Below are 72,089 nucleotides of genomic sequence, written 5' to 3'. Positions count from 1 at the left end.
CTACAATTGTCCACCCATTTCTACTTGAAAATTTCACTCTCTTCTCTTCTTGTACTATTTTCCTCTTCCCTCCTTTGAATTTAGGCTTTCTTTTGTTTTCTATAGACACATTTTCACATTTCACACTCTTTTTAGCTAATTAATGTCATAAAAATTCATTATGAATAGTAATACTGTAGTTTAATGAGAGTAAATCATAGATATATGAAAATCATCCGAGAATTGAATTTGGATCACTTGAAAATTAAATTTAGGTCACATCATAGCCTGACAGTAAGGAATCATTCAGGAATAAGGGTACGACACCTAGATACTTGCATACTTATAGCAACTGAGTTTTAATCAATAAAGGGAGTGTAAAGATTTTAAAAATCTTATTGAATAAATAAGAATGTCATTTGGTTTTAGTAACCTTCCCTACCTTGTATGAAACATGGACAAGTGCCCACACTAGTCATGCTTAACACGGGGTACAAAACTGGCATAACATTGCAATAATATAAATAATGCAGTACTAGATATAAGCAACAAAATCTATGTACTATAAATGAATAAAGATTTGAAAAGCTTATACCTATTAGTTGATCATTACACATACCAAAAGGTGGTAGAAAATACATTAGTAGTGATAGTATACGTCAACAAACTAGTGGTGTTTATTGAAAGCATTGTAAAATGATGACATGGAAGGTGGGTGGGTGGTAGGTAAGGAAATGAGATGAGTTGGAAAAGAAGAAATTAGAAAGTGAATGGAGAATTTTGAACTTTATGTGGACATAAAGTTTTTATTATGGAATGCATGAAGAAATTAGTACTAAAGAGTTGTAGGCAGGAGGTTAGCACCTTCTGGTATAGGAAGGGTTACCTATTGTTCATTTGAAGCTGGCCATTGAAATTGCTATAGGAAATCCTCTTTTGTTTGGGGCCATTTATATAACTTGAGTCTATGGACATTGAATAAGAATGTAAAAGGCACTAGATCAATGGTACTTATCTAGAAAAATCCATTTGCAAATACACGGTTTATTTCATAGGGACCTAGCCATCGTGTCTACAACTTGCCTGACATATCTTTAAATCTAGAATCATCTAGCAATGCCCAGTCACCAATTTGAAATTGTTTATTCTTAATGTGGGAGTCATGCCATTGTTTCCTTTTCTTCTGTATGATTTCAGTGCATTCCAAAGTATCCTTGTGCATTTCATCCAAAGAATTAAGATGTAGAAGATGTTCTCTCTGTACTGTATAGGAAGTTCAATGTTCAACTCTAATGCTATTCTTGAAGTTTTATGTTCAAATTCAATGGGGAGCATTTATACTTTCCCATACAATAGCTCAAATGGTGTGAACCCTGTAGTAGTCTTCCATGTTGTTCTATAGTCCCAAACAACTTCTAGTAGTCTACTATTCTGTCATGTCCCCTTTTCAAATAATTAAAAAATAATAATCTTTGCTAAGGCAGGCAGGCCTAAGAAAGTGAAGTTTCGAAAAAAGGGGGTTAATCTTTGGAAACCGTTGGACTAATAAATGAAAATTATTATTAAAATATGTTTCATTAACCTCTCTTGGAAGTGAGTTATGGTTATGCCCTCTTTTAAGGGCTTTGGAGGCATTTTTAGGCTGATTCCAAAACTTGATTTTTGCTCATTCTTTGTTATTCTTCAGAGGCTGCCAAACCTGTGGAGAAGGAGACCCAAGAACGAGAGTTTGCAAATTTCCAGGGAGACCCAAGAACGAGAGTTTTTAGGTTTCCAGGAAGGCTAAGGATGGGTGTTTGAAGCCATTCCATGTGCATGCTCATACAAAGTTTTCCTTTGTGCTGAACAATGCAGATTTGTCGGTTTTCGGGTGTGTTTTTGGTATGAGTTTGGTGTTTTCAATTGAGTATTTCATATCAGTTTGGGTTGCTGCTGCATTTCAGAATTTAAGGTGTTAAAATAGAGCTGAATATGTATTGGGATGTGATTAAACTTCTGAGATAGATTATTAGTATTTTTGTGGTGTTTCCGAGCATTTTTGTGTTAATTTCGGGAGCTCGATGAGCATAGTTTTTGTCCTACATTTGAGAACTGTTGTGTAAAGGCTATACGGATATGGAAATGTCATTTTTTAGGCTGTTATGCTGCTGAAATTTCTGTAAAAATTTCTATTTTCAGATTTATTAATAATTTGTGAAGTTGTGAAGCTTTTGGCACTATTTTCAGCATACCCGATTTGGGGTTTCTTGAGAAATTTGGTGGATCTTTGTGATATTAGTTGTTTGATCTTGAAAATCTGATTAGAGGCATGAAATATCATACAAAATTAGAAAAGTGAGATTTCATATTCCAATTCCTTTGGTGCAAATGAACTATTTTTTAAAAAATGATCTCTCGATTTGTGACTTTTTCTTGTCCATTAGCTTGAGGGTGATAGGGGCTTGATTTATGATGTTTGATATTATATTGTTTCATAAGTTTTGTGATCAAATTAGAAGTGAATTGAGCATGTTGTTCAGTGACAAGTTCTTTGGGTACACCATAGCGAGTAAAGATTTCTTCATATAGAAATTATGCAACTTTTTGATCATGAGCATGCTTCATGGCTTTGTTTACAACCCATTTTGTGAAGTAGTTAGTGCACACAATGATATATGATTTCCCATTGGATGGAGGATCAATTGGACCAATGAATTCCATGCCCCATTTATCAAATGGTATTAACATCAGTTGTGGATTGAGAGGCATTTCATCTATTCTTGTTGATCTGCCCATCCTTTGACATTTATCACACTTCCATGTATAGTTGGTTGCATCTTTGTGAAGCATAGAGCAATAGTAACTAGTTGTTAAAATATTCAATGCTATTTTTTTTGCTGCAAAGTGTCCTCCACATGGTTCATCAAGACATGCATGTAGAATGTCATATGTTTCATCCTCTCTCATACATCTTCTCATAACTTGACCAGGTCTAGTGTAAAATAAGATATTATCAATCCAAGAGAAATGGAAACTTTTCTCTACGAGTAGCTTCTTTTCCTTGTAAGAGAAATGTGTTGGCATTTTATTAGCTACAATGTAGTTAGTAATGTTTGCATACCATGGAGTTTGGACAGTAATATGAAATAAATGCTCATCTAGAAATGCATCATCTATTAGAGTAGTGCCATTCTCATCATGGTGGATTCTTAATAGATAATCAACTACCACATTGGCTCTCCCAAGATTATCAATGATAGTGATATCAAATTCCTACAACAACAGTAGTAATCTTGCTAACTTGCCTATAATGGCAGGTTTGTTTATGAGGTATTTAATTGTTGCATGATTAGTATGAACAAATATGGGATAGCTAGTTATTCAATGCCAAAATTTGTTCAGAGCATAAACTACTACTAACAATACTTTTTCAGTCATTGTGTAGTTTAATTCTGGTCCATGAAGGCTCTTGCTAATATAGTAGATTGCATTTTCAAGATGTTGGGATTTTTGTCCTAGAACTACACCTATGGCATAGTCAGAAGCATCTGTATGTATGTGAAAAGGAAAAGTCCAATTAGGATCCCTAAGTATTGGTGTAATGGTCAACAATGATTTAAGCTTTTGAAAGGAGTTGTCACATTCCTTTGTCTAAGTAAATTCAACCTCTTTGGCAAGTAGGGTATAAAGAGGACTAGCTATTTGACTAAAATCCTTAATGAATCTTCTATAATAACCAACATGTCCTAAAAAAGATCTGACTTCCTTCTATTTTGTAGGAGTGGGGAGTGTGAGAATTACCTCTACTTTTGTAGGGTCTACTTGGATTCTAGCTTCAGAGATAAAATGTCCCAATACTATTCCTTCCAGCATCATCAAGAACCATTTCTCACTGTTGAGAGACAGATTGTGCTCTTCACATCAGATGAGTACCTTCTCTAGGTTCTTCAAAGCTTCCTCAAATGTGACACTAAATGTAGTGAAGTCATCCATGGATATCTTCATGCAGTCATATGTTGATTACAACTCTTTGAAAAGTAGCTAGTGCATTACATAAACCAAATGTAATACAAAATAAGCACAAGTACCCCAAGGACATGTAAATTTGGTCTCCTCCTAATCTTTTGGAGCAATGCTTATTTGGTTGTATCCACTATATCCATCTAAAAATGAAAAGTATTTCTTTATAGCCAAAGTATCCAAAACTTGATCAATAAAAGGTAAAGGAAAGTGATCCTTCTTTGTGGCATTATTTAATTCTCTGTAGTCTACATAGATCCACCACTTCCCTCCTTTCTTAGGTACAATAACTAAGGGTGATACCCATTTACTATTAGAGATTGGATAGATAAATCTAGTATCCAACAATTTTTGCAACTCTGTCTTAACTATTTCATGCAATGTTGAGTTTATTCTCCTTTGAGGTTGTTAGAGTGGCAAGCTTTCTTCACTGATGTATTTCCTATGGGTGTAGAGTTTAGGACTCAATCCTATCATATCCTTATAATCCCAAGCCAAGGCTTTTTCATGCTAATTAAGGAGCTTGGCTAATAGTTCCAATTGGGATATGGACAACTTATTGTTTACATGAAGATTAGGACTAGGGGAAAGTTCCACAGTAGTTGTTAATTCCACCATTGACACTTTTGATACTAGTCTTGTAGATACTTCTCTTGGCAATAGTTGGTCAATTATTTTAGGAGTTGCTGGATAAACACAATCTTTATAGGTACATAGTTGTAAGATAAAACTTTCATCAATATCTTTGGCCACTATACACTCATTAGTGAGAATACTTTGTACTACATCATCTTCTTCCTATATTTTCAGAAAAGATTATTTATGCAACATCATGAGCTAGGCTATACAATTCAATTCTTCCTCTTCATCTCCTAAATCTGGCCAAATAGGTTCTCCCAAATCTAGTTGGGGTTGGGAAGGTGGATATAGGTCTAGCTTCCTTATGTTTTGACCATTTGAAATTGTCATATTGATTGATCTACAACTAATTTTGGCATCAACAGTGGCTAACCAAGATTTTCCTAATATGATAGGATAGCCAACAAGTTTGACTTTGGGTGATAGGATAAGAAAATTAGTAGGGTACTCCCATGAATCTAAAGTCACTATCACATCTTCTATGAGACCATCTAGAGTGATAGTTGAACTATCTACAAGTTGTAACATTGTAGGAGTCATCCTTAAGCCCCCCATGCATAAGCTATGCATTGTATCTTTGCTCATTACATTGATTTATACTCCAAGATCAACTAAAGCATTTTTCACAGCCTATCCATTTATGATCAAGTTAACCACTGGACTACCAGGGTCTAAATACTTTGGTGTTACTACCTTCCCTAACATGATATCTGCTAGTTTCCTGGCAACATGAACTATTTTAGGGTCTTTTTGTTTTCGCCCTTGCTTCTTAAAACATGCTTCCTTAATAGCCTTTCCATAAAGAGGGACATCCTTGATAGCTTGAAATAGAGGAATTTGAACATGCATGTATTTTAGCTACTCAATAATGTCAAATGTCTCTTCCTTTTGGGGTATAGATTTCTCTTTATCTAGCCTATGTGGAAAAGGAGGATTCACTACAGTATGGTCAGTAGTCTTACAAGATACATTAGTTGGTAGGTTGATATCTAGTAGTATCATTTCTAGAAGGGGTGTTGCAAGAGTATCTGCAACTTTTGTTATAATAGGGTATTCTAGTGTAGGAAAAGTTTTACCTAACCTTAAATGTATATAAGTTACTTCTAAGGAATATGTAAGGGATTGTTGAGTATCTGTAGTGTACATTTGCTATTGTGGTTGTTTGTTGTTTGGATTTGGCTGAGGCTGAGCAAGTAATTGAGTTGGCTTAGGGTTAACATTAGTTGCTAGAGGAGGTGGCATTATTGCAGGTGGTAGAACTGGAGGTGGTAGTTGTGGGTTACCAAGATTTTAGTTAGGCCATTGTGAAGGCCTCCTCCATTGATTATTAGGTTGCCAATTTCCCTACAGTGGTTGCTAGTTGTTCTATTGATTTTGCCATTGTTTGTTTTGCTAGTTTTACCACTAGTGATTGTACTAGTTTGGAAAAGAAGGTTGGGAGTACTGGGAGGGATTTTGATAGCTTTGGTTCTACCATTGATTATTAAAAGAATTTGAAAATTATAGAGGATCTTGAGGCATACCTTGTCTCGAGGCCCATGGTTGATGTTGAGCAATGAAGAACACCTAATCATTGTCCCCATCTATCTTCATGTACTCAGCCAAAAAATGCTGGTTATCTAGGTTGGCTACCAATTTACATGTGCAGTCTTGCTTCTATTTGTGGCAATGAGGATAGTACTTAGCCAATCATGATTCAACTTCTGCATGCTTCTTCTTTGTAATCATTATGTCAAGATGTGTAGTGAGATCATTTATGATGTCCTACTTGAAATCTGTCAGTAGGTTAGATATCTTGAGATTTGAAATACTTTGACTGATTCCTTTAGTGACTATGGAATGAGGTCCTTAGCCTTTCTTCATAGTTGATCTTGAATAGTTTTGATAGATTTTCTTGAAATCATCCTAGGAAGATTGATATACATCACCACTAGTGATCAGGTCTAGTGCTTCTTAACAATTATCATGTACACCTCTCAAAAAGACTAGCTTTTGTGAATCCTCAGACAACATATGCTGAATGTTCTTCTATAGTGTATACAAGAAATGTGAAACATAGTCTTCCAATGTATCTTCCTCCTTTTGTGATATCCTGAAGATGTCATCTCCTCTTGAACCAGATGCTTTGCAATACTCTTTGTATTTATCTAGAAATAGAGCTTGCATTTCATCCCAAGTTCCTATTGCATTGGCTCCTAAGCCCATTAACCATCATAGAGCTGATTCTTTTAGTGTTGCTGGGAACAACTTGAGCTTATGGGCATCAGTGTTGTAGTCAAAGCTATGACAAAGTATGTCAAACTCAAACAAGAAAGTATCAGGGTCTTTAGTTGCAAGGCCATAGAACTTTGGAAGATAAATTGTGAGTATATTCTTGAGATTAGCATTATTTATGAGGCTTGGAAGAGGAAATGGAAAAGTAGGTTGTGCCATTATTGGAGGTATTAGATTATGAGGTTGCTACTAAAAAGGAACATTGGGTACTAGATTGTTAACAACTGGTAGATTTGGAGTAGTACTATCAAGGAAATTGGCCAAAATTTCAGTGAAAGGTTGAAGACCACTCATATCTATAGGTTTTTCTCTTGAGGATGATTATGTAGGGAAAACAAGGCCTACATCCTCAAAAGGAAACTCAACTCCTTCTTCTTCAATTTCTTTGCTCAAATTAACAGAGTCCTGTGGAAGAAATTTGCCATATTCATCTCGTTGTCTTCCTCTTTGATGCATGCAACTGAATTCTTCACACTACTGAAGAAAGTTTTAGGACTGCAAATTTCTAAAAAAATTGAACTAAGAACTATGACTCAAGAATTCTCCTAGCTTGACACCATCCCAAGCAATGATGCTAAAAATGATTTACCTCATAATAGGTGTATAATAATCATGCCTAAGGCGATACTTAGGAATAGTATATTCAATCTAAGGACTATTTTCCCCACCATGAGGTGCATTTAATTTTTCTACCTAGGGACATATACTTGAAATGGTTGGCACAATATGTGCACTAGGTTTCTTAATGAGTCATTATGCTTATGCTGCAGGAAAGTAAATTGCAAGGAAAGAACCTACACTAGTGTTGCAAGAAACTAACACACTTAACTCTTCACTAAAAAAAATGTTGGAAATACAATTAAATACTAACTTATATTCCAACTCAATTCATCTACTATAATTGTTCTTACAAATACTACATGAACACTCACAAAGTATGATGCTACAGGAAGAAACTTATAACTTCTACCTGCAATACTAGAAATACTGGAAAAAAATGTATACTACTCTAATATAATCCACCTCCCAAGTGGGGCCCCTTGGTCAGCTTCTGCTAATCTACTGACACAAGGTGTAAACCAAGAGCTATTTCATTATGTTCCAAAAATTTCTTACATGAGAACAATAAATAAAACTATAAAAAAAACTCACTACAAGAGTCAATAGTTTCTTTCCATAAACTTTCTTCTAACCTTCTAACACCATTAATCTAATCCCTGTAAATAGAGGATCAACACTTAATCTAAAATAGGGAAGCAAATAAACTAACTACAAATCCATTAGTGAAAGAGAAGGAAATAGTTCATGGTATGAGTAATAAAGTTTGGGCAATTGATTTGACACAATAGTAAATGCAAAGAAAATATAGCAATTCTTCATAGCTCCTCCTTGATAGTGGCTGTGTCTCTTGGTACCGTTATGACTTCTTCCAATCCACCATAGCTAAACCTTCACATTTTCTCCTTCAATGTCATCAACCATCTTCAACGTTCCTCTTGAATGCTTCTAACCACCTTCAGCTTCCTTTGCTAACAAGTTAGTTATAATGCATAGATATTTGCAAATAAGTGTAATCAAATTAAATTCAAATATTAGAACACACATTCTAATGGTTATATGAAATATTGCATTATATATAATATTGGAAAAATATGACATACTATCTACCCATAGGTTAACGGTTCTATTCTAGACTTTAATAATTAGTTCAAGTAAACAAAAATTCACAAATGTCTTGGTGGTATTAAAATAGAGTATTAAAATTATCATAAAATAGAGGCAATAATTAGCCTCATCAGTTAGTCTCAAATAAAACTTCTACATTTTTTCTAAAAATTCTAGTATTTTCTTCTTCTTCATCTCTATATTATTTTTTGTAGAATAATATAATTAAAATGAACTTCTTCTTCATCTTCTCTATCCTATCGACTAGACTTCTACTCTTTCTAATCTTGGTACCAGATCACAAACTTCACATCCAATAATCCTTTGGATTACTTACTCGCATTTACCAAGCACTCTACTCTTGTTCACACACCTCACTCTTAATTCACATCCACAACATCATTTTCAATCAAGGAAAATACTTTCCTTTATATCAAGTCCTCAAAACAATTCATTGAGTTTTCCTTGAGGCTTTCCCAACTAATTATAGTAGGACCACAATAAGATAATTAATTATTTTGTAGTCACATAACATTGTTAGCTCACAATCTTAACATCTTCTCATACATGTGACTCCATGACTTGTGCACTCCCTAACATCATCATCAAACTATCCTCTATCATAGGCTAACTTGGCATATTGTGATTATATATTTGTTAGAAGATACAATCTAATCATCAGAAACTACTTATTAGGTGCTTTGTCTCTGCATTGCTCTCTATAAATCTCTCATATCTCTTGCACAAATTTGACATATGTTACATGCACTTAACCTCATTATCAGGACATAGTGAGGAACATATCCTTAACTGTGAGTCACCTAAAGATTAAAACTCTATTTGTATGACCACAATCTCTATCTACTACTCTACTAGTCTTCATAGAATTATTACTATGTTGAAATCAATGATAAAAAAATTCATGAATGCAACATGTCAATGCTACCAGATGCTCTCCAATACTTAGGATACTCCCCTAAAGGAATACCATCAACATTCATGCTAATATGTCATGTCTTCTCAAACATCCAAGGTGAACTCATAGAGGTCGAAGGCATTCCTGAGGTAGTTGAAAAGAGATCCTATGAAGATATCCATGATACTGGCATATCCCTAGGAGACTTTGTGCTCCATAAACTAGCTAGCAACCTCATAGACCTCCCCCTCACCCATCTTGAACTCATTGATTGGGACCAACCAAGTGTACTCCATGTTAACAAATTCCTTACTGAGGAAGCACTCGTAAGATTCACAAGGGCTGAGACATCACACAAGAAACTAAAGCCACCATCAACTTATGTCTACAAATTGGACCTGAAAGGTTACTTTGGGGAGGAAGAAATCTCCAATCACCAAAATGATGAGAAAAAAGGAACAAAAAACGTATCCCTTGGTGAAAACTCCTTTGGAGCACCATTGGATCAATCAAAACATAAAAGAGAAAAAAATGATGCATCTAACAGTGAAAACTTCTCTGAGGCTCTTGAAGATGGAATTTTTTTCGTTCCCCCAAAAGATAATAGGCTAGAAGTATCATCTATCCTAATTGAAGAGACAAGACTAGTCAACATAATTCTAACAGAGACACCTAGGATTATGTACATCATAGTATCTTTGCCACTAGACCAAGCATAATTTCTCATTAAGGTACTGCGAGAAAACATTGGTCAGTTTGCATGGTCATACTAGGACATGCTAGGACTAGATGCTAATTTGGTTGTACATCATCTAGAAATAGATTCAAAAGTCAAGCCACTCAATCAAAAACTCTAAAAAATGCATACCAAGGTTGCCTTGTTGGTAAAAGAGGAGTTGGAAAATATGATTGAAGAAAAGGTCATTTGTCCAATTGACTACTCAGAGTGGATTTCCAACATGGTACCAATCAAAAAATCCTCTGGTGATATCAGGATCTATACAAATTTTAGGGACCTCAATAAGACTTGTCCCAATTATGATTTGCCTTTGCCAAATATCAACATGGTTATGGATCTCATAGCTGGCCACATACTATTATCCCTCATGGATAGATTCTCTAGGTATAACCAAATAAAGATAACTAAAGAGGGTCAACATAAGACAATATTCACCACCCCCTGGGGAATGTTTTCCTACAACATGATGCCTTTTGGGTTAAAGAGTGCATGAACAACCTATCAATGAGCTATGATGGTCATCTTCCATGACCTCATCCACAAAACCCTTGAATATTATGTAGATGAAATCTTGGTCAATTTTTTTGATGTTATGGATCACTTGTCTCACCTTAAAGAAGTGTCTGATAGGTTAGTAAAGTACCACCTCATGCTTAACCTTAGGAAATGAATTTTTGGCATTACATCTGGGAAGCCCCTAGGATTTATTGTATCATAGTGTGGCATTGATATTGACCCCCAAAAGGTCAAAGCCATCATGGACATGCCTCTTCCAAGATATTATGACAACTTCATTCCCTCCAAGGTAAATTGCAATTACTAAGACGGTTCATCTCACAACTAGCAGATAAATGTTAGCCATTCACACATCTGCTCAAGAAAGACTAGAATTTCAAATGGGACCCTATATGTCAACAAAAATTTGAAAATTTAAAGCAATACTTGGCCAATCCACCAATCTTAGTTTTTCCATTTGCTGGGTGAAAATTGATACTATACATAACAGCTACTCCAACAGTGTTAGGCATGCTTCTCTCACAACATGATGAAAAAGGAAAAGAAAGAGCCATCTACTACATCAGTCACTCTCTAGTTGGCCATGAGTTTAATGACACTCCCATGGAAAAAAGCTCATTTGGGTGTAGTTTTCACCACTTAGAATCTCTTCTATTATATGTTGATTCATACTATGCAGCTCATCTCTAAGATTGACCATTTAAAATACATGCTATCACACATAACACTCACAAGCTACCTAGCAAAATGGGTAATTCTCCTTAGTGAACTTGACATCCAATATTTCAATAGAAAGACAATCAAGGGACAAGCTATAATAGATCACTTGGTTGATGCACCATAAGTTGATGCTTATCCTCTGGTTATGGAGTTTCTAGATGAACATCTCTACATAATAGAAGAATAACCATCATAGAAGTTACACTTTAATGAATCCTATACATTCCATGGGTCAAGAGCAAGAATATTATTGATTACCCCTCAAGGTGACTACATTCCCAAAGCATTCAAGCTACAATTCCAATGCACCAATAACATCTCAGAGTATGAAGTTCTAATTGCAAGGCTCAAGACAATAGTTGAATGGAACATAAGAGAGCTACAAGTCTTTGGAGACTCACAATTAATTATCAAGCAAGTGCTTGATGAATACCAAAAAAAGGATGAGAAGATGCTACCATACGTAGAATTAGTCAATCAATTAAAGAAAAATTTCACCAAGATCCAATTCACATAGGTACCAAGGTTACAAAATAAGGCTACAGATGCAATGGCCACCATCAGTTCACTCCTGGAAATTTATTAGGAAGATACACAGTATGAGTTCTTAGTTGAGTAGCTACATAAGCCCACATACAAGAATGATGAATCAACATGAGTATGCATCTTGGTTGGTCCTTAATCCTCATAGTACCATGAAATGCTTATCTAAAAAATGGTATCATATCCCCTCACCTCACATGAAACCAATGCTAAAACCTCATTCACAAAGAATCCCACTACACTATCGTAGCCAACACCCTATATCGTCAAGGTTATCATGATACCCTCTCTAGGTGTTTAGACCAAAGTGAGGCTACCATGACATTAAAAGAGGTATATTTTGGACTTTGTGGTGCTCCCACAAGCAGTATAGTCCTAGCATGACAAATTTTGAGTGCAGGCTACTATTGGCCTACTATTGAACATGATGCTTATGAATTTTTCAAATGGTTTCTACCTTATTAGCATCATGCAAATTTGATTTGGCCAAACATCTCCAACCTATCACATCACCATGACCATTTGCATGCTATGGGTTTGATTTTGTCAGTGTCATTACAACCCTATCTTTAGAAGGACACAAATGGATCATCACTGCTACATATTATTTCATGAAGTGGATTGAAGTAGTCCCATGGAGTTTGGGCATCTAAATCCATCCTCTATCATATTATATGTCACTTTGGTAACCCTACTACCATTTTTACAGACCACATAGGTAACTTTGAAAACCTCAATATGGAAGAGTTGTGCACCTTCCTCCACATTCATCATTATTTCTCTAGCCCATACTTTCCACAAGGTAATGATAAGGCTAAGGAAACTAATAAAACCCTACTCAATATCCTCAAGAAAGTTGTTAATAATTCCATTCACAATTGGCATTTGTAAATCAACCTAGCCTTATGGGCTTACCAAACCTCATTTTCCACATCCACGAGCATAACTCCATACTCCTTGGTCTATGATGCCAAATTAGTGCTACCTATTGAGGTTGAAATCCAATCCTTTCACATATATTTATGAGGAAAAATATCAGATGAGGACTACAGAGTTGCCAGACTCACACAACTAGATCTACTAGGTGAAAGAAGGAAATAGGCCTACAACCACCTCACAATCTATCAAACTTGACTTAAGAAAAAATTCAACAAAAAGATTCACTCACAAATATTTTAAGAAGGTGACATGGTCCACAAAGAAAACATGAAAGTCCAAGAAGATCAAGAGAAGAAGGAAAAGTTTGAGCCCACATGGCTTGGTCCATATGTTGTCACAATGTCTTTTGTCTTAGGAGGATATCAATTATCAACACTAGAAGGTGAAACTCTGAATGATCCTACCAACAAAATTCACCTCAAGAAGTTCTATGCCTAAGTCCCTCAGTGTATCCTTCTAATCATGAAAAAAGCAATTTAAAAAAAAAAAGTCCTTAAAATAAAACTTCATCATGGTGAAAACTTGGCAATTCAGGCACTCAATGATACAAAAAAAAAGTACATTTGATAGGTACCTTGGTGATAACCTAGCAATAGGTGCTATGTATAATTGGCCTTCCCATTATCTATCAACAATTAACACACCCTCCCACCCTCTCACCCAATCCAATCATCCATCTCCCCATGCTCCCATGATGTTCTAGCATCACATCGTAACAATGTACATATCACTATCCCAATTCTTGAGGTTGGAATCAACATCAGAGTAGTATATTATATCATAGTAGTTTTACATTGTATCATATGCCTATATCATATCTGTGTATCATACCCCTGTACATAACAAAACCATATCCTCACCATCCCCTGTACATAGTTCTGATACAATGTTATCCTTGTAATATCTCTCTCAATTTTATTGTACATACTATCTGCCCAAATTAGTCACCACTCATCAACTCATCCATTGTTTGTCTTTAGTCATTAGCTCATTGGTCTTTAGTTAGTCCCATCATACATAACCCAGTCTCATGTTAGTTCACGTAAGATTATGTCGTTTAATTCTCACTGCTTTGTGCTTTAGAAAGTCCTTATATGAGATCATGTGTCACTAAAGTGTTATCCTTAAAATTTCTAGTTGCTTTTTTAGTCTAGGTCCTAGGTGCTACCAATAAGCCCTTGCAAGATACATCTATACTCTCGTTAGACTTGGGTCTATTAGTATCAAGTCCTACTGATCTCTTTAGCACCCAATTTTTTTGTTTTGTTAATTTACTCTTTCTTTTGATGTTGTATTTCAATTTTGGTTCTTGATTATCATTTCTGAGCAATCTGGTTATCCCCTCTTCAAGATCACCACAATCATTCATAACATGGTATGCTACGAATGGAGCAATCAGTGAGAAAGGTATTGATCCATGTTTCATTTTTTTGTTTTTTTTTTTTCTGTGTGAGTTAGTGGGGTATAACCCTTGCATATCCACACAAATGATCATTTATGATTATATGGTGCCCTTGGGAAATATCACTTGTTTGTGGGTTATCTAGTGTTGTTTTTCCTATTGGGTTTCATGTGTGATGTTGGGGAAATACTTGCATGTTTTTTTTGAGTCAGCCCTATGTAAAAATGATGACTAGGCCTTGATGTTCTTGGTAACTTGGGCCACTCACTGATATTGCTATATTAAATTAAGTACTCAACTACATAGTGATTCTCCCCATGGAGAATCCCATGCTCAAAAATTCAAATGGATTCCATTTGATCCCCCCATTTCACAATAAGGAAACACCAAAAAGAGTTCATTTTTATCCTATCAACATCTATCCTACATCCTTATCCCATCTTGAAACCTATCCAAAATCCCAAAAAAATCCTACAAAGTTTCCAATATCCCACCAATTCATTCGTTACATCCGAAGGGTCCAATTTAAAAATAAAAATCCCCCATTTACCCCTCATGTCCTCCATCCCATCTCATAATATTGTCTAATTTGTACAACTAATCTCTCATTTTATTGTACTCCTATAGTGAGAGTATGAGCCACTTTTAAACCTCTTTCATCCTTTATATGTCCTCCATCTCACCCCAATTTTCTTAATTTTCAAGATATCGTCTAGTGTCATTTTCTCTCCTCATCACCTTCTCAAGGGGGTATCACATAGTACAATCTTTTATCAAGACTGAGGCAACCTAATTACTTTAAAACCTTCTTCATGTCATCTATTATTTAAAGAAAATCTTTGAAATAGTGTTGTACCAATACTATATCGAAGAGGAGAAAAATGTAGACACCTAAATCTAGTCACATAAATTCATAATCAAATTTAGTCATATTTTAAAACATATTTTAATTAAATATTAAATATTAAATTATTTTAGCTCTATTTGCTAGTTAATTAATTATAGCCAAATTAATAAATTAACAGATAATCAATAGTGTAATGTATTAATAAAATCCCCCTTCCTCTATTAAATAAAATAAATGATAAACCCATTTAATTTAATCTCTAGAAATCCCTCTCTATTTAATTAATATAATTAATTAAATACCTCCACCCATAAACTAACCCTTCAACCCAACAGTTACCTAAAATCAACTCATGCATCAAATATTCCTTTTTTAATTAAATCATTCATTTGTCTAATTAAACCTTATTCACCAATAATTCTCCTTTTCAATTATATAATCTATTTATTTAATTAAGCTTACCCACCAAGCTTTTCTCTAACAAATTCATCCACCTCCCACATCCTCTAGTTAATTGATCAACCTCACCCACCTTAACTAAAACACATCAACTCATCTTCCATCTCTAAAATCCCTCTTTAGATCACTTGCATGAATTAAGGCATAATTTATTCCCTCCAACTCAAGCCCAAGTCCACTCTTATGCAACGTCTCCCTCATCCATCTCTAAACACATAAGTCCATCTCCTCCACCTATCTCCATCAGCTGAAGCCTATCTCACACCTCACTAAGTTAACTATCCATCAAGAATTTTTATCTCCTTCTCACCCAATTGCCTATAAATTGAACTCCCATCCTCTCACGAATCAACTACCTTTATATGCAAGCTTATAATGCTATTTTGAGAGCCTATGAACTATCAAAATACCATTATAATGACAAAATCCACTCATTCCTCCATTGTTTAATCCTTCATCCATATCTCATCCATTGAAGCTTGAGGCCACATTTGAGCATACATCTCCATCCTTTAGACACATCTACTCATCAATATAAGATTGGAGTGCCCTCCTTTAGTTTGCATCCCTCTTTTTTTCTTTTATTGTCTAATCTATATGTTAGTATGCGATTAGTTTGTGAATTTTTTTCAATTGATTAATGTTCTTTGCACAACAATTTTCATAACACACACCCACATCTTATCACATTAGATCACAAACCACCTTTGTATTTATTCTCCTTTGATGAGGCTATAGCATAATTCCTAGGCCAATATGATTATTTGCCTCCTTTTCATCACAATTGATGAAAGCCATATTGTTTTAGCATTGATGGATATTTTTGGGAAGAGAGTGGTTTTGAACAATATTTTGATCCTCTCCCACCTATAGAAGGTACTTAGAAAAGTAATCTCTTAATCACTAATTAGATGGATGTGTAAGTTGATCCTAATGATCTCAAAAAGGTTATCAAGATTGGAAAGTATCTAGATGAAGATGAATGTCAGTAACTCACAAAGTTCTTGAATTCTCAAAACTTCCAGCTTGGGTATATTTGGAAATGCCTAGCATTGATCCTAAGATTATCACTCATAACATAGTTATTACACCTAATGCTAAACCAGTTAAGAAAAGATTCATAAAATGAACCCTAGTATTCTTCTTCTTCTTAAGGTCAAAATAGAGGAACTCTTGGCTATCAGTTTCATATGTAGTATAGATTATTCCCTTCATATTTCTAACAATGTGGTTGACTCAAAGAGTGAAAATTAGGAAAGAATGTGTACTAATTTTTGTGATTTAAACAAATCCTCCTTGAAGGATGGTTTCCCTCTTCCTAAGATTGATATTATTGTACATTCTATAGTGGGTCATGCATTATTATCTTTCATGGATGGATTTTTAGGATATAATCATATTTTCATTCATCTTTATAATCAATAAAAGACCAACTTTATTACCCCTTGGGGAACCTTTAATTGGTTGTTACACCTTTTGGGTTAAGGAACATGGGTGCTACTTATCAATGAGCTATGAAATTGATCTTTCATGATTACATGCATAAGACAATTCAAGATTATTTGGATGACATGCTTGCTCAAACTGTGCAACGAAATGATCATGTTCATATAATAAGACAAAATTTTGAGAGAATATGTAAATATAAGATGCATTTTCACTCATGAAAATGTGTCTTTGGGATTGATAGTCTAAAACTCATCAAATCTATTATCTCCAATCGAGGTGTCAAGGTTGATACTAAAAAGATTGACACTATCATTAATATGCCTTAACCTCAAAAGATCTTACAAGTTCATAGCTTACAAGGGAAGATATAATTTGTTCATAGATTTATCTCTAATTTGGCAGATTGTATTATTCCTTTCACTTCTTTTCTTAAGAAGGATATTCTCTTCTCTTGGAATAAGGATTTTAATATCTCATTTGAACAATTTAAGGCTTATCTTACTAATCCTCCTATTCTGCAACTCACTCAACCAAATAAGCCATTCTTCCTTCAAAATTATTGAATTATAGCTTGGTTCATCATGATAAATATGGTAAGAAGAGTCTTTAATATTACACAAGTTTCACATTGATTGATTATGTGACATGTTATGCCATGATTGAGAAATACTGTCTTTAGTTTTTGCCTATCAGAAATTCAAACATTATCTCCTTAACTTAGAAGTTAATGTTTATGTGAAATTCAATCCTTTGAAGTCCCTCTTTTCAAAAGTCAATCTATCAAGACATCTTAATAAATTGATCATACTCCTAATGGAGTTAAATTTAAAATCCATTTCTAAAAAATCTTTTGAAGGACAAGCTTTAATTGCTCATTTAGTTGAGGCTCCTTCATCATTGGCTACATTAGAAACTATTGAATTAATTGATGGGTTTGTCTTACCTATCAAGATAGATTATATTTGGGATTTTTATACTCTAATGGACTTATATTTGGGAATTTTATACTCCCATCTAATAAACCTATTACTCTATCCTATAAACTCATTTTTTCTTACACTAATAACATAGTTGATTATGAAGCCCTGGTCACAAGATTATAGGTGTCCTTATCTCTACAAATTACACATATCAAAATCTTTGGTGACTCATAATTAATTGTACAAAAAATCAATGAGACTTATTAAGCGAAGAGTGATAAATCAACCAAGTATAATGACCTGAAGTCTAACTATTGTAATCACTAGGCAATAAATAAATCATTAATCTAGTACTAGTACTCCTTGCCTATCAAATCTAATTAGTTCCCTAATCTACTAACACAAAACTATGCACTTCTCAACTCAATGTCTTGATCGTTGTTTGTTCTCTTTGATAATTTTAATCTCTTCTTTTCTTTACAAAGCCTTTATTTAATAACCTTTCTATTAGAATCATATTTTTCCTATTAATATTGACCATACATTTCAACCTTAAGCTTCCTATGTATCACCTTAAGCTTCTCATGTATCTCAAAGTCTCAATGTAATTTCCTTATGATTTGTTCAACCTTTAACTGGATTTACCTATCGATTACTTGGAATAGTCCAAATTTATTACCTTTCCCTATGAACCACTTTATTATAACTTTATACTGATCCAATGATCCAACTCATAATTAAATAATATCTCTTGGCCTTCTCTCTTGGGTGTCACATTGTTCAATATGATAATCTTATCTAAACCTTTTGAAAATCTTGAATCTTCCAATTTTCATTTGAGTGTTCTTCCTTTATTTTCTAATTGGAGCAACTCAAACTCACCATACCTCTCAACTAATTAGGTTGTGATAATTATTATAGCATATAAAATCATGTAGATCATGTATATGCAATTTCATCACTTTAGTTGACTCCTACTTTAACCATTGTAAATATTTAGTATACTAACAACCTATCTGCTATACTCACCTGACTCTCACAATCATGTGTACACTGATGATCTCATGTACATTTTTCTTTTATTAATCATTATTCTATAATATAATTACTTAGTTAGAACATATGGGGCTTCTTTCCTCCTCAGTAGTTTCTAAGGCCTAGTTGACCTATTTACCATTAATGATAATGATGTATCAATTTTCATTAATATATTCATAATGCCAACCTATCCATAATGTTCATAATACCAATAATACTCCCCTTTGAAATTGATGGAAAAATACTTTGAGAAATACTTAGAGTAAGTATAACCAATGCTCCCCCTTATCTCATTCTCCTAGTTGGCTATTACTTTGCATCATTTCTCACATCTCTTCTTCTGCATCTTCTCCCGTTAAGCTCTAAAATATTATTCTTTTCCTAGTCTTCTCCCCCTTTGAGAGAAATGTAAAAGGTAATTAAATCTAAACTTATAAGTTTGATCTCTAACAATTAAAAAAATGATGCACAACAATAAGAAATCATAAACCACAACTCAATGATTTTGTTGACTTGGGGAACCCCTAGTGGGGATGGTATGCACAAGATCATGTACTAACATATTAATTCCTCATGAAAGGATGTGACCTTATTAGGAGTAAAATATAGTGCATCTAGTACAACAATCCTCTTTAGAGGATATATCCCTTTTAGGATACTTGAACCCTTGTTAGAAGGTTCCAACCCTATTAAAGGCCAATAGGAGGAAAATATATCCACTTCCTAAATGCTCCATCAAATGTGAAGAATAAACCTTTAGTATAAGATATCCAAATTAATTAACTAACTAGTCTGCATCTTGCTTTCCAAAATAGTTCCTTTGAAGCTCACCTTAATCATCCAACATAATCATTATTCTTCTCTTATCATCTAGCATGAGATTTTGCATCAATCAATCACATACATTGTATAATACATCTCAACTAACAAAAAAAAGTTTTCTTTATACCCACTACAAATAATTAATTAGGCCATCTTGTTAACACTTCCCCAATATACAATTAATTACATAGGACCATGATAAGGCATATACACCTTCATAAACATGATTAAAAATATTACAATAGAGTTCCCACATGTTACAATATAAATACTAAATTTTACAAGGATAAACTACACTCTTCCTCAATACTAATAGTTGTCAACAAAATGTACTAAATGTTACATGATAGTGACCATTTTGGAGTATCCCAAATGCCTCTCAATCACAAACATAGGTGCACAAAAAATATTTTACTATAATAAAATCTCAATGATATTGATTCCATCTCACTAATAAATACATCAAAAATACTATCAATTGTCTTTGTTAATGATCCCTATATACTGGTCTGGTACTAATCTTCACTAAATGAACTATAACTCATCTAGAGTTGAACATAAGATCTAACAAGAATAGACAGGATGTCTTTACTCATTATACTACAAAAATATAAGATTTCATATCTTAACCTATTATATACCAACTTTAGTGTGCTAACAATCACCCTATGATATACATAATCTCTACCTATGATATAAATAATTTGTGTGTGTCATGATCACCTAAAATATGTTGTCATTAATACAACACATAATCAATATATCAAAGTTCTCAAAAGACCTCTATTCCTAATGATCTTCCCCTTTGGTATTGATCCACAACATATGGTGAAAAACCATAAAACCAAACATAATTTATAACTTGTTGACAACTCAATATAATTTTTGAATATCCTCAACATATACAACCTTCACAACTTGAATACAATCTTGCAATGATTTTCTTTGATCAATTACTCCCCATTTCACTAATGTTTTTCACTTTACCACTTCTCCCCCTTTGAAATCAATGGTAAAGGTGCCAGTAAACAAAATATCAACCAACCTTCTTAAGTACTCCCCATTTGATAATGATCTTCATTAAAGTGTATGCATCAAATCAAGCCAATCTACAACAAAAAAATATGTCAAGTTTGAAAAAACAATGTTATGGAAAAAATTATTACATAAGAGCTCTAGAAATGACTCTTCTCACTATTACCACTCACCTAAGGAATAGTACCAAGCATCACTTCTAGATGAATGAATAAGCTCTAAATATATTGGTTTAATGCAAGTATACATCAATTATTCTACATTGGGTGTCGTAATAATTTTTCCCATAACATTCTTTTTTGAAACTTGACATGTTTATAAAGTGTCAAAATCATTTTGAAACTTGACATGTTTTAGTGCTAAAAATCATTTTTACTATTATAAAGTGTCTTTCTTTAGGATCTTATTGATACCTTTCTACAATTGCAACTATAAAAGAAATATTTGACCTTGTATTTGTAGACACCTAAAAATCCTTGAGAAAATAAAATATTTTTATTTTCTAAAAAAAAGTCCCTGATGACATCATTATTTATTAATTAATTAATTTATTTTTATGTCATTAAATCCCTTTATCTTAATTAAAAACATTTAATTAAGTAATCCCTCCCAAGAATGTTTAAATCTTATTTTAAACATTATTTATTAATTATTTAATTAATAAATTGACCAAAAATCCCAAAATAAATAATTAATTTATTTTTTGCCCAAAACTTGGCCAATTTCCTTAAGACCACTAACCTCTTCCAAAATCTTCTAATCCTTCTTTAAATTTCAATTAAAGGCTAATCCCATCATTTCCTACCCCTAATCCCAACTCAAAATATTTAATTAAGGTTAAATATTAATCCTCATATTTATTAAAAATGTTTTAATGAATATCTCCTCAACCCAAACCTTTAAGATAAATAAAATTTATTTATCCTCATCCTAAGCCTATCTCTAATCCTCCATTTAGCCTAATCCACCCCATCCACCCATACTAACCAAGCTTAGCTACTAACTCACCCACCCTGATTAAATGCCATCTACTTGCATATCTCTAACATCCTTAATATAATCCTAACCCAAGCCTAATCTCACCCCTAACCTTGTCACATTCCCTAAGCAAGCTTAAGACTTTTCTAAACCAAACAAAGTCAACAATCTCAACTCCCTCCAAAATATCCCAACCACCCAACCATGAATGCTCTTACAAAGCCATAAAGACTCTTACAAGCCCATTCATTGCTCTTACAAGCCATTTATGAGGGTCTTTATGAAGATATTATCCCTTGGTCCTCCTTTGTTGACTCATCCTTGCCCTTTCCTCCATCCTTTCACCCTGTGACATGTGTCACTCCCTGATTGGCTGTAAGGAAGCACAACCCATGTGCTCTCCTCTCATGCAATCTGAGCCCTCCATGAGCTTTTTCCCATTCTTGCATCTTAGCCCTCAAACCCTCAAGCCCTTAGCCTATAAATTGAATCCCCTCACAAGCCATTTCATCACAATCCTTGAGCTAAAGTTATAATGCTAGTTTGAGAAACAAAGCCCTTAACCATACCCTTATAATGCCAAATTGAGAGCTCACAAAGCTACCAAATTGCCATTACCCATCCCCACCATTGAAGAAAACTTGAAGCCCTTTGAGCATACATACCAATCCTTTACCTAGACTCATCTACCAAGAAAAGAGCTAATTCCTATTGGGAAAGTCCATTCATTTGGCTCACATTCCTAATTATGGGTTCCTCTTTAGTCTCTCATATATGTTATATTGATCTTGTTAGTTAATGCTTTGGTTTTTAAATAGATTAGTGTTTCTTGCTAACATATTAGTGTATACAGTATGAGTTCAATAATATAAACCACTAATCATTGATGTATATGTAGTTTGCATGGTGCTAAGTGAATTTTCATTACTATGCAATTAGAAACTTGTTACCATAGGTGTTCCAATTGGTTTACAATTCTTTATGTCAAATCTTACCAACAAATCTATAAGATACCTAGTCTAAGATATGAAGATACTATTGGAAACTACAATTGGAACAATTGTTGTTTTGTCATTGATGTCAAACCTTATTGGTAAGATAGTTTTCTATCTAATTTGAGTGTCATATCTAGATGATTGGTGAAGAGGATTTGAGAAGTTGGTCATAACAAAAGCACCTAGAGGAAAGGTTGAGTTATGAGAAGAAATTATAATGGGCATTTGATTAGTTAAACTCTGACAAGATAAAGTGATTGTTCAATCATGTTATAGGTAAAGAAGACAATTGTGATAAAGCTTTGAAGAAATGATCAAAGATTGACCAAATGCATAGGCTTGACTAAGCAATAGAGTAGAAGATTAAGGAACTTGAATTTTTTGTTGAGTGATGCTAGTGTTGACCAAGCCACAATATGTGTCAAGTAGAAGTAATGCTAACTAAGCATCAATATTGACTGAGCATTAATATATCTTCTGAATAGAAATTTAGTAACAATCGAGCATTAGAACATAGTGTTGGTTGAGGGGCATCATTTTGATAGTTTATGAGGAAATCATGATTTCCAGCTGACATAGTTGATTTCTTGGAATATGTAAAGTGTGTTGAAGATAAGAATGGATGACCTAGAAAATTTAAATCGAGGGAAACCATGTTTGTGCATTTATATGAAAGGATTCAAGGAGAAGTTTGGAGAAGTTTCTAAAAGAGAAGAGAAGAGATGAAATGTTAGAAGGATTTGATGAATCTAGCCTAACCCTAAGATCTACAATGGTGTTTGTTGTGGTTTCATAATGCACACCCCATTTTGCCTAGAAATGGGGACATCCTAGCATAATTTTTGGCTTTCTAGATCCCTAGTCTAGGGTCTGGGTCCTTTTTAGGGATTTTTCTAGTGTTTTGGCTTAGTTTGGTTCTTTCTAAAAAAACCCAGTTGTTGGGAACTAGAGATTTTTAGGAAAAAAGTTCAAATTTTTATTATAAGGGCCACACTAGCACACCTTTAGTATAACACTAAAGGTGTGCTACTATGCTAGTTGCACTTAGGAAGAGCACATTCCTCTTGGAAGTGTGCACTTGTGTACATGCAGCGATGCACACCTCTAAGAGGTGTGCTTAATCTCGAGCCTATAAAGCCTAGGACCCTACCCCTTTACCTATTTCAATTCTCCTCTAAGTCCCCGATGAGCACACCTCTACACCTCTAGATATGCACTATCACTTTATCACCTATACAAACAACACAAACATGTTTAAAAACATCCAAGGTAAAGGTGCACACTTATTTTTGCAAAATAATAAAAACTTAAACAGAACTTAAAAACTAAACCTAATCTAGTCCTCACCTAGTGAAAGGTGTGCATGTGCACACCTATCAAAGGTGTGCACATGCACACCTTTCAAAAGGTAAGCATCCCAACATTAAAAGTAAGGGTGCACATATTGCGCACCTCACAAGGTGTGCTATATGCACACTCTTTGTTTTTTCAAACAGAAGCCTTTACACTATAAAGGTGTGCACCTAGCGTACCCCATAAGGTGCACTAGGTGTGCACCCTTAGTGGTGTTCTATTTGTTTATGTATGGAACACCTAGTGCACCTCCAAGGTGTGCAAGGTGCACCATGATTTTGTCTTCTATAGGTTTAAGGAAGGTTTTCAAGTGTTTAGTTTTAGTTTTTGGATTTTAGGGTTTTTGGGTTATGTTTATGTTGTAATTAGGGTTTATATAAGTTGATTTATTTTGCCTATGGACTAATGGATACTAGTTTTGGGCATATTAAATGGCTTCATCCTCATCTTAGATCACTGCAAAGATGGCTCCAAAACTAGTGGTCTTCAAATTCTAAGGCATTCCATTGAAGTCACGCTTCCAAGATGAATATTCAGAGATTCAAGACATTGAACTAGATCTTGATTGGAACACATTCATGGTGCTACACAACAAGCCAAATGAAAGGCCTCCTATGGTATTTGCACTTATCAGATTAGGACTAGTAAAAGTAGCATCACACTCAGTTTCAGTGCAATCTCCATAGTTGATTATGGCATTAGTAGAGAACTATGTTTTAGAGGAAAGGGTTGTGAAAAGCATCATTGCAAAGACCTAAGAATATTAAGAAGGTATTCCATCTTTTGAGAATACATCGGTATATCAGCTTAACATATCATCAAGCATAAAGGTGGTATAAATAGCAAGGAGAGGAAGCATAAAAAATCATCCAATCTTCATATCTCATTGATAATACTCCTCTTGGATGAAAATAAGGAAAAGTAGATATGACGAAGGGCTATATGAAAGATGATATCAGACATTCTGTAGTGCTCTTAGTAGAGTCATCAGGTTACTAGCAGCCAAACACCTAAATATATGGATGGTACACTTTATTAAGACCATCAAAAAAATGAAGATGCCAATTGATTGGGTTTCAATTCTTAGTAAGAATTTAGATGAGAAACTAGTGGTGTTAAAAAAAATCAAAGATTCTATATGACATCCTATTTGGTGTACATGTTAACTACAAGGGCAACACATTATCTGAGATTGTTTAAAGGGGCAACTTGCAAGATGCAAATGCACAACCTTATGTGGCATATCCCCAGCTAGTCAGGAAAAGGCCTTCAGAGCACATTAAGGAGTACAACATAGTGAATGATGCCTTCATTTTCATAATCATCCAATTCATTAAGGGAGATTATGTGAAAAGGATGTCAAATGAGGTAGCGAAAAAGATTTAAAAAATTGACACCTATTACATCCTATTTAAAACATTCACCTATTTGAGGGTAGTAGGTACAACTATTATTCCAAATAAGCTCCCTAGGTATCCATGTGATAGACTCATATTGCTGGAGATTGCACAATAACTCTTGTCTACATATGAGATAGTAAGGAAGCAACATAAGAAGACCCGGGTATGGCCCATCACTATAGGTCCATTTAGTGTTATTTGGAAGTAGGATATTGCAAATTTTGAGTTTGAGTGGGATCAGTATCCATTGGAGGATTATAACTCTCCTTATCCCTATTTTGATAACATTGGTAGAGAGGAAAGTAATTCTAACATGAAGATGCCATAGAGGATCATCAGATGAATGCAGTGGATGACTATGAAATTTGAATAAGGGATTATTGTAGGATGGCTCTCTATTTGGTAGGTAGTGCCTTAAAAATAAAGGTCCCTTTAAAGATAGTGCAGAAAGACATTGAAGAGGTCCTAGATCCCTTGTACAATAGAGATAAGATATCTGATTGACCTATTATGAATATAAAGATTGATCTAGAAGAAAACATAGATATTAATCATAGGGTGACTCATGTCATCCAATTAACCAAGGATTGGATCAAGAGACCATTTAAGTTATATTTAATTCCACAAACTATAGTTTTCCAAGCTATAGCCCACCTAGTGAAAGGTAGAGGAGCTAAGGTGACAATGACAACATTCACAACTCAATCTCTAGTAAGACCAGAAACAATGCATCAAATTAATAGAGAAGTTGGATATTTCAGGGCACAAAAGGGAAAAAATAAGCAGAAAATAACTTCCCCTCAGCAAGCTAAGCCTAAAGAAGGGGCAACTCAAGCACCAGAACACCAAGGGGTAGAGAATGTATGAGGGGTAGAAAATGTAGAAGTTATCCAGACCTAGGATAATCTACTAGTGCCACCACCAGACCAAGGGCAAGGAGCTAAAATAGAAGTATAGGAAGTGTCTCCACCTATAGAAGAGGAAGAAGCATCCCCATAGGCTCCCAAGAGAAGAAAGATGAAAACTCTGATTAAGAGGACAAGGAGAAAAAAGGTGATAAGAAAGTTTATTCCTTTTCCATCAATCCCACAAATTATTGTAAAAGAGGAAGAAGAGGATGATGAAGATGAAGAAGATAACCTTGCCTTGAGTCAAAAGACTCATCTTGCTAGGGCTACAAAGGTAGAATGAAGAAGAAGCTCTAATATTACTCTACCATCCATTCCTACACAACCTATTCAGGATACAACTTTGGAGGATGAATTAAAACAAGGGATTGATGAGCAAGAGGACCAAGGGGCTGATGTCTTTCAGATGTTAAATTTTTATTTCATGCCTATAGGCACTAAGTTGGTAGGAAAAAAGATAAGGGATACTTTGATAAATCAACCTCCATAAGAGGATTAGAATCAATTTCCACCTCAGCCACAAGGACCCTCAAGTGCTCCACCATCACCAAGTTAAGCTTTATCTTTCTTGGATAAAGGTTCAGTTACTCCTCTCCCTCTGGGTAATGAAGAACACATACAAGCTAAATAGGGAGAAGAGACACAACATATACCCACTGATGAAGTATCAGAGGAAGGAAAAATATATGAGGAACCTCAATAGACTTCCCAAGATATAGAGGTGAGGACTGTGGACTCAACAGACATAAAGATGCCCATTGTGGATCTCTCACAAAAGGAGAAGACTCTAGAGAGGAGTGATAAGGGAAAAAGCCTAGAGATATAAACTCCTTCTTAATCTAAAGGTAAATATCCGATGGAAAATACTCTGAGATGGCTGAGAAAAGAGTTGATGGTTAGCCAAAAAAGGAGCTTTATGGTATTGAGAAAGAGAGAATGGGAGAATTAATTGAATCTCTTAAGAAACTTGAGCCACTAGTGGGTGATGCAAGAACATTAGCCTTTGTCATGAGTGATTAAAATTAGGACTTGTTCACCCATGTTGCTATCCCTCCTCCACATACAAATATTGAGGATTTGACTCCAAAACATTATCAAATTAAGGAGGTCTTTCTTGGAAAACCCATTGTAGATGCTACCAAATTAATTGTTATTACAGGAATCAAAGAAATATTTAGGCACTTGGAACAGGACGAGTCTGAATTGATAAACCTTAGAAAGTAGAATGAAATCCTAAGAGGTTATTTGAATGAAGTAGTTGGTCCATTGGATCCTAAGAATCTCAAGGAGACTCTAAATGTGACACTTGATAAGAGGGATAAGGAGACTGCATAATTAGATCCCTCTTTGAAGGCTTTTCAATAATGGAGAGAAATTTTTGAAGAGAAAGGTGTGCAGATCATACAAGGAAATCTTAAACTGCTACACCACATGCAAAGTAATGTAGATAAGCTAGTTGCTATATTAAACTAGTATTTTGGGTTAATGGATAAAGTACATACCTAGGGTAAAGACTTGCAAGCATTATAGTCAATAAAAGGTCAGAGGTAGCGGATGTTGATGGATGTATATACTATAGATGAGTTAGATAAGATAGATGATTGGATAGAGAAGATGGTAGATGGTAATAAAGTAATGGAAACATTGCACATGGATATTCATAAGCTTAAGGATCAAACATAAGAGAAAATTTTGGAGGCAGAGAGACATTATAGTGATGCTTGCTTGGACATTTTTGAAGATGATTTAAGAGATAACTAATGACTGTACTAATAGTTGTTGAACAATTACAGATGAATTTTAAAGAAGCTTCCATTGATGAGGATATCAGATAGGCATTTAATAGTGAAGAGGCATTGCTAGCTTTGGATGCAAAATTGGAAGATTTTGTAGAGATTCACATAGAGGCGGGCAACTAGAGGCAAAAGTAAAGGATAAATATGATGCTTTAGATTTTCTAGATGCAACCCAAGTCATGGAGATTATAGAGAAATTCAAGAGCAAATACCCATACATAGCTCTGGTATGAAGGGGAACAAAGCCTAAAAGCTAGAATTTTAGTTTTGACACTTGGTCAAATTTTGCATTTTTTGGACCTAGCTTCCAAGGTGTGCTAGGTGCACTTTTCTAGAGGTGTGTTGATAGTTAACTACCATTTCCAAATTTAAAGCTTTCCATGCACCAAAAATGCATTCTGATGATAGTTTAACTTTGACAAACATCTAGAGAAGGTTGAGCTTCTATTTTTGGCATCTCTAGAGACTCCTACATCATCTGATAGTTTTTTTCTTCTTATTTTCTCATGATTTCTTTGTTTTAAGACATGTAAAGGATAAAAAATCCATTAAATGATATAAATAAGGATGGAGTCCTACTTAGCACTAGCTAGAGAGTTAGATTTGTTTTATTAGTTTAGAAGCATATGTTTGCATAAGGAGATCTCTCAATATCAACACAATTTGAGGAGATGATTTCTTATAAATTCAAGAATGTAATATGTATTCTAGGCTATTAATTTGATGCAATAATATATGCTTTTGGTTATCTCATTCAAAGTGTAGTTATTCTTGCTTGAGTGTGTTATATTTTGTGAATGTATGTTCATGGAGTGTAATGGAGTCAATAGTTTTATTGCATTATTTTGATTAAGTGATCTTTTTAATTTTGGTGTTTTCTATGGTTTTACAAATTCTACTTTCATACTTAGTTGGAGAGGAGATCACCCTATTATTCTTGCATAGCTTTTTGTCTTACATGAGCACACTTTCCATGGCCTTGAGATCTAATGAAAAGTGAAACATCTTATGGTTACTGAATTCCCATTGATGATTGCATCAGTGGAATTAAGAAGCACTACTCCTATTTTCAAGTCATTTTCTTAAACTTCTTGTTATCCTATCTTCCTTGTTTTCTTTACAAACACTTGGTTAATTTAGGAATTCATATAGTTGCATTGTTAGATATAAGTTCATAATTTTTTTGGAACTATCGTGGTTTTGAGGTGCACAAGGTTCCAAGGTGCACCATATTTTTGAGAGAGTGTGCTTCTGTAGAGGTACATTTTTTCTAGAATTGATGTAAACTAGAAGATCTTGATCCGTCATCTCCATTTCAGCAAGCTTTAAGATCTTCACCTGGTACACACGAGTTCCTCAAACTTACCCATTTTCACAAGCCTCACAGTGACAAAGGATTCCCTCAAATCCTACCACTACCTTTCAATATTTAATCATCTTTCTTAGTTTTACCTTCACAACAGCCACCTGTTATTCCACCAAATCCTCTAATGGCCTTTTTCACAAATACTATAGACTTGTCAATCAACTTGACAGGTGTACTCAATGACCTTCCTAAGAATCCTAAGAAGTTTTTCCCAAGGTTTATCTATGGAGAGATGAGAACTTCTGAAGATCACATCAAAGTATTCAAGGAAATTTGTAATTGAAAGCAAATAGCTAATGATAATGTGGTTCTTCACTTATTCCATTGCTCTTTGGGAGAAGTTTCCTTTAATTCATATGTTAATATGCCACCTAGATGTACTGGAGACAGGGATTCTTTCAAAAATTTGTTCTTGGAACAATTCAAAACTTTCATCAACCCAACTATTATACATCAAAAATTCATAACAATCAAAAGGGACCTAGTCAAGATGGTTTCACACTTCAACCATCACTTTCATATGGCATACTGCAAGCTAGAAACACCATACACTATACTAATTGAAGCTACAATTCAAATTTATTTGAATGCTACGGAACATCTTACTACTATTTTCTTAAGAAGAATTCCTACAAAAAATATTGACACATTGGATAAAGTCTTCTCAGAATCAATTACCTTTACTAAGTAGGCCAATCCTAATGGAGGAGGATTGATGCTTCTAGTTTAAGCTATTACAACAATGCCAACATATCTTGTTGGAGCACCTATGATGCCTAGCCAATTCATACCCATGAATCCAATTCCATTATAGTAGGCACACACTCCACATATCCTATCTATAATATATATAGGATATGAACCTCCAAAAGCTACTTTCTTTGAACAAAAGGCAACAACTTTCACTAAAGCAGACAACAGTTTTGCCTCTGAGTTTGATCAAATGAAGAAGACCATGTCTCAAATGAATAATGAGCTGATTCACTTGAGGTTGTCACAAGGCCAAAATAACAAATTTTAGAGAAATAATGTTGGTTCTCACAACAAAAAAAGTTATAGTAAAAAATACAATAGGAATTTTAATGGAAACAACAGTTTTGGGAACAATAATGGAGGAAACAATTTCAATCCTCTTGATCGCAACAATAGTTTCCAAAGATAGAATCAACAATGGAACACTTGTCCAAATAGTGGAAGCATTCCTATAGATAACAATAATAATAATGCTCAGTATGGAGACATCAATCAGTATGATGATGGTTAGAACATACCTAACAATGATGGTTCATATTACAATGAAAATCAAGAATTGAATTAGAATTCACAAGCAAATGATAATGTGCCTCTTATGCAATTCAATGCTATGCTACTAGAATCCTAAAATTTTTCATAGAACACACAAGTGGAACAACCAACCAATGAAGAATTCTCTTTTCCATTTAGTTAGGAACCAGATATGCAACCATAAGAGATGCTTGCTTTTCAAAATGACAATCAAAATACTTACAACCTATGAAGTTGAAAAGAACCTATGACAAATGGGATTCCTCTAGCATTACAATAGACTCCTCTTGATTTGAGAGTGAGTAATAATTTGGTACCAATAAGATCCCCATATGGAGCACAACAAAATTAGAATCAAGGAAATGTGCCTACAATCTTGAAAAATCCTGGCTGGTCTACTAAAAAGTATAGTGCGGTGGAAGATTTGAAATGAACAAAGGCCAAGATGTTGATGTTTGAAATGCTACAAAACTATCCTCATCAATGAAAATAACTGATGAAAACTCTTGATCATACAAAGGAACCCCATAATACAAATACCATTCCTCAAAAGATAGTGCCTCAACACGTCAATGCTTCAAAAGCAATGCCAACTATGTTTAAACACAAGGTTGATTTGCTCCCATTTTTTCTTAGCATCAGACTATATGTAAAGAATCTTCATAATTACCTAATTGATTTAGGAGCTTCTTGTAATGTTATACTACTTTTGAAAATAGAAAGGTTGGGGGTCACACCTCAACCCTCTAATCAAATAGTGATACAATTAGATAAAATAGAAGTAAAAGTCATTGGTGTGTTGAAAGATGTTCGGATACAGTTGATAGTTGACCCCTAAATTCAAGACATCATTGACATACATGTGGTTGAGATTCCTAAAACATATGGATTGCTACTAAATAGAGAATGGACAAAATACCTAGGAGGATAGTTTTCTATGGATTTTACTCAATTATGGTTACGTTGGAAAGGGTTGAATAATCAAATCAAGATAGATGCGGAGCCAAAGTTAAAAACAATGATTACAAAATAATGCACCAATGAGGTTGCATTCTTATAATCATATTTGGTCTCTTACAAAGTGATGGCATTTGATACAACTTCAACCAAAATATTAGATGATCAAGATGAGAGATCCATGATTTCAATCCCAAAATAGGAGATTTTAACACAATTCATGGACAACATGGTGGTTAACTTACAATGTTTAGGAAAAGAAGTTGACCCCAATATTTTGCTTCTCCCAGGATTTTGCAGATTGCATAAAGTTAGTCATTCAGAGTTTGAATGTTCACTTTGCCAAGAAGTAGTTACTAAGGTATTAAAATAGATAATGGAAATAAAGAGTGGTAACATTCTAAAAGATGATCCCACATAAAGTCAAAATTCTACAAACATATCTGAATCTGTGGAAAAGATTGAAGAGGAAATTGAAGATCTAAAAGCATCATATAGTGATACCTCTTCATATGGTAGAGGTTTTTTCTTCTCCTCCACTAAGAATGATCAAAGTCTAAAGGAGATGTTATGTAAAAGGTCAAGGATGGACTATAGTAGTCATTCATCCTAAACCCAAAGTGGATGAAATTATAGAACTAATTGGGGAAATTTAGGACAAACAAGAAAAACATAGGCTTCCTATATCAGGGAGTAACAATGGAAAATCATCAAGTCCACCTCACAAAAGGCTATAGTGGACCCCCAAGAAATAATCCTTTTAGGCCCAAGTAATGGAAAAGTTAAGAACAAATAAACATAAATCTAGAAAGCCCAAAGAAGATTTGATTTAGACACTCCTCTTAGATGGTTCCAAGTATAAATTAGGAGCTAGCATAGGTACTAAGTTAATCAACCCAAAAGGTAAGTCTTTCTATGTAGCATATCGATTATAGTTTAGATGTACTAATAATGTTGCAGAGTATGAAGCATTGATCCAAGGACTTCTTTTCAAATGGGAGAAAGGAATCACAACTCTCATAATCAAGGAAGATTCTCAATTGGTTATAAGACAAGTGAAATCAATATACTCTTGCAATGATAGGAAATTTCTTGCTTATAGGAAAAGGGTATGGGATCTAATGGATGATTTTGAAGCTTTAAACATAAAGTACATTCCAAGGAGGAAAAATATGGTAGCAAATGCCCCTGCTATTTTAGCTAGCAGAATATAATTAGTCAAGAGAACAAAATTGAAAAGATTTTTAGTAGAATTGGTTGCTGCCCTATCTATCTCGGACAATATTACAAACTTCCAAGTCTTTTAGAATGATCAACATATACTTGAATTTATCATGTGCAATGGCCACTTTAAAGGGCAAGAGATTGATGACACTTCAAATGAAAAACCTAAGGATGATGAAGTTGAAGATGAAGATGGGATTCTCAATTTAAAAAACAACACTATCCCTAAGGGCATGGTTGAGTTGGAGCACATTTTTGATCATGATGAATCACCTCTTAACAACATAATGGTCAAAGAAAAGGGGATCGATGAATGCGATTCATATAATTTGGGTATCGATGAAGTTCCTAAAATGGTAAGGGTTAGAAAGGTGTGTAATGCTTTGGAAAGGGAAGATATGCTCAAATTACTTATAGAATACAAGGATGTCATTGCTCAGAGCTATGAAGAACTCAAAAAATATGATCCTAAAATCATTACGCATGACATTCCTTTGAAACCAAATGCCAAACCCTTCTGTCAAAGGCAAAGACCTATTAATCCCATTATTGAACCATTCATAATGAAGGAAGTTAAGAAGTTGCTTGATGCCAAGATCATCTTCTCCATTTGCCATTCTACATGGGTGGCTAACTTGGTTCCTGTCTGGAAGAAGACTAGAGAGATTAATCTTTGTGTGGATTTTTGTAACTTGAACCTTGCATCTCAAAAGGACAACTACCTTTTTCCCTCACTAGATGAAGTTCTACAAATTGTCAATGGTTCCAAGATGATGTCTTTCTTGGATAAATATCCAAGATATAACTAGGTAATGGTTGATGAAGAGGATAGACTAAAGATGACCTTCACAACTAAATGGGCGACTTTTTCTTACAGAAGAATGCCTTTTGGGCTGATTAATGTAGGGGCTACATTTCAATGAGCCATGGACAAAGCTTTTAAGGGATTAATAAACAAGTGTATAGTCATCTACATGGATGATTTAGCTATCTTTTCAAAGGATCAAAGCACTCACATTGTTGATTTAAGATAGGTATTCAATAGTTGTCATAAATATGGCATATCACTCAATCCCAAGAAGTGTTCATTTGGGGTTAATAAAGGAAAGCTCCTTGGCCACATCATCTCTGCAGCTAGAATTTTCATTGATCCTAATAGAATTGGTGCCATTATGAATTTTTCACCTCCTCATAGTTGAAAAAAACTTAAGTATTTCTTTGGAAAGATAAATTTTGTGCAAAATTTTATAGGTAGATTTGGAGAGATAGTTCATCCCCTTAATGATTTACTCAAAAAGGGAGAAAAAATAGAATGGGTTCTGGAGATTAAGAAATCATTTGAGGATATCAAAGTGGCCATCTCCATGGCCCAGTATTGGTGAGTTTGGATTATGGACTACCCTTTAAAATATACTCTTTTGCTTTTAAACATTCATGTGCTGGGATTCTTACACAAAAGAAGGGTAAAGAGGATGAAAGACCCATTGCTTTTATGAGTTACCCTCTAAAAAATGCTGAGTTAAATTATTCTAACCTTGATAAGCAATCTTTTTCTTTAATCAAAGTGGTGAAGAAATTCCACCATTATATACTAAGGAGCAAGGTATATGTGATTGTGCCCGATCCTATGGTTAAGACACTACTGATGCAAAATGAACTAGGTGAAAGATGAGGAAAATGGATGGAAATCCTTCAAGAATTTGATTTAGAGATTCAACCCATGAATTTTTTTAGAGGCCAAGGATTATCAAAAATGATAGTAGATAACTAAATCCATGATGAAAAGAAATTCTGGTTTGATGGTGAAGTAGAGGTGGAAGATCAGAAGAAGATTTTAGTATCTCAAGTTGATATTGATCAAGGTATAATAACAGATGTTTGGTACCAGGATATTGTTTACTATCTTTTACAAAATCAATACCCCAATTGGATGAGTAGTTCATAGCATAGGGGACTCAAAATGAAGTGTGAATCCTATATGCTACATGGTAGACAATTATACAAAAGGAATTATAAAAGGATTTATTTGAAGTGTTTAGGGCATGGAGAAGTAAAAGAAGTTTTGGAATAGTTTCACAATATGGATACGATCCATATGATTTTAAGATCAGGTTATTTTTGGCCTAGAATCTTCAGAGATACTTTTGAACATGTACATACTAGCCACATTTGTTAGATTAGTGCTAATAGAGAAAGCCATCTTGCGATGTCATTACAACCACTATTCAAGGTACGCCCTTTGCAAAGTGGGGCCTAGATTTCATTGGTCCAATGAATCCACCATCGTCAATTGGACATACTTTTGTTCACACAATTACAAATTATTGTAGACACTAGATAGAGGCTAAGACTTTCAAAAATTGCACAACTAAGGTGGTTACAGACTTCTTGGAAGTACACATTGTTACCATATTTGGGATGCTACTCTTTCTAGTGTGAAATAATGGATTAGATTTTCCATAGGTAGTCCTTACTCAATGGACACTGGAAAATTAGGTTATTATCAAGTTCTCTTCAAATTATTATCTATAAGAAAATGGTGTGACCAAATCTACAAACAAGAACTTAATCATGGTAATAAGACATTTATTGAAGGAAAATCTTAAAGATTGGCATACTCAACTCAAATATTTGCAATCGATAGACCGAGTTAGGGTCAAGAATGCTTTGGGAACATCTCCATATCTACTCATCTATAGAAAAGAGCAGTATTCCCACTTAACCTCAGGATTCCTATTTTGAAATTCATGAGTGGGTACGATGAAGATGCTAATAGGGTACATATTAGATTAATGAATCTTTTGGAGATGGATGAGAAATGGACAACCACTTTAGAGCATATGGAAAGACATTAGGCTATCATCAAGAGGTGGTTCAATAAGAGGGACATGATAAAATCTTTCAGAATATTCAACCTTATTCTTCTCTAGGACAAGGCAAAAGAAAAGTTTAGGAGCCACACTAAGTTTCAACACTTGTGGATTGGTCCTTATTAGATCGTGAAAATTTTGGGAGAAAATACTTTTAGGCTGAGTTCCTTACAAGGGGAATTGGTGCCATTGCTAGTCAAAGGGAAATTCTTGAAACATTACTTTGAGGCCTAAAAGATTTTTTTTTTTTTTTTCCCCTTTCTGTAAGTGTGTTTATTTTTGCAAGAGTGTTTATTTCTACAAGTGTGTTTACATTTAGTTGTGTGTTTACTTTCAAAGTTGTGCCAGTCTAGTGGTTAGGTGAACTCAAGATTTTATCTTGATGTATCTCACTAAACCACTTTTTGGTTTTGACTTTTGGGGAAGAGGTATTTCTTTGTTAAAACATTTTAATGATTTTTGTTTCTTATACCAGCCGAGGAATGGATGTTACTTGTAGTGATAGAGGACTTTCAGCCTTGAATTTAGAATTGTAGATCAAAAAGTTTTCAAACACTTTGCAAATTTAAATATCAATTATCTTAGGTGTTTTCAAACCAAGGTCGATGATAGAAAGGGATAGTCAAAACCCTATCGGTTTAAACAAAAGGGTCTTCTCAAAGGAATTGCTAAGATCATTGTTTAGCGTGAGAGTTTCCAAAAAGTTCTTAAAAGAGGAATGCAAGGGATGTCCACTAAAGGTTGAATCTAAGAAACAACACTAATATCTTGGCCACACAGTCTAAGTGTGGTTAGGGTACAAAGAGAAAACTAGAAAAGGAAAAATGGTGTTAAGAATGAAAGATTCTACAAAGTGTAAGAAAGGTAATTCAACTATAGGGATATGTACTCTAGATAAGCTATCTAGTATCAAAATGATTGCTTCATCAAAGAATAAAATGGCAACATGCAAGCTACATGAAGCAAATATTTAGAAGATTACCTAGGACTTGAAATAAAAATTAATAACCCATTAAGAGCCCTCAAGACTGATTCTCTCATCTGGTCAGACAAGAGATTGATTAAAAAAATTCATGAGGATTCACAATGAATGGACTAGAAGGGTAGAAGATTGTTTCCAAGTTGTTGGAAGATTTTGATGGATTGCATTCTGAGATGTCAGAAAAATGGATATATTGAATGTACACTAAACTTGGAGATTCGAGATTCTAAGGTTTTGACTAAAAAGTGACTAAAAATATGCTTGGAGTATTTAGGATTGAGTTGGTGTTTGACACATATCAAAGGAATGTTTTCTAATAAATAAATTCTTTTGTTATTTCTTCCTTTTTGTTGAGGCTATTTTTTGTGGTTTCACAATGCACTCTCTATTTCACCTAGAAATGGGGATCCCCCAGTATAATGTTTAGCTTTCTAGATCCCTAATATGAGGTCTAGCTCTTTTTAAGGGTTTTTTTCTAGTGTTTTGGCTTAGTTTGGCTCTTTGCTAAAAAATGCAGTTGTCAAGAATTGGAGATTTTTAAGAAAAAAATCAAATTTTTATTATAAGGGGTACACTAGCACACCTAGCACACCCCTAAAGGTGCACTAGTGTGCTAGTCACACTTAGCAAGAACACATTCCTTTTGAAAGTATGCACTTGTGCACATAATGTGTAGGTGCACACCTCTAAGAGGTGCACTTAATATTGGGCCTATAAAGCTCGAGACCCTGCCCCTTTACCTATTTCACTTCTCCTTTGATTCCCCAGTGAGCACACCTCCACACCTCCAAAGGTGCGCTATCGCTTCACCACCTGCACACATAACACAAACATGTTTAAAAACATCTAAGGTAAAGGTGTTCAACATGTTTTGCAAAATAATAAAAAACTTAAACGAAACTTTAAAAAACTAAACATAAGCTAGCTCCGACCTAGTGAAAGGTGCACATGTGTGCCCCTATCCAAGGTACACACATGTGCACCTTTCAAAATGAAAGCATCGTAACATTCAAAGTAAGGGTGTGCATATAGTGCACCTCACAAGGTGCAATATATGTGTACTCTTTATTTTTTGAAACATAAGCCTTTGCACTATAAGGGTGCACACCTAGCACACCCCATAAGGTGTGCTAGGTGTGCACCCTTAGTGGTGTTTTGTTTGTTTAGGAAAAGTGCAACTAGCATACCTCCAAGGTGTGTAAGGTGTGCCATTATATTTTCTTCTAGAGGCTTAAGGAAGCTTTTCAAGTGTTTAGTTTTAGTTTTTGGATTTTAGGGTTTTTGGATTATGTTTCTATTATAATTAGGGTTTATGTAAGTTGAATTTATTTTTTCCTTTGGACAAATAGATAATAGTTTTGGGCAGATTAAAAGGCTTCATCCTTAGCTTCCCTCACTACAAAGATGGCTCTAAAACCAGTGGTCTTCAAATTCCAAGGTGTTCCATCAAAGTCACACTTCCAAGATGAATATTCAGAGACTTGGGACATAGATCTAGGCCATACTGACTGGAACACATTCATGGTGCTATGCAACAAGCCAAATGAAAGACCCCCTATGATATCTGCACTTATTAGATTAGGACTGATAAATGTAGTCACACCCAATTTGAATATAGTTTTTTTTCCTTTGGACTAATGGATACTAGTTTTGGGTAGATTAAAAGGCTTCATCCTCCTCTTCCCTCACTAAAAAGATGGCTCTAAAGCCAGTGGTCTTCAAATTCCAAGGTGTTCCATCAAAGTCACACTTCCAAGATGAAAATTTAGAGATTTGAGACATTGAACTAGGTCATATTGACTGGAACACATTCATGGTGCTATGCAACAAGCCAAATGAAAGGCCTCCTATGGTATCTACCCTTATCAGATTAGGACTAGTAAATGTAGTGTCACACCCAGTTTTAGTAAAATCTCCAGAGTTGATTATGGCATTAGCAGATAACTATGTTTTAGAGGAAAGGGTTGTGAAAAGAATCATTGGAGAGATCATCCTAGATCTAAGACCTTAGAATATAGAGAAGGTATTCCATCTTCTAAGAGAAGAATAGTACACTAGGTTAACATATCATCAAGCAAAAAGGTGGTATAGAGAGCATGGAGCGGAAGCATAAAAAATCATCCAATCTTCGTATCTCATTAATAAGACTCCTCTTGGACGAAAAGTAGGCAAAGTAGATATGATGAGGGGCTATATGAAAGATGATATCAAACATTCTATATTGCTCTTAAATAGAGTCACAGGGTTACTAGTAACTGGACACTTGAATATATGGATGCTACACTTCATTGAGACCATCAAAAGAGCGAAGATGCTAATTGATTGGGCTTCAAGTCTTAGTGAGGATTTAGATGAGCAATTGGTGGTAGTCAAGTACAACCAAATGTTCTATATGACATCCTATTTGGTGTACCTATTAGCTACAAGAGCAACAAATTATTTGGCAAGGAAAAAACTTTTAGAGCATAGTAAGGAGTACATAATAGTGAATGATGCCTTCATTTTCAAGATCATTTGGTTCATTGAGGGATATTATGTGAAAAGAATGTTAGATGAGGCAGCGATAAAGATTAAAGAAATTGGCACCTATTACATCCAATTTAAAACATTCACCTATTTGAGGGTAGTGTGTACAATTGTTAATCCAAAGAAGCTCCCTAGGTATCCATGTGACATATTCATATTTCTGGAGATTGCATGACAACTCTTGTCTACATACGAGAGAGTAAGGAAGAAACATAAGAAGACTTGGGCATGGCCCATCACTATAGGTCCATTTAGTGTTATCTAGAAGCATGATATTCCAACTTTTGAGTTTGAGTGGGATCAGTATCCCTTGAAGAATTATAACTCTCCTCATCCCTATTTTGATAACATTGGTAGAGTTTAGAACGTGGCAGGAAAACAATTCCAACATGAAGATGCCATAGAGGATCATTAGATGAATGTAGTGGAATCCAAATAAGGGATTATTGTAAGATGAATCTCTATTTGGTAAGAAGTGCCTTGAAAATAAAGGTCCCTTTAAAGGTAGTGCAGCAAGACACTGAAGATGTCCTAGATCCCTTATACAATAGAGATAAGATATCTGATCAACCTATTTTGAATGTAGAGATTGATCAAGAAGAAAACATATATATTAATCATAGGGAAAGGTATGTCATCCAATTAACCAAGGATTGGATCAAGAGACCATTCAAACTAGATTTGATTCCACAAACTGTAGTTTTCCAAGCTATAGATTGCCTAGTGAAAGGTAGAGAGGCTAAGGTGACAGTGCCAACATTCATAGCTCAGTCTCCAGTAAGATCATAAATAATGCATCAAATTGACAGATAAGTTGGATATTTTAGGGTGTAGAAGGGAAAATATAAGAGGAAAAGAACTTCCCCTTAGCAAACTAAGCTCAAAGAAGGGGCAACTCAAGCACCAAAACACCAAGAGGTAGAGAATGTATGAGGGGTAGAAAATGTAGAAGTTATCTAAACTTAGGATAATCTACTAGTGCCACTACTAGAACAAGGGCAAGGAGATGAAATATAAGCATAGGAAGTGTCTCCACCTATAGAAGAGGAAGAAGCATCCTGATAGGCTCCCAAGAGAAGAAAGATGAAAACACCAATTAAGAGGACAAGGAGACAAAAGGTGATAAGAAAGGTTATTCCTTTTCCATTAGTCCCAGAAATTATTCTAGAAGAGGAAGAAGAGGATGATGAAGATGAAGAAGATAACCTTCCCTTGAGTCAAAGGACTCATCTTGCTAGGGCTACATAGGTAGAATGAAGAAGAAACTCTACTATTACTCCACCATCCATTCTTACATAGCCTATTCAAGCTATGACTTCAGAGGATGAATTACAACAATGGATCGATGAGCAAGAGGACCAAGGGGGTGATGTCTTTCAGATGTTAGATTTTGATTTCATGTCTATAGGCACTAAGTTGGTAGGTGACAAGATAAGGGATACTCTAAAAAATCAACCTCTACAAGAGCATTGGAGTCAATTAGCACCTTAGTCACAAGGACCTTCATGTGCTCCACCATCACCAAGTCAAGCATTATCTTGCTTGGATAAAGGTTTAGTGACTCCTCTCCCTTTGTGTAATGAAGAACATGTACAAGCTAAACAGGAAGAAGAGCCACAACAAATACCCACCGATGAAGTTTCAAAGGAAGAAAAAATATACGAGGAACCTCAACAGTCTTCCCAAGATATAGAGGTGAGGACTATGGAATCAATAGACATAGAGATGTCCAATGTGGATCTCTCACAAAATGAGAAGACTCCGGAGAGGAGTGATAAGGGAAAAAGCCTAGTGGTACAAACTCCTTAATCTAAGGGTAAATCTTTGATGGAAGATACTCTAAGATGTTTGAGAAAAGAGTTTATGGTTAGGAATAAAATGTAGTTGTATGGTATTGAGGAAGAGGGAATGGGAGAATTAATTAAAGCTCTTAAGAAACTCGAGCTACTTGTGGGTGATGTACAAACATTGGCCTTTGTCATGAGTGATGAAAATCATGACTTGTTTGCCCATGTTGCTATCCCTCCTCCACACACACACACACATAGATACACACACAGACACAGACACACACACACACAAAAGATTTGACTCCAAAAGATTATCAAATTAAGGAGGTCTTTCTTGGAAAACCCACTATGGATACTACCAAATTAATGGTTACTATGGGAATCAAAGAAGTATTTAAGCACTTGGAATAGGACGAGTCCAAATTGATAAACATTTGGAAGCATAATGAAATCCTAAGAGGTCATTTGAACAAAGTATCTAGTCCATTAGATCTTGGAAATCCTGAGGAGACTCTAAATGTGGCATTTGATAAGAGGGATAAGGAGACTGTACAATTAGATCCATTTTTGAAGGCTTGTCAGCAATGGTGAGAAAGTTTTGAAGAGAAAGGTGTGTAAATCATATAAGGAAATCTTAAACTACTACACCACATATAGAGTAATGTAGATAAGCTAGTTGCTATATTAAACCAAGATTTTTGGTTAATGGACAAAGTACATACCTGGGGTAAAGACCTGTAAGCATTATAGTCAATAAAGAGTCAGAGGTATCAAATGTTGATGGATATATATATTACAGATGAGTTAGATAAGGTAAATTATTGGATAGAGAAGATTGGTGATGGTAATAAAGTAATATAAACATTACACATGAATATTCATAAGCTCAAGGATCAAACCCAAGAGAAAACTTTGGAGCTAGAGAGACATTACAGTGATGCTTTCTTGAACATTTTTGAAAATGATTCAAGAGATAAACTAATGACTATACAAGTATTTGTTGAACAATTTTAGAAGACTTTTGAAGAAGCTTCCACTAATGAGGATATCAGATAGGAATTTAAGACCGAAGAGGCATTGCTAGATTTGGATGTGAAATTGGGAGATTTTGTAGAGACTCACATAGAGGGGGGAAAGTATAGAAAAAATGTAAAGGATAAATATGATGCAACCCAAGTCACAGAGATTATAGAGAAATCCAAGAGCAAATACCTAGACATAGCTTTGGTATGAAGGGGAACAAAACCCAGAAGCTAGAATTTTAGTTTTCACACTTGGTACAATTTTTCATTTTTTGGGCCTAGCTTCCAAGGTGCATAAGCTTCTAAGGTGCAGTAGGTGTGCTTCTTCCAAGGTGTGTTTTTCTAGAGGTGCACTAACAATTAACCACCAATTCCAAATTTAGAGCTTTCCATGCATTGAAAATGCATTTTGATGATAGTTTAACTCCTACAAACATCCAGAGAAGGTTGAGCTTCTATTTTTGGCATCTCCAAAGACTCCTACATCATCTGATGGTTTTACACTTATTATTTTCTCATGCTTTCTTTTTTTTAAGACATGTAAAGGCTCACACATCCATTAAATGATATAAATAAGTATGGAGTCCTACTTTGCACCAATTAGAGAGTAAATTTGTACATAAATAGATTTGTTTTATTAGTTTAGAAGCATATGTTTTCATAAGAGATCTCTCACTCTCAACACAATTTGAGGAGAAGATTTCTTGTAAATTTAGAAATGTAATATGTATTCCAGGCCATTATTTTGATGCAATAATATATTCTTTTGGTGCTCTCATTCAGAATGTAGTTATTCTTGCCTGAGTGTGTTATATTTTGTGAATGCATGTTCATGGAGTGTAATGGAGCCAATAGTTTTATTGCATTATTTTGATTGAGCGATCTTTTTAATTCTAGTGTTTGCTATGGTTTTACAAATTCTACTAATGTACTTAGTTGGAGAAGAGATCACCCTATTGTTCCTGCATAGATTTTTATCTCGGATGAGTGCACTTGTCGTGGCCTTCTGATTTGATGAAAAGTGAAACATCTTATGGTTACTAAATTCCCATTGATGATTGCATCAGTGTAATTAAGGAAGCATTGCTCCTATTTAATTGGTTACCTACCAATCTTTTCAAAGGCCTAATTTTTAGACATGTTATTTCTATAGCTTATGTCCATTAGGCATTTATTTTTCAAGCCATTTTCTTAAACTTCTTGCTACCCTATCTTCATTATTTTCTTTTACAAATGCTTGGTTAATTTAGGAATTCATATAGTTGCATTGTTATATTGCATTCATTAAAAAACATAAAAATATAAAAACATATTTCTTTATGTGTTGTTATTCTTTTGAGATAGCAAGCAAATTCCACATCGTATCCAAATTGTTCAGAACTAGCAAAGGCCTCCCTATGAAAAAAAATATTTATCTTCTAATGAGTGGATTCTAGTAGGTCACAAGATCACTTAGAACCTTGGAGTTGATCCCAAATTAGCTTTTTAAGAGAGGAGTTCGAAAAGATTCCTGCCATTAAGCATCATGCAAAATGATAGCTCAACAATGTTTAAGATACAAACGATCAAAATTACCTATTTAAGAAGGTACAAGGGCTAACCTAATAAGGTTTGAGTAGTTCTTGATGCTATTGATTTGTGAACTTAAGTACAAGGTTGAGAAGAGTTGAGAAGAGGTGAAGAGTGATTTCTTGAAGGGTTTCCAAGTGAATCAGAGACTAGGATGAAAATGAAGGCCAATTAGTGGATCAATATTTGAGTCAAACTATGATTTGTATTTGTTAAATGAGTTGTATTTTCTAGATCAAAACCTTTTGTCACTTTCTAACCATTGTATTAGTATTTAAATCCTTTAATCAAGGTTGACCTAACAATCGTATGTAAATCCTTTAATCAAGGTGGCATTCTAATAGAATGTTTTAAATTCTTCTAACAATGCCAGTCCTAATAGGGTGATTAAATCCTTTAACAAGGTTGGATCCTAACAGAGCTCACTTTTAAAGAGTGAAAAGATTGGTGATATGTTACTGATAGCTTCCCCCAAATTGGGTTTCCATGTTAAATCCTAGTGTCAAACTTGTATGGATGTTATTTGTGATGATTTATTGTCAATGCTTACATTCTGCAAGTCTGTTATATTTAGGATAGTGGACTACTAACTTATGTTACTAAAAGTTTACTACAGAGGCCAAGCTAATGAATGTTAATATTTGAGGTAGTTTAAGTGTTTTTTTGTTCAATTGGTACATTTGGACCTTAGATAAATGATTTAGCCCCCCTCTCAGTTATTCTAATTATTCTAACAATCGATATCATATCTTTGGTGCTTGTAAAGAAAAGTTTGAAGGTAATTAAAGCTAAATACCAAGATGTACAAAAAGGAGATGCCAAGGTTGAACAAAGAGAACTTCCTTGAATGGAAAAGTTTGATGAGGCTACATCTAGTAGAAATTAGAGATGGTGTAATACATTTTGTGGATAGTGCATATATGGAGATACCAATGGTTCTCTGGTAGCTCAATAGTTGAAGGAGAAGAAAGAGCACAACCAAGCTATGTTAGATATTGCATCAAACTTAAGCTATGTTGAGTTTGATAACATAAAAAATTGAAAGACTATGAAGGAAATGTGGGATACACTACAAACCATCTATGGAGGAGACACAAATATATTGTGAGAAAATTAGAGAGCTTAAGAGGCAAGTCTGATGAAATGAGAAAGATAGAAGGTGAAAATATGGTCTAGTATTATGGAAGAAAAAAGAGGTTGTAAATGCTATAAGAGGAGCCAATGGAAATATTGGTGATGAAACTATGATCAATAAGGTATTGAGAAATCTACTTCCCATCTATGATACTAAGGTTTCTAAAATACAACTAAGATGTACTCTAGGCATTGACCTAACTCTAGAAGGTGTGATTAGTAGACTCATTGCTTTTGAGATGTTAATTTTTGATAATTTCACCCCTACTACTATTGAATATTCTTTTAAATAACAATTGGTTCTTAGTAATAAAGGAAAATGAAAATATGTGGAAAGTGATAGTGATACTTCTAATAATGAACTTGATGATCTTGAAGCACTGATGGCTAGAAGATTTCTAAGAGGTAGAAGAAAATATAAAGGTAAACTTTTTATAATATGTTTTCCATTTAACAAAGTTGGTCAAATTGCTGCAAGATGTCCTAATAGAGAAGACAAGGATGAAAAGAGGGAAATAAAGTACAAAGGAAGAAGAGATGACCAAGACAACAAGATAAATAAGGACTACAAAGACAAAGGTAAGAAATATTGTTACATCACTGAAGCAAAAACTAATAATGAATTTGAAAGTAATGATGAAGAGGTTGTCTATGTTGTTATGAAAGAAGATTCTGATGAAGATGAGAAAACTAAATTAATATCTTATGTGAATAAAAGTGATAGGTGGATGATTGATAGTGGTTTTTTAAATCATAGGACTAGTGATAAAAGTAAATTTGAAACCATTGGACCATAGAAGGGTAGTTGCGTTAAGTTTGTAATGATGTGTCATGTCTTGTGAAAGATAAAGGATCAATAAAATTGACTGATAAGATCAAGTGCGATAATTTTTATTTGGTTGAAGGACTTAACTATAACTTGTTGAGTGTTTCATAGTTGAAAAAATAAGGATAAAAAGTTGAATTTCAACTCAGAAAGACCAAGATATTTGATGTTGATGGTGAACTGATTGGAAGTGGTGATAAAAAAAAAAGGTAACTTGTTCTATCTAGACTTATCTGATGAGACATCTTTGTTTGGAAAATATAAGGATATATGGTTATGGAACAAGAGGTTATGTCATGTGAATTATAATAATTTGGTTTGCATTAGTAAGATGAAAAGAGTAAGAGGATTTCCAAAATCGAAGAAACCTGATAATGCTATGTGCAAACTGTTAGAATATTTAGAATAACTGGGGGGGGGGGTGGTGTGAATCTATTATCAAAGGTTTAGATGTACCAATTGAACAAACAAATACTTAAACAACTTCAGATCTTATCATTCCATAGCTCAGTCTCTACAGTCAACTATTAGCAACATCAACTAGCTATTCACTATCCTAGATATAACAGACATAGAATGTAAACATTAATTAGTAAGACACCATAGATAACATCCACACAAGTTTGACACTATGATACAATTTGAAAACCCAATTTGGGAAAAACCACGACAAACATGTCACTAATTTCACTCTTTTGAAGTGAGTTTTGTTAAGAGAGAACCCTATTAAAGGTTGCAAAATACACTATTAAATGTAACCTTGTTAAATGATTTAATCACCTTGTTAGGAGTGGACTTATTAGAAGACTTTAAAACATTCCATCAGAATTACATGATGTTAAAGGATTTACATATGACTATTAGGTCAACCTTGATTAAAAGATTTCAAATAGTATTTACATTGGTTAGAAATTAACAACAAGGTCTTCATATATTAAGTACAACTCACTTTGCATATACATATCTCAATTTAGTTCATGAGTTGATTCACTGATCAACCCTCATTGTCATCTCTATCTTTGATTTTATTGGAAACCCTTCAAGGAATCACTCTTCACTTCTTCTTAGCTCGTCTCATCCTTCAGCTTAGATTTTCCAGTTAATAACATCAACAACTGCTCCAATCTATCAAACTCTTAGGAACATTATGGAACTCTAGTCATCTTCTTTTTGGACACCTTTAAAGTTCACCCTTGTACCTCCTTAAATAGATAATTATGATATTTTTCTACTTAAACATCACCATAGATCTTAGAGTTTATGAATAGACTTATTGCATACAATGAATCTGAGCAACATCTTCTTTTTTCTCTTCTTTTCTAGTGACTTCTCTTGGAATCCATCTCTTAGGTTATTTACCTAATCCTCTCCTAATATTAAATGATCCAACTCATTAATCCTTATCTTCAACATGCTTTCCATATTCTAAGAAATCAACTTAGTTGGATGAAAATTATGATTTTTCATAAATAGTTAAAATGTTGCTCCTTGACCAACAGTGTATTTTGACACTTGGTGATCACTGGGTTAATTAGTCACTATTAAATTTCTTGCTTGACACATATACTATTACTTGGTTGATATTGATGCTTGGTCAACACTAATTTTTCTTGACACTTACTATGGTTTGGTTGACACTAACATCGCTTGACATGTACATCAAAATTATTTAGTCTTTTGCTTTATTGCTCCGTCAAGCCTATGAATTTGATCTATCCTTTTTCACACTTTCAAGACTTGAGCATTATTGTCTTCTCCACTTGTAACATGATTTAAAAAATCAATCCATTTTTTCAAAGTCTAAAAAATCAAATGTCCATTTGTATATTCCTCTTCATAACTCAACCTATCCTCTACATTCTTTTGTTATAAAGAACTTCTCAAATCCTCTTCATCAATCAAATAGATATGACACCTAGATTACATAGAAAATTGTTTCATCAATAGGTTTGATATTAATGACAAAATAACAATTGTTTCAATTATAATCTCCAACATAAACAATGTCAATTGGGAAAAATGACAAAGTCTAGTTTCAAGAGAAAGACATATTCATTTGATGATATTTTGGAATTGGTTCATATTGACCTTTGTGGATCTATTGGTGTTAAAAGATATTGTGGAGACACATATTTTATTCTATTTGTTGATGACTATTCTAGAATGATGACTGTAATGTTTATTAAAAAAAAATATGGTGCTTTTCAATTTTTGGCTAGAGTTGAAAAGGAGACATGGAAAAGTCTAAAGTGCTTGAGATATGATAGAGGTAGATAATTTATTTTTAATGAATTTAATATATTATACAATGATAGAGGAATCAAAAGGTAGATGTCAGCACCTAGGACCCCTCCTCAAAATGGAATAGTTGAAAGGAGAAATAGATCAATCATGGATTGTGCTAGAACACTAATGATGGAGAAAAATGTATCATATAAATATTGGAGGGAAACTATAAGTACAATAGTTTATACTTTAAACAAAGTGCAAGTCAAGAAAAGTACAAATGTTACACCCTTTGAATTGTGGTATGGATATGCACCTGATGTGAAGTATTTCAAAGTTTTTGGAAGAAAATGCTATATACTAAAGGATACTAAAAATGGAAAAATTGATGCTAAAAGGGATGAAGGAATATTCCTAGGTTGTTCCACTAAGAGCAAAGCTTATAAGTGTTTGAACTCTAACACTAACACAGTTGTGGAAAGTGCAAATGTGAAAGTTGATGAATCTACAAAAAATAATGAAGTTGAATGAAAGAAAGAACTTGAAGACTACAAAAGATTCATATATGTCAATGAAGGTGCTCCTAGCACCCCGTCTAAGCAATCAAACAAAGCTACAAATCAGAAAAAAATTGGGAACATCGAGTTACAATAACAAGTTGTCGAGTAGCAAACTGTGGGTGCCAAGCAACATTAAAATAATGCTGAGGTACATGTATAAGGAACTAAACATTAGGAAGACAATGCCGAGCAAGAAGAACATGAACTAGAATCTGAACCAAAAAGATAAAATAAGCTTGAAATCATTTTTCAAGATGAATTCGAAGAAGAAGAGAGAAGAAAGAAAATGTACTAGAAAAATATGTGAGAAGACATCATGTACTTGAGAAAATAATTGAAGACAAAGAATTTGGTGTTATGACAAGGAAGATACTCAAAAGTGAGACATGTTTACTTTGTGAGTTTGAACCAAAATTAGTAAATTATGGTTTAGAGAATGAGGATTGGATTTAAGAAATGAATGAAGAATTTGAGCAAATAGGGAAGAACAAAACATGAACACTAGTACTTAGACCTAAAGACAAAAATATTATTGGAAGTGGGTATTCACAAACAAGCTAAATGAAAAAGGTGAAGTCATAAGGAACAAGGCTAGACTGGTATGCAAAGGATATGCAAAAGAAGAAGGAATTGACTATGGGGAAATATTTACCCCTATTGCAAGATTCGAAGGAGTTAGAAAACTACTTGTATATTCTACTTATAATGATTTAAGATATACCAAATGTATGTCAAATTTGTATTTCTAAATGGAATACTTGAAGAAGTCTACAAAGAGAAGCTAGATGGATTTATTGACCCTAGAAGGAAAAACATGGTATGTAAGATGCATAAGGCTCTTTTAAAATAAACCCCTAAAGCATGGTATGAAAGACTACACAATTATTTGGTGAATATTGGTTTTGCTAGAGCTAATGATAACAACAATCTATACTTGAAGACTAGTAATAACAATGAGGTATTGCTATCTAAAATCTTTGTTGATGATATCATATTTGCAGGAAATGAAGCATTATGCAAATCATCTATATATGAGATGAAGAAGGGATTTTAAATGTCTATGTTTGGTGAAATCAAATTCTTTGTCGGTTTACAAGTATATCAAATGAAGCAAGGAATCTTCATTACTCAATCCAAATACATCAAGAAGACATTGAAAACATTTGGAATGAAAGATTCAAGACTAGTTAGTTCACCTATGGCCAGATGCTATAAGTTATCTAATAATGATAATTCTATTGATGTGAACCAAACATTGTATAGATCAAAAAATTGGAAAACTAAAATATGTTGTTCACATCAAACCTGATATTGCATTAGCAGTTGGGATAGTTGCAAGATTTTTTGCAAGTTAGCTCATAAGGATTTAATTTCTAGATGGATTTTTTATTCTTAAGAAAAATAAATTCATCAATGAAGAATGACTAATGAGAGGCTATTTTATCAAGTATTTATCCTTGTACTTTGTGCTTAATAAGTAATATTTGAGAAGATTTAACTATGTACCCATTTGTATACTTGATAAGATTTAGATTGTGAATAGATTTACTTATGTACTTATCATGCATACAAATTTGATAAGTAGATGAAAATATTATGGGTAAGTGCACTGAGAAGGTGTACAAAGAGGGGGCTATAAGTGGACACCTTTTTCTTGAAATCAGGTAACCCTAAACTTGGACAAGACATTTGAGGATCATCCACTCAAAATGGCAAGATGTGTATAAAATAAAAAATTGTAGTACTTTGAATCTACTTTCCAAACTACTAGAGTTTTTACAAAAAAATAAGATTAGGTGGGTCAAAGCTTACACACATGAAACATAGACCCTGATTTTTATAGAAAATATAACATAGCTGTTTTCATGTGCAACACAAAACTCCTATTTATATTCAAAATTTTGTAAATCCCTTGGTAGGATGAAAGTGAAGAGTGATATCTAGAAGTTGTGTATTTTTGTGTAATTTTCTATTAAGTATTTTCTTTTTTTATGATTTATTGAATTGACTACATATTGAAATTTTGGTACTCGTTCATGTGCAAAGCATAACTTGCATCAGAATAACAAAAAATGAGTTTTTTAAAAAGCAATGTATAGAATAGAGTGTAGAATAATGATATCTAATTATTTTGAATTTTTTTAGGTATATTAAAAGTTATTAAAAAAAGCTAGACATATGTCTATGAAGATTGTGAAGATAGTGGTAAAACTAACTAACATTTATAATGTTAATGTTGTCAACAAAAGGAAAACTTACATATTTAGAAAGGTAAGAAGAAAGGTCGGATTATGGTGGTGATTTAAGAGATATCCACTTTATCTGTTGGAAACTTGATGAAGGAAAAGATGAGAATTCATCTTAAAAGATAAGAGAACATCTAAATAACTAAAATTGGAGGGAAAATGAGCTCCCAAGTCTTTGGGTAAACTCTCAAGAATAATTCCAAGCCATAACCCGATCGATTTTTATGTTTTCAAATAACTCGATCAAGTTATTGGAGCCAAAATGTGTTGCAATTATTAAGAACCCAATCGAGCTTGTTTGAGAAATAACATAATTAGTTTTTTATGATAGAAAACCTGATTGGGTTATTAATGATTGAATGCAAAATACATTCCATTCACATAACCCTTTTAGGTTACTATGATAGCAATAAATTGATTGGGTTATTTCTATCATAAATAAACTAAATATTTATAATTTAATATTTATAAATATATAATTTTTTTATCTTTACAATTATATATTAAATATATATTTATAATTATATAATTATATTATATATTTATAATTATATAATTAAATATTATATATAGATTTACAACTATATATTTATAAGTGTACAACTAAATTCATATATAATTAAATATTTCTAATCTATTATTGTATATACAATCACATATAATCATAACCTCTCTCTCACTCTCTTAGTAACCCCTAACACCCACTCCCTCTAACCTATAACCCTTCCTTGTCTACGCTAACACCTAACCCCCTTTCTCCTCAAACCCCTAACCTACATCTCTTTCTATCTAACTCCATACCCCACATCTCTAACCATAAACTTCCTTCTCTCACTGACCCCTAGCCACTCTCTCCCTCTCTCAAACCCTTGACCTACCTCTCTCCCTCTCTCTCCTTCCCTTTCAAACCCTTAACCTACCTCTCTCCCTCTCTCTCCTTCCCTTTCAAACCCCTAACCTACCTCTCTCTCCCTCTCTCTCTCTATCCTCTCTCTCTTTCATCCCCTTCTCTCTCTCTCCCTCCCTCCCTCCCTCCCTCCTTCCTATTCTCTCTCTCTTTCATCCCCTTCTCTCTCTCTCTCTCACTCTCTCTATCCTATCCCTCCCCCCCTCTCTCTCTCCTATCCTCTTTTCTCTCTTACTCTCTCTCTATCACTCCCCTTCTCTCTCCATATCTCTCTATCCTATCCCCTTCTCTCTCTCTTACACACTTTCTCTATCCTATCACCTCTTCCTCTTCCTCTTCATATCCCATAATCTCTCTCTCTCTCTCTCTCTCTCTCTCTCTCTCTCTCTCTCTCTCTCTCTCTCTCTCTCTCTCTCTCTCTCTCTCTCTCTCTCCCTCCCTCCCTCCCTCCCTCCCTCCCTCCCTCTACCTTTGTGTAATAGTTCTAAATAACCTGATCAAGTTATTGAAAACTATAAATAAAATAACATGTCAATGACTATGCTGTTGTTTCATTATGGCCCATGAGATTTTATTGCTATTTCACATGTATTTATGCACCAAGTATGCAATTATTTATTTATTTTTCTTAGGAATGTTGAATTTCATCTATTTTCTTGTGCCGGCATCTTATTTTATGTTAGTATCTTATGATTGAGCATAAAATAATGATGCAAATTTGTTTATATGATCATTTTCTTTGAAATGATAAATCCATTCTATATTCTTGAGTCCACATGTTAGTTTATGTTTGTATCTTATGATTGAACATAAGATAATGATGCAAATTTGTTTAATTTTGTATTTTATTATGTATTTTGTTCACGTTATTGTTTGTAGGGCAATTTGCATCTACAATCATGGAAACGAACAAGAGAGGAATGATAAAAAAAGAGAGGCAACAAAGACACAAACAAGGGAGCATATGAGAAGATTACATGATGGTACATCATCAAATGTCTCCAACATAAGTGATGAAAATCTACCTATTGATATTGATGTCACAAATGCACCTAATTTGACAAACGAAAATATTCAAAATACCCCAATTGAAATGATTATGACAAATACACCTACGTTAGGTCTAATGCCCCTAATGTGACATCTCAAGTTGAAATGATGAATGCACAAAATGTAAGTAATAAAAATATAGAGCATGCACATACATCAACATATCCTAGAATAATTGGTAGAAAATCAAAGTTTCTAATTGACATTTATGAAAATATTCTGAAGCCACTGCATGATAAAATGTGAGAAATAAATTGTAGAAGAATTGCTAAAAAGATTTGGAATACTTATTTTGAAAAATTAAATCAAAGTGGAAGATGCCAACTTGTTGTAATTCTTAAAAAATTGAAATTTAGAGAGACAATAAAATTTTTTTGGGCTTAAGAATATGTGAAAATAGCAGTGAAAGAAGCATTGTTAGAAATCTCTTTGATGTATACCAATTCATTGGTTCAAAAACATATAGTAAAGATGGTAATACAAGTTGACATGTCCTCACATCAACCATAATGGAAAGGAAATGAAAAATATCATATGATAAGCCAAACAAGTAAATCATTAGAGATAAGTAGAACAACATTAGTTAAAGCCTTAGTGAGGTGAGAGAAAATTGAGAATTCTAATGATACTTCTTTTTGGTCATTCCAAGGTAGAATCCCATGTAAGGATAAATTTATTGTTGATGCACTAAGACATTAATTGACAATTTTTGTCATGAAAACACAAGGGCTTCACTGAACAAAAAAGATGTTTTCAAAAGATGAATTGGAAAAACAAACTGTGAGCCACATTCAAACTAGCTTTTGGATATGAATCAAACACGATTTTATAATTTTTTTTTTCAAACATTTCCTGAAATTAAAATTATGCAAAGGTTTTTTGAGATGACCAAAATATTCCATGTTAAGATAAATCATATACACACTAAATGTTGTTGTAGGGTTCATGCTGAGTTTTCTATGCATTATGATATTTATCATTATATATGTTGTACTTTGCATACTAATGATATATTGTAGGAATGTGGTCTACAAGTACCTCCTAAGTCACCGAGAGAAATGATTGCAAGTGTTCTATGTAAATGAGATTGTGTGTGTATTTATTATAAGACCATGTATTTGAAAGGTTTTTGTGCTCAGTGTGGTGGTTTGCAAAAGCTGCATAGATGCTTTTATCTAGATAGCACACATGAAATTAGTAAGATACTAATTTTTCTTGGAAAGTATGAGTTAGTTACATATGACGTTAAAGATGGAAAAGAATTAAAGAGGTGAGAATTAATAAAAAATGATGTATGTGTAGTTGATTTTATGGATTTTTTTAAAGATAAAATAGTTTATAAGTACATACATCATACACATATAGCTAGATGGTTAGTTGATAAATTAAAGTTGTGTAAGGAAATTTTTTCCTTGGGTACAATTGTGTCAATTGTTGACTTCACTAAAAACTCAAAATAAAGTGCAACCAATATATTACAACTCTATACAAGTGTCAATTTTTTTACACATAGCATTTATCCATGCATATGATAACACAGAGGAGGAAAGAAAGGTATTAAGAGAGTATCACTACTATATTGAAAATGATTGAACTCATTCATCAAAGTTTGCACAAGGATGTTTTAGAGTTTTCTATGACAATTTTAGGGAAATAGACGTAAGATACAATCAACACATTTTATGGTCAGACAATTGCACCTCACGTTTCAAGAATGCAAGGATGTTCTATTGGTTGAGTAGGATGCATGTGACAAGTGGGGTGCAATATTTTTGGAATTTCACTAAGTCACAAAATAGAAAGGGAGAGCATGATGGTGCTGGAGGATGTGTGGAAATATCCCTTAGTAGAGAGGAATTAAAGTACAAAGGTGGCACAATATTGGAAAATGTTGAAATAATTGTCCAATGGTGTAATTCTACAATTGGACTGGGTAATACAAGTGAGTCTATGGTTTCTAGATATTTTTGGTTGATACATGACCCTAACATTGAAAATGATTGTTTTACACTTGTAAGATCAAGTGAGATGCATCCATTTCAAAGTTCAAATGCACCACCAGTAGCTATTCATACTAGAAAGCTTGCATGCTTTTTCTTTTCTTGTATGCATCATTTATGGGATGAATCTAAATCAAAAGAGTGGGTTGACCAATGGTCTTGTAGACCTTCTACATCCAATTGATTTATATCAACTACCTGCAACACTACAAATCAACTAGGTTGAAGCATCAACAAATTTTGAGCATGTATCTGACCTAGTTGAACTAGGTACTAAATTATCAATTTAATACTTGGTTAAAACAAATTAATTTCAATTTTGGCATTAATGTATCCTTCTATATAATGCATGTCATATATATGCAGTTATCGCATATGAGAATAATGATGAAAGAACATATTACTTTCTATTTTGGTGTATTTAAGCCAAAAAGAAATTGATGGCTATAGTCTTTGATGGTGAGGGCATGGAGTACCCAATAGGATATGCTGTTGTGATAGGCACATGGCTTAGAAGGTAGTATATTCCTGTCTAGTGGCATGGAGATCTCTTTAAGTCAATTTTTCATGTACCAATTTTGACTTTAAATTATCTGTACAATTAAATGCATGTACCTTGTCAAGAATTCTATCATGTGGTTTGAGAATTTTGAGACACAAATACATATTCTTCATTACTCTAACATTATTGTTGTAATAGATATTCAATTGATGATGTATCATGGTAGAGCTCTTAACAAGAAGTTGTGGAAAGTAGGTGAATATGATCACGAGGAAATACTTGATACAATAAGGGTTAGAGCCAATTCCAAAGGCTCCATTGATTGAGTGTGTTGTATATAGCTGAATCATTCTACATATGTTAGAATAATTTTGAAAATTTTGTATATATGTTGTGTGAGATGTTGCAACTTCGCAGTGATGTCATATGTAGATGCCAAATTTTGCATATAAAAAAAGAGAATACATTCAACATGTGCATATTTAGATGCTATATTCTTTTATAAAAATCCAATAAGAGATGTAAAATGTGCATATTTAGACAACAAATTTTGTATATTGTTATATATTGTTATGGTTATAAATTTGATTCTTGACCTCTATTTAGTGGGTTTGGTTTGATTATAATGTCTTCTTCAAAAATTATTAAATTATCTTCAACTTATATGGATTTACAAGGGAAATATAAAGTTCACCTAATAGGCCTAATGCCACCTAGGTGGTTGTTCTCTTGTGTTTTTCTCCCAACTTTCCCAAAACATTAGGAAAATAAATTTTAGATTTGGATACCCATTTATCTTATCTAAAACATATGAAAATATTGGATAGGGTTGTTTTGGAAAATGTCCTTGCTGTCATACTATGACACCCCTTTTTAGGCTTAAAGTAGGCCACTTTTACAAAGCAACTACTCTTTATCCTTAACTCCTGATTCCCAAAATTTGTATAGTACCTACTTAGGTGTTGAAACCATAAATACAATATGTTTGAAGTCTTTATCCACTCTCTAATCACTTTGAAAACTGATTCTTCCAATGTAGACCTTCAATTCAACATATATATCAACATCAACTCAAAAATTTACCCCTTGTTAAGGTAGATCACTTGCTAGTATACCCTTGCAACAACTTTCTACCCTCAAAAAATGATTCCTTATGGTGTACACTCATCTTTTCTAAACCACTCAGATGCTATTAATTACATTGAACAGAACTGTCCCCAAGGGTCTCTAAGCACTATTGCACAATGATCTTTGAATGAACATATCTATGAGCTCGTGCAAGGTATTGACAAATTGTCAGTTGCTAGAGGATCACATTGTTGAGGCCTAATAACCTATCATAGTTTTAAGAGATATGACTTTTTTTTGGATTTGGCATCCCTTTCTCACCTAATGCCAAAGTTTTAATGTTGCTTAGTTCAAATGAACGAGGTTGTGTATATTTCAAACCGTTTATCCTAGGATCAAATCATCTACTTCGTTGGGGCTAGTTGGCTAGGCTTAGGATAGGGCCAACCTCATTTCAACCACAGAGTCCCTCAAACACTATCAACCACACTGAACAAAAGCATCTCTAAGGGTCTCTGGGGAACAATCTTTGAGTGAGCATATCTTTGAGCTAAAGAAAGGTATTGAAAAATTGTCAAGTGCCACAGGATCATGCTCTTGAAGCCTATAATAACCTATCTAAGTTTTAGGGGATCCAATTTTTTTTGGATTTGGTATCCCTTTCTCAGCTAATGCCAAAAGTTATTGTGTTACTTAGTTCAAATGAGCAAGGTTGTATATATTTCAAACCATTTGACCTAGGATACAACCATCTACTTTGTTAGCTTCAATTGGCCAAATTTAGGTTAGGGCCAAACTCATTTCGGCCATAGAGTTTTGTAGACACTATTGACCATACTGAAAGTAAGCATCCTTAAGGGTTTTTAAGCACTATTGGGCAACGATCTTTGAGCTTGCATATCTCTGAGCTCATGCAAGGTATTGAAAAATTGTCAAGTGCTACAAGCTTGCATCATGGAGACCCGAAAAACCTATCTTAGTTTTTGGAGAATCAAATTTGTTTGCATTTGGCCTCCCTTTCTCGCCTAATGTCAAAAGTTGTAGTATTGCCTAGTTCAAATGAGAAAGTTTGTGTATATTTCAAAATATTTGACTTGGGATCAATTTGTCTACTCCATTAGCCCTAGTTACTTGGGTTTAGGTTAGGGCCAACCTCAATTTAGCCATAGAATCCCTCAAATGCTATCGACCCTTAACAAAAGCATCCCTAAGGGTCTCTAAGCATTATTGGGAAATGATCTTTGAATGGGAATATTTATGATCTTGTGAAAGGTATTTACAAACTATTAGGTGCTATAGGATCACATTATGGAAGCCTACAATAATCTATCTCAATTTTAGGAGATTCGACTTTGTTTGGATTTGGCATCCCTTTCTTGCATAATGCAAAAAGTTATAGTGTTGCTCAGTTCAAATGATCAATATTGTGTATATTTCAAATCGTTTAACCTGGGATCAATTTGTCTGATCTGTTTGCTTCAGTTGGCTAGATTTAGGCTAGGACCAACCTCATTTTATCCATAGAGTCCCTTAGACGCTATTAACCACATTGAATGGAAGCATCCCTAAGGGTCTTTAAGCACTATTGGGTAGCGATATTTGAGTGGACATATCTCTGAGCTCATGCAAGGTATTAAAAACTATAAGGTGATATAGGCTAATGTTGTTGATGCCTACAATAATCTTAGTTCTAGGAGATCCAACTTTGTTTGGATTTGGCATCCCTTTCTCGTCTAATGCCAAAAGTTGCAATGTTGCTTAGTTCAAATGAGCAAGCTTCTGTATGGTTCAAACCATTCAACTTGGGATCAAATAATTTTATTCATTATCTTTGATTGACTGGGTTTAGGCTAGGGCCAACCTTGTTTCAGCCATAGAGTCCCTCAAATGTGATCACACTAAACATAATCATCCCTAAGGATCTCTAAGCATTATTGGGCATCGATCTTTGAGTGAACATATCTCTGAGTTCATGCAAGGTATTGACATACTATTAGGTGGTACAAGATTGCATCATCGAGGCCTACAATAACCTATTTCAATTTTAGGAGATCCAACTTTGATTGGATTTGGCATCCCTTTCTCCCCTAATGCCAAAAGTTGTAGTGTTGCTTAGTTCAAATGAGCAAGGTTATATATATCTCAAACTGCTCATCCTAGGATCGAATTTTCTAGTCCATCACCTCTGGTTGGCCAGGTTAAGGCTAGGGCCAACCTCATTTCAGCCATATTGTCCCTTAAATGCTATCGAGCACACTGATTGGGTTTCTACCTATCACTATTGCTTAGACATCTGCTACTATCATTTGAGGGTATAAAAATACCCTCAAATGCGACAATGTTCAAAAAATATTTATATTTCTTAAAGCTGATTGGGTTATATTATTATTATTATGGCCAAGCTTGGATACCAAGCTTGGTTGGCATTTGAATTTTTGAATAACCTGATTGGGTTATTGAATTTTTTTTTTTGATGGGATCTCTGCATTTTTGTACACCAACCTAGTGCACACACCTTTATTATATATTAAAAAATGTGAATATATAGGATACAATTTCTCAATAGATTAGAAAATTTTAATGCTTGTAGAGATTTTTCCTCCAAAATATTGAACCGAAAAAACCATCTAAGTTGATTTATACTCCTACTAGAGTTTTTAAAAATGTAGTTCTTTTTTAGGTGCACAAAAGATGAAAATAAAATATATCCAATGTTGGAACCTTCTACCAAGTTATAAATTTATATCCAAATAAGAAGATATGAAGTACACAGAAATAACAAAGGAGATACAAGGTTTATAATCAAACATGTTTAATATTGTCTCTCCAATATTTTAAAAATCGCATATTGTATTTGAAAGACTATTACAAATAATAGAGTCATCCTACAATAGTGAGTACCAAACATGGGACATTACTATTTCAATTTTTTTTTGGATAGGTTCATGATTGACACACATCTTTAAATGAAAGTGCTTTTGTTTGATGGTCTTGTTGTGAACATATCTACATTTTTAGTGCATGTGAGATTCTTGACTAATGATTTAAATACTATAAATTTAATAATATATACTTACCATTGAGTTGAAGTATAACCCATCTCTCATGTGTATGCAATCTTAGATAACTAAAAGTGCTTGAGGATCTTGATGAAACATCATTAGAAATATCACCCTACTAACCATTTACTTAGGGCATTGGACCATGTGCATTAGTTTTTAAATTTTAATTTAATAGTGAGTGTCTAATTTTATTTAAATTAATAAAACCTTTAAAAAGATTTAATTTAATTAACCAATAATATGAATTGAATTAGTACATTAAATTATAGATGAAATTAATTAATTAATTTTTTCTCTAAATCTTTATTATACTACTCATTCACAACAGATAGATCAACAAGATGGTCACCAATATGATTGAAGAACTACAAACTAGTTTATTGTCAAATTCTTCCAACCATTGAATCAGGTTTAGTCTGCAACATTTAATCTAAGACTTGTATTTGTATTTTTTATTTGTAGTTTTGTATTTTTTCCACTCTATCCTTTTCATATTTGGATTGAATAAATTCACTTACATTTAACCAAATTTAAAATGTTGAAACTTGAATCTTAACTGTTGTATCTTGAATCTTAACTGTTGTAGTTACCAACCCTTTATGGAGATTGTCGGACAAATGCAAAGAAAGACATAACAAAACAAAAGATTAAATGGGTCCACACCAACCACTTCTTTCTATTATGAAGAATAAATGAAAGATGTACCAATGGATAAATTATTTCTTAAAACAAAAGTTAATTGAAGATGGACTTGGCTATCCTCCATCCAAACTGAAAAAACATCATAGAAAATTTGAGCATTTGATCTTCATGATGTGCATAGTTAGTAGTCAAAAACAACAAAAAAATTGATAAAAAATAACTATATTTACGTGAATCTCTTTTTGTTTTTATAACTTTGTTTTGTCTTTAGTAAATTTTGAATAGAGATTAGCTTGTCCCATTTAAGATGTACATGTGTTGTTGAGGAAGCTAGGTTGAGACTTCCCAAGGTTTCCCCATCCATATAAATCCATCTCGTACATTTGAAAGCTTGGAGATATCTGACTGCCCTTGATCCATATTTCCAACCAACTTCTCTTGCAATTTAGTTGTTACATGACTCAACCCACTCAATCAAATAATCGACCTCTCCTTCCTTAGTGTAGGAATTGATGAGTTGCTGGATAACATGCGCAGCGAAGGAGATGTTAGCATTGATGAGCGTGTTAACTCTAGTTTGTGTTACACCCAGAGATATGTAGTTTCCAAAATAAGTTGGCATGAGAATCAATTGCTTCACATGACCCCACAATTAGCCCCAACTATGAAGAAAATAGTCCCTTCTTGCGGTACGTCGCGAGCTCTCATTATGCATCTCCAGAACTAAGCAGCCATTGTGATACAAGATGTCGAAGCTCTACTTTTCTATTTGAGCTCTTGTATATTCATCTCTTCCATAAAATAGAACATTGAGAATATTAGATCACCCCTTTCCTCCTCCAACTCCTCCTCAAGGAAAGATGTTTCTTTGTTCTCTGATTGGGAATCGTCAAGTACAAATTTGAAAATCTTTTCACCTCTTATCTCAACACTCACAATATTGTGGGCTTTATAGGAGATCAATAGAGAGCTCTTGTAATTCTTGTTTGAAAACTCCTCTATTGTGCTAAAGAGGATTGATAATGGGAAGGCCTCTCCTACACTCCACCCATGATTTTATGAAATGGAAAAATGAACCTCCATATGCTATGACGTGATGAAAGCATTGGAATATTAAATGAAATGGTCATTTGTCCCTTGAGCCAAATGCTCACCTACCCCCCTGATGTCCAGAATAGATAGAAATATAAATACGGTGGGTGAGATTTTTGAAATCAGAAATGAGGGGGAAAATGGAATGTGACAAAAGGGAATGTTTCTACATTCATTTAAAATTCAATCAGATTATTCAATAGATCAGTTGTTGCAGAGCAAAGTAGAGAAGGAAGAAGAAAAGAAGTTTGTGCCTATAGTTGCATGTCTTTCCCCTATTCACTTTGTAAGTTTTTCATTGTTGGATTTGACCTATTGAAGCAGTGATTGCTCCAGACACCATTGTATGTAGCCATTAGTGTTGCAAGTTTAAAGTTTATTGAAATTTGAAGTTTTACCAGTTTAGGGTTATATTAGGGTTTTTTTGGTTGAAGCTGAATGCTCCCAAATTTTGTAATAGTTTAAATCAAAGATTGAATAGAAGGCAAGCAAGCATACTTGAATCCATTGCTCTTCCCTTGTATGTTAAGCTTAAAGTTTTGGTTCTCTAGTTTTAATGGTGAAAGCATTCACATTGGATTTTTTCTAAGTTATAATATTTCAGTTGAAACAAAACACTCAACACCTACTGCATTTTCTCTTCTTGTGCCGAGCTCTTCTTGTGCCAAGCTCACTCGACACCTACTGCCTGTCACTTAGCATCTATTGGTATAGAGAAAATTGTCACTCAACATCTGTTGGTGCCAAGTGAATTGCCACTCGACACCTTCATGTGCCAAGAAAAACTAGCACTCAGCAATAGTTTGTGCCGAGAAAATTTGTAGGTTTAGGTTTGTGTTTTTGAAGTTGAGTTAATATTTCTCACATGGTATCAGAGCTTTGAGGCCCCACATCCATAGTGAGTTAGGGAAAAGTTTTTTCTTGAGATATTTGACATGGCAGTAGATACAGGAAAGATATGGCAGTAGCCACCATCCTTTAATGGGCAACAATATGATACATGGGAAAAGAAGATGAAAACTATAATGGTTGCAAATGATTTATGGGAGTTCGTAGTTAATGGGTTCGATGATGTGACAGACCCAAGTCAATATGCTGCACTCACAAAAGCACAAAAGACTCATTTGAAAGAGTCAAGAAGGAAAGATGCAAAAGCATTAAGTTTGATTGAAGCAACAATGACAGAGATAGTATTCCCAAAGATTGCAGCAGAAAATTATGCAAAGGAAGCATGGGATATCCTTGAGACAAACTTCAAGGGGACTGATAAAGTCTGCACAGTAAAGCTATAGAATATAAGGAGGGAGTTTGAGAACCTTCAGATGAAGGAAAATGAATTAGTTGCAGATTTTAGTTCAAGGACCTCCAATGTGATTAATCAACTAAAATAAAATGGAGAAGACTATCAAGAGAAGAGGATAGTGGAAAAAATATTGAGGAGCTTACCTCATAAATATGATAATTTGGTCATGACCATAGAAGAGGCAAAAGACCTCACTATTTTGACAATGGATGAATTGATGGGTACTCTTCAAACCCATGAGCATAGGATCAATAGATCTACATCTTCATCTTCCCAAGAGCAAGCATTCAAGGCTCAATTAAATCCAAGAGGAAGGGGGAGAGGAAGAAATGGCTCAGGCAGAAACTCTAGAGGCAAAGGCTGAGGTAATGGAGGAAAAAGGAATGTTGTAGCAGAAAGCTCAGGAAGAGCAGATGGAGCAAGTAGCTCACAAAATACTTCAAAAGGAGATAAGAAAAACTACAACTCAAATAAGAGTAATATAGAATTCTACTACTATCATAAATATGGGCATTATGCAAGTGAATTCTGGAAGAAGCAAAATGATCAGTCAGGACAAGCAAATGTGGCTGATGTGAACATGAGAAGTGGAAACAATGCCACTACCTTTATCATGTGTAATGTTGGTGAAGAAGGAAGTCCTGAAATTTGGTACCTTGATAGTGGATGTAGCAACCACATGAGTGGTAGTGAAACCCTTTTTTCATTCATTGACAAGAGTTTCAAATTTGAGATTAAAATGGGTAACAATGGAACCCTACGAGTTGTGGACAAAGGATCTATTATGGTCCGCACCAAGAAAGGTGAGAAGAAGGAAATACAAAATGTGTATTTCACCCCTAGTATGAAGCACACTTTGATGAACATTGGTCAACTCATTCAAAATGGATACAAAGTGTTGATGAAGAATGACACGTGTGTCATTCATGAAAAGGATGGGAGCAAGAACCTACTTGTAGCAGTTTAAATGACAAAGAACAAAATGTTTCCCTTGAGGATAGAGACATGTTTCTCATCTCAAGTTTGTGCTACACCTCCCACATAATCAGCTCTAAGAAGTGTGATTGAAGACCCCTCACAACTATGGCACCTCAGGTATGGTCATCTTGGCTATGTTGGTTTAAATTTATTGTCAAATAAAATAATGGTAGAAGGTTTGCCACGTATAGGAAATTCATGTGACAAGTGTAAGGCTTGTATTTTGGGCAAGCAACATAGGCTTCCCTTTAATTCTAGAAATTATAGGAGGGCTAGATATCCATTAGAGTTAGTGCATACTGACCTAGTTAGTCCTATACAAGTTACTTCCATTGGGGGGAGTACTTATTTCATGACATTTATAGATGATTTCAGTCGTAGGACATGGGTGTATTTCTTAAAGAACAAATCTGAAGCATTTGATACATTTTTAGAATTTAAAGCCCAGGTTGAAAGAGAATGTGGACACTATATTAAAGTCCTAAGATTAGATAGAGGAGGGGAGTATACCTCCAATTATTTTGTAAATTTTTGTAGGAAACATGGCATAAAGAAAGAGCTCATAGCCAGCTATACACCATAGCAGAATAGAGTGGCTAAAAGGAAGAATAGGACCATTGTTGAAATGGAAAGGAGAATGATGAAAGAGAAAGGTCTCCCTACTAAATTTTAGGAAGAGGTTGTGGCAACAACAATTTATCTAATCAATAGGTGTCCTATAAAGGCAGTCCATGACATAATTTCAATGGAAGCATGGTCACGAAGAAGATGGATAGTTGAACACCTAAGGGTGTTTGGATGTGTTACATATGCACATGTGCCTAAAGAGCAAAGGCAAAAATTGGATGACAAAGGTGTGAAGTGCATCTTCACAGGGTACAACTCAAAATCAAAGACATACAAATTGTATGACCCATTGAACAATAAGATGACTCTCTCAAGAGATGTGGAATTTCTTGAAAATCAGGCTTGGTATGGATTGATTGATGAGTCCCCAAGAAATTCTAGTAAAGTGCCAATTATGAGTGAAGAGGATGCTGATGAATAGTAAGAAGGAGCAGGTAGAAGAAAAGGCAAGCAACTTCAGTCATTTTTGAGCTCCTCTAGGCATGATCGAGTGTCAGTGTCGAGTAATAGTGAAGACTGAGCTGGTTGACAAAGCAGCAACAGTGAAGATTCTGATCCCACACTCTTCTCCCTATTACCAAGAAAGACCAAGAGTCTTAGGGAGATATACCAAGATGAAAGGTATGAAGATTATGATGAGAGTGTTAATTTTGTATTATTTTCTCATTGTGATCTAATATATTTTGAAGAAGCTATTAAGGAGAAGAAATGGTGTAAGCCTATGGATGAGGAAATAGATGCTATAGAAAGAAATGAGACATGGGAGCTAACTAAATTGCCTCCCAAGAAGCAAGTGATTGGAGTGAAATGGGTCTATAAGACCAAATGCAATGCTAAAGGAAAAATTGATAGGAGTAAGGCAAGGGCTACAAATAGCAGTATGGCAAAGATTATGATGAGACCTATGCCCTGGTTGCAAGAATGAAAACCGTGCGTGCTATCATAGCAATTGTAGCCTAGCACAAGTGGAAGGTATTTCAAATGGATGTGAAGTCTGTCTTCCTAAATGGTATATTGAAAGAAGAAGTCTATGTGGAGCAGCCACCTGGTTATGAAGTTGCAGGTGAAGAAAACAAAGTATATAGATTGAAGAGACCTCTTTATGGGCTCAAGCAAGCTCCAAGGGCATGGTACAATAAATTTGAATCATATTTGATCAGCAATGGCTTTAGCAAAAGTAATGGTGAGCCCACTCTTTACATCAAGGCAGCAGATGGTAATGTATTGATTGTTGTCTTGTATGTAGATGACTTAATTTTTACTAGAAATGACAAGGCTCTAATTGGTGAGTTTAAAGAGGCCATGAAAAGTGAATTTGAAATGATAGACCTAGGTCTCTTGAAGTACTTTCTAGGCATATAAGTAAACCAAATGCATGATGGCATCTTCATCTCTCAAAAAAGTATGCAAAGTAGATCTTGGAGAGATTCAAAATGCAAAATAGTAAGGCAGCCCCCACACCAATAGCAATAGGTTTGAAGTTGAGCAAAGAAGACAATATCAAAAGAGTGGATCCAACACTATACAAGAGTATGGTTGGAAGTTTAATGTACTTAACTATAACTCGACTAGACCTAATGCATGCAGTAAGTCTGATTTCCAAATTTATGGAAACACCAAAGGATTCCCATTGGCAAGTAGGAAAGAGGATCCTAAGGTATGTGAAAGGTACCAAGGGATTTGGAATTTTATATACTACAAATGATGATTTCAATTTGGTGGGATACATAGATAGTGATTGGGTTGGAAGTTTAGATGATAGGAAGAGCACTTCTGGATATATGTTTCATATGTGATCAGGTGCAATTTCATGGGCATCCAAGAAGCAACCTATTGTTGCTCAATCTATAGTAGAAGCTAAATACATAGTAGAAAATGTAGCAGCATGTCAAGCAATTTGGCTAAGGAGGATCTTGAAAAATTTGAATGAAAGACAAGGGGATGGAACCACAATTTATTGTGACAACATCTCTTCAATTGCATTGTCCAAGAATCTAGTCTTCCATGGGAGAAGTAAACATATTGAGATCAGATATCACTTCATTAGATATTTGGTGGAGAATGGGGATATCAAGATGAAATTTTGCAAGTCTGAGCAGCAGCTAGCAAACATATTTACTAAGCCTTTAGGCATTGGAACTTTTGTACACCTAATTGAGAGTCTTGGTGTAATTGATTTGGATCAACAACGATCCTTGTTTATTTGGCTTAGGAGAAAGGGGGAGTGTTGGAATATTAAATGAAATGGTCATTTGTCCCTTGAGCCAAATGCTCACCTACCCCCCTGATGTCTAGAACAGATAGAAACATAAATATGATGGGTGAGATTTTTGAAATAAAAAATGAGGGGGAAAATGGAATGTGATAAAAGGGAATGTTTCTGCATTCATTTAAAATTTAGTCAAATTATTCAGCAGATCAGTTGTTGCAGAGCAGAGTAGAGAAGGAAGAAAGAAATAAGTTTGTGCCTACAGTTGCACATCTTTCCCTTGTTCACTTTGTAAGTTTGTCATTGTTGGATTTGACCTGTTGAAGCAGTGATTGCTCTAGGCACCATTGCATGCAGCCATTAGTGTTGCAAGTTTATAGTTTATTGAAGTTTGAAGTTTTACCAGTTTTAGGGTTATATTAGGGTTTTTCTAGTTGAAGCCGAATGCTCCCAGATTTTGTAATAGTTTAAATCAAAGATTGAATAGAAGGAAAGTAGGCATGCTTGAATCCATTGCTCTTCCCTTGTATGTTGTATTTCAGTAATTTGTTTGAAAGTTTAAAGTTTTGGTTCTCTGGTTTTAATGGTGAAAGCATTCACATTGGATTTTTTCTAAGTTATAATATTTTAGTTGAACCAGAACACTCGGCACCTACTGCATTTTCTCTTTTTGTGCTAAGCTCTTCTTGTGTTGAGCTCACTCGACACCTGCTACCTATCACTCAGCATCTGTTGGTGCTGAGAAAATTGTCACTCGACATCTGTTGGTGCCAAGAAAATTGCCACTCGGCACCTTCATGTGCCGAGAAAAATTGGCACTCGACAATAGTTTGTGCTAAGTAAATTTTTAAGTTTAGGTTTGTGTTTTTGAAGTTGAGTTAATATTTCTCATAGAAAGGTGGCTCCAATACATATATTGTTTCCCTCAAATGATGTCACCTAAAACAATAGACTTTCTAGTAAGATCAGAGGGTAATTTTGATCGACTAAACAATTTGTTGAAATAGGGGAAAAATTAAACATGAAATATTGAGGTACTTATATTGACAAAAGCAATCTAACACCAGTTGAGCAATTGTGGTCAGGGGAAAGGTTTTGGAAAAAGAGTTTGCGCTGAAACCCATCTTTTTCCAATTCTTCGAACTGTACACTAGTCGTCACCTCTTTAAATTCCACTCCTCTATTAGTTAGATCAACCTCTATTTTTATTGCTTCTCCTTCTAGTTCCTTTAACCAAACTGTTAGAGGATGGAAATACACCAGAATTGAGGAGAGACTTTTCTATAAGCCTTGAATTAAGGAAGTGTATTTGATTTTTTTGGATATTTTGCAGAAGAAAAGTGTTTGAATGTTGGCGCACCCTATCTAGAGAAGATCAAGGTTGGAGAGGAACATGGTCTATGTTGGGGGTGGAATAGCAGGTTTCACCAAACACCTTCTCCTCACTTCCACAATGCTTTCTCTTACTTCTTCTGCCATGGTTTTACCTGAGATTTGGTTGCATTGGGCATCCATATATGTCTCATTTGGTTATTGGAATATAAATTAAGCATTGGCATTCTAAATGCTAGCTTCGAGATTCTAGAAGTTTGAATCTAGATTATGATTAGGGAATTCAATTTGGGACTGTTTGGTTGACTAAGAATTCATTATGAGAATTGACATCTTCATTTGGTTGCATGTTGTGCAATTGGCTGCACCTTATAAAGGAGACATAGTAGTGGGGGAAAGAAGAAGGGCAAGCATCTCATGAACATCCATACATTTTTACAGTATCAACGAACTCCCTCTGATAGCTTCTCTTGGGTCTTATCACCACCTTGAACTCAAATTGTATGAGGCTAAAACATATAAATGTAGGCTTTCGATTGAAGTTGAGAAAAGAGAAAAGAACAATACTTTCTAGCATTTGGTTGAGGAGATGATTCAAATGGGAGCAGAGATAAGAAAGTGCTACAGTGATCCAATTGAATGTAATGATGAAGTGCTAGGATGGATGATGACTAAAGATGCTGTGTTTATTTTGGAGTTCATTGATTTCTATAAAAAAAGTTGGAACCCTAGTTTTTAGCAGGAAGTTCAAAATTAAACTTGGGAAAATATTGAAATAAGGATAGTTTGATAGTGTAAACCCAAGCCTCAAGATCAAAAAAAAAATCATTCCCTCTTTAACACATGACTCATTTGACACAAGGCCTCAAATGTCTCTCTAATTGCAAGGTATGTACAAGAAGAAAATGAAAATCTATGCAGAGCAATGAGAGATGGAAAAAAAACTACCAAAGCACCAATGAGAGACTATGCAGAGCAACCAGAGGTGGAAAAAATAATGACCAAAGAAAAGTGTGTTGAACATTGGAGCACAGCGAGAAAAAAAATAGGTCATCCAGACCTCAAATAAATTTAATTTTAATTTTTATATAATGGCCATTTTGGACAAATTGGAATTAAAACAAGAATTACACCAATTCCACCTATTGAGATGGAATACCAAATCCAAGTTTTCGGGGATAAATGAGCATACTTGATTCTCATTTTTTCTAAATCAAATTCTGATTGTGCCCACCCAAAAAAAAAAAGAATTAATTTGGAATTCCAAATACTAATTCCACTCTAATTTCGGCTACCGAATGGGCCCTATAGGAAAATATATCTTGCATTGGTTATTTCATATATTTTTATAATGTTAATCTAAAAAACATCGCCTTGTGCTTCTTGCAATCCATAAAATTATGTACAAATACGTCGCTTGTCACCACCTCGTCGGGCTACAATTTGAATGCTATTAAATATTTGATCATGTCTTCTAAGGAGTTTTAAAATCTGAGATTAGTGCTAGTGGAGGCCTGAACTAATAAATATTAATGCTAGTGATTCTTGGAATGATACACTAGTGCCAACAATGTGACTATAATCATTTTAATGGCTAAGTGTAGTCATAGAGGGAATATCACTTGAGAATCAAAACATAGGGAGGGGTGCATATTTGTTGTCACATAGCCATTGGACAAAGTCATTACTTTTGACTTAAAGAAGAAAAAAGCCAACTTTATTATCACAAGGAGAGAAGAGATAATCTCTCTTGGTAAAAATAACCCCAAACATTTTTGGAGAGAATTACAACTAAGAAAGAAACAAACTGAAAATATTATTACAACCAATCAATGATTTGAGTATGCTAAGAGACTTTATGAAAAAGAGGTTGAGGTGGGTCCACCACCCTTGATCAACAATAGAACATATCTTTTCATTGTGAAAGATGTTGAGTTGAGTATTAAGAAGTTGGGTGTAGGTAAGGCAAAAGACTTGGTTGAACTTCAAGTAGAGTATCTCAACTGGGGCATGAAAACCCTTGCACCACACATTATAGAAATTGTTAATAATATCAGCCAACAAGGATTTCCTACTGATTGGATGATTAACCTTATTATACCCCTTTTCAAAAGTGATGATGTTAATAATCCCTCCAATTACAAAACCATAATGATCAACCCCCTACTTGAAATTTTTTTTGGTAGCATGCTAGAAAATATAATCAACAAATGGGCTGAGGAAAATCATAAGCACACAAAATGGCAAGGTGATTTTAGGCCAAAGCATCCAACAATTAATCATTGTATCACCTTGAGGCATATCATTGAAAAAACATGGGAGAGAAAGTGAGAAGTTTTTTGTTGCATTGTCAATTTTAAAAAGGCTTTGGACACTATTACTAGGGACAAGCTTTGGCTCAGGATGGAAGAATTGGGGATCCCTATGAATCTCAGAGCTATTGTTCATAAACTGTGTGAAAAGGTAAAAGTCAATTAGAATGTTAGATGGCATTTTAGAGTGTTTTAGGAGTGATATAGGGGTCAAACATGGTTTTCCATTATCTCCTACTTTGTTTGGGCTATATATTGACAAACTTGAGAATGGTTAGACATGCAAAATGGTGAGGGTATCTAGTTAGGTGAATTTTTAATAAGGTTGTCCCTTTATGTAGATGATATCAATTTGGTTGTGAAATCTACTCGTGGTTTGCAAGAACATCTACTTTCTCTTGAGCACTTTTGCAAAATGGTTGGGATGCAGGTAAATATCAACAAATCTAAAATTAGATTTGATTTTTTCAAAAAATAGAAAACACCATCAGAATAACTTCTATTTTAAAGGAAGCACACTTGAGGAAGTTGTAGAGTATAAATACCTTGGGATAGACTTCAACAAAATTCTAAGTTGGGAAGGTTTTAGAAAGAAAAGATTATTGGTTGGGTGGAAGGCATTTTATGTGCTTCAAAATAGGTGTTGGGAGGTAGAGGTTTGGTATTGGAAAACAAGTCAAACATTGTTTGGTCTTCTTGTGCTATTGGTTATTCTTTATGGATGTGTAATATGGGCCAACAACACTTCAGCCTTATAGTGGAAACAAATTGAGAGGATTCAAGAGCGTTGGATCACAAATAAATTTAAAATAAAGAACACCATCTCATATGATATTATGTTAAGTGAAGTGGGGGCTGTGCCTATTGAGGCAATTGCTATGGTTTTCTTCATTAGCTACCTAAAGAGAACTAAAAAAATGTGTGAAGATAGATGACCTAAAATGGTCTTTAATGACACATTGTGCAAACATAAAGAGACATGGAAGCAATAAAACATCAAGTGGATGTGCAAATGGAATATCCATTTTAATATGTGCCCCACTAATAATAAAGTAATAAGTCTCTTTGTTATCGAGAAATTCTATAAGAAGATTTGGGGTAATAGAATTGGAAGCAAAAACACTTATTATATCATTGAGTTCAACCCTAGACATGTGATCAACTCTAAAAGGCATACACAGGGGCCAAAATTTCTTGGAGAGCTAAAAGCCTCATTGCACAACTCATAACCATCTCTCATGAACTCCGATGTGAGACTGATTGATGGAAGAGGCCAAAAGAGTTTTGGGAAGAGAGAATTTGCATGTTTTGCAACATTGGGAAGGTGGAAATGGAACAACACTTTATGTTAGAATGTGATGTGTACTATAGGACTAGAAAATGGGTTAGAAACTAACATACTATGAGAAATGACAAAAACTTAATAAACATACACTTAACCCTTCTTATCTCCCATTAAAGCCAACTAAAATAAAGAAAGCAACACAATGAAAAACTCCCTCTTTAGTTGTAGCTCCCATGCCCTTCTTTCTTCTCCATTTGGTGTAGCTCCAATTTCCTATAGTGCTGACAATTGAAAGGGTAAGTGCACTAAGTTGTGGTGCCAAAAGGGGGTATAAGTGGCCACTTTTTTTTTCATTTTTTGAAATCAACAATTTTTGAACTTTGGCAAGAATTTGAGGATAATTATGCTCAAAATTTTAATATATGACAAAAAAAGATAGAAGTCCTTTGAATTTAGTTTCTAAACTACAAATTTTTTTTTTCAAAATGGTTTAATTTTAGGTCCTCAAAAAGGAGGCCATAGAAAGTGGTACTATTTTTTAAGAAAAACATAACATAGTGAAAAGTGTGCCCCCCCTAAAATTTTAACTTTTTTTTTGAAATTCTTTAATCGCTCTGGTCAAAAGTTACCTAACATCATGTAGTTTATCCCAAATTTTTTGGGTGATTTTATAATGTATATTTTATAATGAATTTTTTAATTGGACATATCCCAAAAATATGAAATATCTATGTGCTCCCCCTCAAAATGGTTGAAAACTAATTTAAAATCAAAACTTCTTTTTTTCAAAGTGTGTAGAATGGAGTC

The 72,089-nt window shown here is 34.2% G+C and overlaps 1 pseudogene; it reads right to left on the bottom strand.

Moving 5' to 3' along the window:
* Positions 1 to 60,446: 60,446 nt before the first annotated feature.
* LOC149547019 (acetyl transferase 1-like) lies at positions 60,447 to 67,832 on the bottom strand (annotated as a pseudogene).
* Positions 67,833 to 72,089: the final 4,257 nt, after the last annotated feature.

The sequence above is a fragment of the Cupressus sempervirens genome, chromosome 7, assembly GCF_028749045.1.
Source record: "Cupressus sempervirens isolate cs-2001-9-10 chromosome 7, ASM2874904v1, whole genome shotgun sequence".
Taxonomy (NCBI): Eukaryota; Viridiplantae; Streptophyta; class Pinopsida; order Cupressales; family Cupressaceae; genus Cupressus; species Cupressus sempervirens.
Note: the sequence above shows the minus strand (reverse complement) of the source record. Positions and strands in the feature narration are given on the sequence as shown.